The 72,089-nt window shown below is 44.6% G+C and overlaps 1 protein-coding gene and 3 long non-coding RNA genes across 10 annotated transcripts in view; 2 read left to right on the forward strand and 2 right to left on the reverse strand.

Annotated features, from left to right (window-relative positions):
* Positions 1–3,299: 3,299 nt before the first annotated feature.
* LOC310759592 lies at positions 3,300–33,049 on the reverse strand. Of its 2 annotated transcripts, none has more exons than XR_014546438.1 (3): positions 32,195–33,049; positions 5,562–5,795; positions 3,300–3,526 (listed from the first exon to the last, which is right to left on the reverse strand). It is a non-coding gene; the product is annotated as an uncharacterized lncRNA (long non-coding RNA). The 2 variants fall into 2 exon arrangements; XR_014546439.1 differs by lacking the exon at positions 32,195–33,049 and adding an exon at positions 5,925–6,198.
* Positions 27,375–33,700, forward strand: LOC310759596. Its single transcript, XR_014546447.1, has 4 exons — positions 27,375–27,651; positions 30,549–30,747; positions 32,077–32,165; positions 33,288–33,700. It is a non-coding gene; the product is annotated as an uncharacterized lncRNA (long non-coding RNA).
* A 9,805-nt stretch (positions 33,701–43,505) lies between these two features.
* The window catches only part of LOC310759585 (uncharacterized protein), a 36,352-nt gene continuing 7,768 nt past the window's right edge, over positions 43,506–72,089 (forward strand). Inside the window, exons 1-3 of one of the 5 annotated variants that reach the window (XM_083606869.1) lie at positions 43,506–43,778; positions 59,611–59,668; positions 60,629–60,740. In XM_083606869.1, the coding sequence (XP_083462995.1) occupies positions 43,665–43,778; positions 59,611–59,668; positions 60,629–60,740 (284 nt within the window). In that variant the 5' untranslated portion in view covers positions 43,506–43,664. Of the gene's footprint in view, positions 43,779–59,610; positions 59,669–60,628; positions 60,741–68,849; positions 69,181–70,959; positions 71,174–72,089 lie in introns of those variants that run through there. The other 4 variants (XR_014546427.1, XR_014546429.1, XR_014546426.1 and 1 more) reach the window with 4 other exon arrangements.
* Positions 64,716–68,515, reverse strand: LOC310759598. 2 transcript variants are annotated; one of them, XR_014546449.1, is made up of 2 exons: positions 68,083–68,515; positions 64,716–67,433 (listed from the first exon to the last, which is right to left on the reverse strand). It is a non-coding gene; the product is annotated as an uncharacterized lncRNA (long non-coding RNA). The 2 variants fall into 2 exon arrangements; XR_014546450.1 differs by lacking the exon at positions 68,083–68,515 and adding an exon at positions 67,555–67,908.

Below are 72,089 nucleotides of genomic sequence, written 5' to 3' on the forward strand. Positions count from 1 at the left end.
ACTGCCTACCTTCTGTGGGTGGTGGGCAGAACAAAAAAATATGGGGTTGGGCGGGGGGTGTCAGTTGGATGGGCATTGAGGAATGTCCCTATTTTCATCTGGGGAATGTTAGCGGGTATGAATGCAATGACTGTGAAGTAGGAAGCTGACAGACAATGGTACTCACAGATCTGTTTGTAAGAAATCAGGCCACGTGGGGATGCGGGTTGCAGGTTGAAGGCACACTGAGGTTCATCAAAGCAGTGGCTTATTTGTGTGAATGGACCAGCCTCCACTGATCTTTGAAGAACATCATCTTGAAAATCCTAATGAGATTGAAATACATATGTAAATGTTTCAAGTAAGTACCGTAAATGTACAATTAGGTATATGCAATCAACAATTTTTTAGAACAAAAATAAATAAATGTGAAAATTGATTCATTGCTAGAACGGAGCACTGCCAAAAGGTGATGTCAGCTTGGAATTTGGGGAGCTGTTTCAGGGGGACCGAACTGTTCCAGGGAAGCAAACATGGTATGTCTGACATAGGTGTGGGCTTGTTAGGCAATGCATTCCACCTGCAATAGTCAGAAGGGGAACTCCAAAGTTAGACTTCGCACCTTGCCTAAAACGATTTTGGGAATGTACATACTGTATTATTGGCTCACACCAAGGCTATGCACATGGAATGCACATTGATTTTAGAGTCAATAATTATTAGGAGGATCTTGGACCCTGATGGAGACATTCCTGGCCAGTAAGGACCCCCACCCCCCAAAAAACCCCCAGCACAGTTGGCTTGTTAGCTATTTACGTATGTTCAGAAAAAAAGGCAGTTGGTCTACACTGTGGATGTCAAACTTCAGAATGCACATACCCTGGTCAATATTTGCTGGGTCTAAAGGCACCAATTTAAACAGTTTTCAATGATAGAGGGAGTGCATTTTTGAAAGCATCCTAATGATACAAAAATCCAGGCTGCAATGCATTGATTTTTCAGGGTATTTACAGTGGTCTTGCTCTCGCATAATGTTTAACACCCAATATAAAAAAAAACCTCTCTTTCCCTAAGAGCAAAAACTTTGCAAAGAGACCTGTTCTACCTGTATGGAATGGTCCCTGAGGCTGCTCTTATTCTATTTTGATACATCCTGGGTCCAATGTTTCTGCCATTGTGGAGCGGACAGATGCCCAAGCCATTTGAATTCTGCATTTTCATTACTGTTACAACCTGGTAAGTACAACTTGTAGGATTGAGCCAAAACTGCTCATAGGTGTTTGGGGGTTTTCTTGCACATTTTTGAACAGTGTTGAAAAACTCCCAATTTTTAGTGATTTTTCTGTATTTCTTGTCAATATATTCACTTATTTTAATTGCCCACATGCACTCTCATTCTTTCACTTGCCCTTAGTGAATTGGCCAAGCAGCCAAATCGATCTGGTGGGAATAAAATTCTGATGCCATTCACTGTGTAAACGTTGGGTGAGTATGATCATCCACACGACTAGCCATGAAACATCTACCTGAGTTGCCTTCAGTGATATCATCATGTTGTCAAATCTGATTGCCTATGTAGCTTATTCACTATGTGATCCCTGATTGTCTGAGATCATCCATATGGTTAATCTAAAGGCGGAAGAAGCCACCTTTGGCATAAATGAGGCTCAAGAAAAGTGAATATTCACAAATTTCCATCCATTCTAGAAAAAGCATTTAGCTCACCAACATCTTTAATTCACTTCCTGGAAAACTGAAACACAACTCTATCTAGTGCACCTTTAGAGACAACCAATCAAGTTTGGATCCAGAAACGTGTGGCAAATCCAAAACTGCCATGTCATAGGATGCTTCAGCCCCATTGAGGTTAAGGGGCTTTTCAAAAAGAGTTGAAATTAACCCCAGAAGATCCACACCTGCGAATCTAACAGTATATTTTTGTTCTTAATCCTATAAAGAAAATGAAAAACAGTAAAAATGGCATGGGGAAACAACCCTTGGTTTGGCAAAACAAAGTAACAACAACAACAACAACAACTATAATTATTATTATTATTATTATTATTATTATTATTATACCCCACCCATCTGGCTGGGTTTCCCCAGCCACTCTGGGCAGCTCCCAACAGAATATTAAAAACACGATAAAACATCAAACATTAAAAACTTCCCTAAACTGGACTGCCTTCAGATGTTTTCTAAAAGTCAGACAGTTGTTTATTTCCTTGACACCTGAAGGGAGGGTGTTCCACAGGGCGGGCGCCACAACCGAGAAGGCCCTCTGCCTGGTTCCCTGTAACCTCACTTCTCACAGTGAGGGAACTGCCAGAAGGCCTTCAGAGCTGGACCTCAGTGTGCGGGTTGAACGATGGGGGTGGAGAAGCTCTTTCAGGTATAGTGGGCCAAGGCCGTTGAGGGCTTGAAAGGTCAGCACCCACACTTTGAATTGTGCTTGGAAACGTACTGAGAGCCAATGCAGGTCTTTCAGGAGCAGTGTTATATGGTCTTGGTGGCCTCTCTCAGTCACCAGTCTAGCTGCCGCATTCTGGATTAGTTGTAGTTTCCGGGTCACCTTCAAAGGTAACCCCACACAGAGCGTGTTGCAGTAGCCCAAGCGGGAGATAACTAGAGCATGCACCACTCTGGCAAGACAGTCCGCGGGCAGATAGGGTCTCAGTCTGCGTACCAGATACAGCTGGTAGACAGCTGCCCTGGACACAGAATTGTTAGCAGGAGGTTAAAGAAGATTATTACAGCCCATTGAAATCATTGCTCTGTGCTGTCTCTCCAAATGGCAGCATTCAAGATATCTTGAACGGCAGCTTCCATCAGCCCCAGTTGGCATGGCCAGTGGTCAAGGATGATGCAAGTTAGAAACAACATCTGAGAAGCACCATGGAGGGGAATGCTGGCTCAATGAAAGAACACATGCTTTGAGTCCATTAAGAACTGCCGCAGAGTAGAGAACACAGAGTTTGTGCTACTAGCGGTCTGACTCAGTTTAAGGCAAGCACTTGGGTTAATTTCTATATTCATCATGGATTTTATATGGATACATTTTCTTTCCTTCTTTCTTTCTTTCTTTCTTTCTTTCTTTCTTTCTTTCTGGTGAATATTGATGGAGATGACTGCCATAAAATGTTATAGGCCTTTGATGTTTCTAATAGAGGATGTAAATGCTTAACAGATGAAAATTATGTTGCTAATAAGAAAATAACCATGAAATGCAGAAATACAATTAGAAAAACTTGTAAGGAGAGCTGAAATATCCAAGACACTTAGCGCTGAAGACGAAGGGGGAGAAAAGAGGCAAAGCATCCTTTGAAGTATGTAAATATTATTTCATTGATCTGCTGTGGGATTATTTTTTTCCAGGCCCATATTTCAACGTATATTGGCAAGGATGAAAGATCCTGTGCAGCATGAATTGTTGCAAATATCTGAAAGCTGAGCGGATGTTTTTTTTCCTAATGAGAAACATGGAATGCACAAAGCAAACAAGTAATCTTCCTCTCAGCTTCTTAGGTTCATGGAATGCACTGTAGAGCTACGACAAACGAAAGAAAACAAATAATTAGCTTATGGAATTCTCTGCCACAAGGTGTGGCAACTTAGCTGGTTTGAAGGGTGAGTAGATAAATCCATGGAGGGTGTGTCTTGGTTTAAGCACATTTGCTTTTTGCTCCATTTTCCGATGTCCACCAGGGCCCACTAGGAACAACCTGGCACTTTGTTTGACCACCCAGGAATGATCCTTTCTCCTCACCAGACCTCAATATTAATATAAACTGAACATGCTCCACTCTGTTGGGGAACTACCAAGTGCTATTCAAGAGTCCACCCCTTGAATGTCACCCAGAGCCTTGAGAGACCTTATGCAGAGTGTCAAAAGTACATACCCACCAACATTTCTCTGATGGCGTCCCATTCCATAATGATAATTTTACCATGTATACCTTACACATCTTACTGGGTTGCCCCAGCCATTCTGGGCAGCTTCCAAGATATATAAAAACACAATAGAACATTAAGCATTAAAAAAACCTTCCTTATACAGGATTACCTTCAGACAGCTCGGGGGCCGATAATTCCACACCCTCCACGTCAATGTGCAAGTAGATAAATAGGTACCTTTCCGGTGGGAAGGTAAATGGCATTTCCGTGTGCTACTCTGGTTCGCCAGAAGCGGCTTAGTCATGCTGGATGACCAACCAACCAACTGACTGACCAACCATCCAACCAACCAACCAACCAACCAAGCGACTAACTGACCGACCAACCAACCAACCGACCAACCGACCAACCAACCAACTGACCAACCAACCAACCAACTGAATTACCAACCAACCGACCGACCAACTGACGGACCAACCGACCAACCGACTCACCGACAAACCGACCGACCGACTGACCAACCAACCAACCGAATGGCCAACCTACCGACCGACCAACCGACTCACCGACAAACCGACTGACTGACCGGCCAACCAACCAACCAACCAACCAACCAAATGACCAACTGACTGACTCACTGACCGACCGACCAACCGACTGACCAACCAACCAACCAACCAGCCAACTGAATTACCAACCAACCAACTAACCAACTGACCGACCGACCTACCAACCGACCAACTGACTGACCGACCAACCTACCAACTGACTGACCAACCAACCGAACGGCCAACCGACTGACCAACCGACCAACTGACCAACCGACCAACTGGCCAACCAACTGACCGACCGACCAACCAAATGACCAACCAACCGACTCACTGACCAACCGACCAACCGACCGACTGACCGACCGACCAACCAACCGACTGACCAACCAACTAGCCAACTGAATTACCAACCAACCGACCAACCAACTGACGGATCAACCGACCAACCGACTCACCGACAAACCGACCAACCGACTGAATGACCAACCAACTGACTGACTGACTGACTGACCAACCAACCAACCAACCAAACGGCCAACCAACCAACTGACCAACTGACCAACCAACCAACCAACCAACTGAATGACCAACCAACCAACCAACCAACCAACCAACCAACTAACCGACCGACCAACCAACCAACCAACCAACCAACCAAATGACCAACCAACCAACTGACTGACCGACCGACCAACCGACTGACCAAACAACCAACCAACTGAATGACCAACCAACCGACTGACCGACTAACCAACCGACCGACCAACCAACCAAGAAGAAACACACCAACCGCTCCGTTTCCATGCGCTGCTCTGGTTCGCCAGAAGCCGGTTAGTCATGCTGCCCATATGACCTGGAAGCTGTACGCCAGCTCCCTTGGCCAGTAAAGCGAGATGAGCACCGCAACCCCAGAGTCAGCCACGACTGGAGCCAATGGTCAGGGTTCCCTTTTTACAAGAACACCACATATGATAAAAAGAACCTTCTTTCTCTTTAAATTTCCATCAGTTCCCAGGATTCTTTGGGGGAGGGACCAGAACTGTTAAAATGCTACAAAGGTACTTTAAATGTGTGGTTATGGATGTGAGCTATGACTTCCACATCTCTCTGTGAGACCCTTTCTGCTTTCTTACTTACCTAACTAGCAGTCGGCCGATAGAGAGACTGGTTATTGTTTCCAGAGGTCTGAACAGATTCCCTTTCCACAACTCTCCTCTCCATTGCAGTTTTGTCTTGTTTTAAACTCCATTTCCCTCCAAACCACCATTCTTCTCTCCCTCCAGGCTTCCCGCACCCACATGAAATCAGGATGAGGGCTGCTAAATTTCTTTGTTTTTTTGCTTCATGTAAATATTTAGCAACCACACTTTCCTAAAAGAAAAATAAAATAAGGTGATGTTCAACATAAAAACACATGAACAGCAAAAACATAAAAAAACCCCACAACCTAGTTGGTAAAAAAAGAAAGAAAGAGAAAACGTTCACATCCCAAAGGCCTGCCTGAACAGTGCAGTTTGGAAAAGAGGTCCGAAAGAAAGCAGGGAGCATTCCTGCCAAACCTCTAGTGGCAAGGAGTTCCACAGGGCAGGGACTGCCACACTAAAGGCCACAGGTGGCTCAACTTTTTCTGTAGGAGTCGGAAGCAATGCATTGGTGTAAACAGAACATACAGTAACAAATGTTGCGGTACGGCTGTGGGAATTACCCGACCTCACTCTGGTAGAATTGCTACTGCATATTGGGATGGAGAAGGGCAATAGGGGAGGCAGCATGGCACAACTACAGCAGCAGAGCTGGTATATTTGCACCATGCAGAACCCACCACTGCCTCACCCCTCTCTATTGTTTAGGGGATTTTTTGGGAGGTTGTTGCTATTTTTGACATTATTATTTTGTATCTTTATTCTAGACCTTATTAGGATTTATTTGGAAATGGTCTAATTTGGTCGTATACTTTTTGATGTCTCATTTACAGTGGTACCTTGGGTTACATACGCTTCAGGTTACAGACTCCACTAACCCAGAAATAGTACCTCGGGTTAAGAACTTTGCTTCAGGATGAGAACAGAAATCGTGCTCCGGCGGTGGCGCAGCAGCAGGAGGCCCCATTAGCTAAAGTGGTGCTTCAGGTTAAGAACAGTTTCAGGTTAAGTATGGACCTCCGGAACGAATTAAGCACTTAACCTGAGGTACCACTGTATACTTTTATACTTTTGTTACATTTGTAATTATGTGGTATTTTCATGTTGTATGCTGCCTTGAGCGTGGTTTTAACCAGTGCTTTTTTTCCCCTGTGGTGACTATGGCGCTCATCTTGCTTTCAGGCTGAGGGAGCCGGCATTGTCTGCAGACAGCTTTCCAGGTCATGTGGCCAGCATGACTAAACCACTTCTGGTACAACGGAACACCGTGATGGAAACCAGAGTGCACAGAAACGCCGTTTACCTTCCCGCTGCAGCAGTACCTATTTATCTACTTGCACTGGTGTGCTTTTGAACTGCTAGGTTGGCAGGAGCTGGGACAGAGCAACGGGAGCTCACCCCGTCGTGGGGATTCGAACCACTGACCTTCTGATAGGCAAGCCCAAGAGGCTCAGGGGTTTAGACCACAGTGCCACCTGCGTCCCATACTTTTCTGGGGTACACATTCCCCTCCCCCATATTAAAAGTTTGGCACTTGCTGTTACAACTTCATGGTGAGTACTGGCACCTTTTTTCCTTAAAAAAAAAAAGCACTAGTTTTAACTTTGGAAAGGCGGCATACAAATATAAAGATGTATGTATCCCAGTATGCAGCAGCTACCCAACTGGAAGGAGGTCAGATCGGAAAATAGGAGTGTCCCTATTTTCCAGGGACAGTCCCGGATTTACAGAAGAAGTCCCACTTTCTGATTTGATGCTGGAATGTCCCACTTTTTCTTAAAAAGTTAAAGGTAAAGGGACCCCTGACCATTAGGTCCAGTCGTGACCGACTCTGGGGTTGTGGCGCTCATCTCGTTTTATTGGCCGAGGGAGCTGGCGTACAGCTTCCGGGTCATGTGCCCAGCATGACTAAGCCGCTTCTGGCGAACCAGAGCAGCGCACGGAAACGCCATTTACCTTCCACTGGAGTGGTACCTATTTATCTACTTGCACTTTGACATGCTTTCGAACTGCTAGGTTGGCAGGAGCAGGGACTGAGCAATGGGAGCTCACCCCATTGCTGGGATTCAAACCACCGACCTTCTGATTGGCAAGCCCTAGGCTCTGTGGTTTAACCCACAGTGCCACCTGCGTCCCTTTTCCTTAGGATGTCCCTATTTTCATCGGAGAAATGTTGGAGGCTATGGAGTTATGTGACCCCAGAGCTAAGAAGATAAGTAACTATACAACCTTTAGAAGACACCAAAAAGCAGCCTGTATAGGGAAGTTGTTTAATGTTTAATGTTTTATTATGTTTTTATATATGATGTAAATTGCCCAGTGTGGCTGGGGCAACCCAGTCAGATGTGCAGGGTATTATTATTATTATTATTATTATTATTATTATTATTATTATTTTCATTGGAAAAATGTTGGCGGGTGGTGTGTATGTGTGTTTTCCTGGACCATGGGTATTTATTTTCATGGCTTTGTTTTTATTGAATTTTCACAGAAAAAGCAGCCCCCGCAGCAGACACTTTTTGGGGAGTAAAACAAAAATAAATTGGATTTCAAATCCCTCTAACTTGGGTATTTATTTTGTTTCATTATCAGGCCAATTAGAATGTTGACAGAAGAAAGCAGTTTGTCATCGCTCCCCCTCTCCCCCCGCAGCCGCCCAAGTCTAGAGCAAAGTTTAGAGGCTAAAGAGACTCAGCTATAACAAGAGGGGAAGTCACAAATGAGGGTTTCATTAGACGCATGCCGCCCTCCGCTCCCACAGGTCTGAACAGGTGTAACATCAATCAGAGTGCACAGCCCTGGCCGCAGAACCTCTGAAGGTTTTCTGGCATTCTCTCTCTCTTTCTCTGGCTTCTCTGTTCAGGGTCAATAGCTGAGTGTCCAGGAAAAAGGCCACTTCTGGAAAGATCTCCTGCCTTTGAACATCCGCTTTCATGTTAATGATGACAACCTCACGGTGACAACCTCGAAGAGCCCGTATGTGATGCATGGCTCCGACATTAGCTGTGACAAATACAGTGGTACCTCGGTTTTCTAACGTCTCTGTTTTTGAAAATTTTGGCTTTTGAACGCCGTAAACCCGGAAGTAAATGCTTCGGTTTTCAAACTCGTCGTGGAAGTCAAACGTGCCACGTGGCTTCTATATTGAGTTTTCCGTATTGAGGCTTCAGTACTGAGTTTTCGGTTTTTGAATGTTTCGGCACTCAAATGATCTTCCAGAACAGATTACGTTCAAAAACCGAGGTACCACTGTATTAAAAACACAACAAAACATCAACAGTTGAAAACTTCCCCATACAGAGCTGCCTTCAGATGTCTTCGAAAAGTCATATAGTTTTTTATCTCCTTGACATCTACCGGGAGGGTGTTCCACAAGGTGGGTGCCACTGCTGAGAAGGCCCTCTGCCTCGTTCCTTGCAACTTCACTTCTCTCAGTGAGTGAACTGTCAGAAAGTCCTTGGAGCTGGACCTTGGTGTCTGGGCTGAACGATGGGGGTAGAGATGCTCCTTCAGGTATACAGGGCCGAGGCTGTTTAGGGATTTGATCCCATATCTGTGAGGGGGAGAATAGCTTTCAGTTGTGGAAGGGGCAGCCTTCTGTTGTGGAGAAGGATAGAAAATATTATAGTAACTCAGATTGAAAGAGAGCTTGATAGCTTTGCCCCAAGCCTGGAGTTCATTGTTGGGTGGGTGTGTCGCATCGGTCTGTCTCTCCTTCCATCTCCTTCTCTTATGTATAATAACATCATGGGTGGTCTCTCTCTTCGCTCAGCCTCCCTGCCTGAAATCTGGCTGTCTCTGTAGCTAGCTAGCTGTAACTCAAGCACCTGCATGCCAGACATCATGGCTGGCTCAATATGTACAGAACCTCAGCAGATCCGACTTCCAGAAGATGAGACAACCCTCCCTTCAGACAGAATTCTGCCAAAAGAGACTAAAGCGCAACTGGGTTGCCTGTGTGGAAAGCAAAAAAGCAAAAATGAATGAGAGAGATGAGCTGTTGCTGTTCATATTTCTCAAGCAGGACAAACATGGTAGTTTCCCCAGTTCCAAGTTTAAAGCTCTTCGTTTTGCTTACTAGGCTCTGGGAGGCTCCTGGAACATCTTAATTGCCCTTGCCTTTAATACATTTCATTTGCACGATCGCAGCTGGCTGGCCAAGTGCAGAAATCTGTGGTCGTGCAAGTTAAATGTGCACAAGTTGTGAGTCCACGGCATGTATTTTTGAGCTGGAGCACTGCTTTGCTGAATTCAGAAAAGTGCAAATTTGGAAGAAGGGCTGCATGATTCTGTGATGATTTTTTGGTTCATGCATCAGTCCAGGAAATGCAAAGTAGGTAGGTTTGTATTAAACAGCCAACTCAATCAAATTTCCTCCTCATCTCTCCTCAAAATATCCTTTCTCTGGCTGATACACAACGTATGGGATCTGTTGGTTGCCAAAATGGCTCTCAGAAGTATGGATTCTCATACTCATCAACTCTCCTGCTTTTAGCAGGACGTCCTGGAATTACAGAGCCCCCCTGGCTTCTTACTGGATCCCGAGATGTCCGAGATGTTTGGGCTCCCATGAGAGTGCATTCCCCAAAGACACCAGTTTTGGGGGTCTGTGCTCTCCTGCAAGTCACGTGACTCGTGCAGGGCCCAAAAGACACCGCATCCCAATTTTATCTGTGGGTTGTTGGAGGGTTTGGATTCTTAAAATTCTGCTCAGCCAATGCCTGCCATTGGTTTTGATATGGAAGACGGGCCCAGGTATGAATCACTTCACAGCAGTCAAAACAAAAAATTTTTTTTCCTTCCAGTAGCACCTTAAAGACCAACTAAGTTAGTTCTTGGTATGAGCTTTCGTGTGCATGCACACTTCTTCAGATACACTGAAACAGAAGTTGCCAGATCCTTCTATATAGTGAGAAGGTGGGGAGGGGTATTACTCAGAAGGGTGGTGGGAATGGGTGATTGGCAGATAGCTGTGATGAGCCTGTTGACGACTCTTAACGACTGCAATAGGTCTTACAGGAAAAAGCAAGGGGTGAGAAGGTGAAAAATGGCTTTGTCATGTATAATGAGATAAGAATCCAATGTCTTTGTTCAGACCAGGTCTCTCCATGGTTTTAAGTTTGGTAATGAGTTGCAATTCAGCAGCTTCTCTTTCCAGTCTATTTCTGAAATTCCTTTGTAGTAATACAGCTACTTTGAGATCTTGTATAGAATGTCCTGGGAGATTGAAGTGTTCTCCTACTGGTTTCTCTGTCTTGTGAAACAGTGAAACTCACTGAGGCAGCAGCAGTCTCAGGCAAGTGAGCATCAATCAGGCTAACCTAACTCACAAGGTTGTTTTTTGAAGCTAAAATGCTGTTCAAAGCAGCTCCCCAGAGGAGAGTGTGTGTTGGGGGTGGGGATGATAATGGGTAGTAAAACAAATACAGTGGTACCTCAGTTTTCGAGCGTCTCAGATGTTGAGTGTTTTGATTTTTGGACGCCGAAAACCCAGAAGTAAATGCTTCCATTTTCGAACACGCCTCAGAAGTCAAACGGTTTCCGCTGTGTTTTTTCCAATTTTCTCCATTGACTTTGCAGACCGCCCTTTGCGCCTCGGTTGTCAAACATTTTGGAAGTCAAATGGTCTTCCAGAACAGTTCAGCAACTGAGGTACTACTGTACTGGTAAACAATAAGTCGGTTACAGAGCGAATGTAGAACTTGTCACTTTTAAGTGAAGGAAGACCATAAGGACTGAAGAACTATTTTCTTCTCTCTCCCACAGTCCCCTCCTGTCAACCCCCCTCCCTTTCACCTCTCGGGCTAAGTGAGCAGTCTTGTTTGTGAGATGGGCTTTCCCAAATTCTCACAGCTCTAATCTGGATACCATTTAGTGTGACAGGCTCCTTCCCGGGTTCCCACAGCTGGTTAGTGTTTTGAATTCCTGGCTCATGAACTCATATCAGGCTACATGGGCTAATGCTCAGAGCGCAACCTAGGGCTGATATCTTTGATGACAGAGTAATGGAGGAAGCTCTGGTGCTTTTGCTGTGTTTATAAATCTGCTGCCATTTGTGTGCTGTTCTTCAAATTTTGGTGGAGAAATGGCAGATTGTCCATAATACATCGTGGAAGCAGTTAAAGCATCAACAGAGGTGAAAATAAAGTGATTATATATAGTTGGTGAAAGGCCAATAGAATATTCTGCCATCATTAGTTCCCCCCCCCCCTCAAGATCAAGTGTGACATCCACTGTAGGCAAGACGCACACACACACACCCTCAGTTCTTCCATCTGCAATATGGAGGAAAATAATACTGCTATTTCTTACAGGGTGGTTGTAAGGATTACAACCAGCTAAAATGCTCTGAACTCTTGAAAGCGCTAAAGAAATGTTGTCATATGATACTCAGTCCATAATGTACACAAAAGGAAAACGTGTGTGTGTGTGTGTGATCAACTAACACATGGTTATTGCAGAAATTTCCACTGTGGGTGTTTATTTTGGTTTGACTGTGCACTTTTTAATTATGTGTGCTGATATTTTTGTATTTGGTTCCATATTTGTAAATCGCTCAGAAGCCACTTTAAGTGCCGTATTAATCACCACCACCATAATAGTAATAAATAATCAGTATATAATAGATGATAATCAGAACAATAATCAGAGTAACAGTAATACAGTTGTACCTTGGAAGTTGAAAGGAATCCATTCTTGAAGTCCGTTTGACTTCCAAAACGTTCGAAAACTAAATCACGGCTTCTGACTGGCTGCAGGAAGCTCCTGCAGCCAATCAGAAGCCACGGAAGCCCAGTCAGATGCTCGGGTTCCAAAAGAACATTCACAAACTGGACCAATCACTTCTGGGTTTGCAGTGTTTGGGATCCAAGGTATGACTGTAAATAGATTTGTAGTCCCATATCAGACTGAAGATGATAAGCCATTAGGGTTATAGAAACTTGAGGAACAAATGTGCTTCAGAACTACCTGCAGAAAGCAGACCATCAGTCAGTCATGTTTTGCTCAGCCCTTGCCACTGCTTCATGAGATAACTTATCTAATTCACACTTAGTTAACCCCAAACCCAGCCACCCTTCAGAAATTGCACTTCTCCAATTTTTGCCTTGCAACTCGCCATCCAAGTAATGTGTATGAAAACGCATATACAAAAAAAGGCATCATAGTGGGGAAATCACTGTCCAGAAATGTGTATATTGAGAAAAATCCACACTAAAATGCTGAAGAATTTTCACGAGGATTTTTTTTTTTTAATGACATGGAAATTTGGAGAACTGAACGTAAGTTTGGAAAAAAATTGAGAAACTGAGCATTGACAGATTCACCCACCTCCAGCTGTAAACGAGACACTCTTTCTTTACGTAACGGTAGCTTCTGGGAGAGCTCTCCCTTTCCTTGTGTGGGTGAAGGAAGCAAACCCATTGGTGTCCAAAAGCACAACCCAAATTGTGTCTACTCATAAGTAAGTCTTGCTGAATTCAATTCGGCTTACTCCCAAGTAAGTGAGGCTGGGACTGAAGCCTTACCATCCAGGCACCTTTTATCATATGTGGTGGAAGTGCAAAGTAACAAAAGCATTCTGGGAAATGATATATAATGAATTTTTAAAAAGTTTAAATTAACTTTTATTAAAAATCAAACAAAAAACAAAACAAAAAACACCAGAGGCTTTTCTATTAGGAATTGTAGGTGTTGATATTCCAAGGGAGCAGAAAAGACTTTATGTATGCGATGACAGCTGCACGGATGCTATTAGGCCAGAGATGGAAAGAAGATAAAGATAAACAGAGAAGAATGGCAAATTAAACTGCTGGACTATGCAAAAATGGCAAAACTGACTGGAAAGCTCAGGAACCAAGACCAAAACTTTAACAAAGAATGGGAAAAAATGTAATTTGTCTTGGAGGCCACTGTAAGCAGATGAAAACACCAGCAGGATTGCAGTAACACTTGTACTACAGAAACAATGGAGTTATATAAAATATAGATTATTGGAAAAGATGCAGTAGAAAATGTTTAACAAAAGGACCCATGGAGGAGGAGGTGGGAAGTCCAGAGATTCGAGGGAATCTTTTAACTGTTGAGATGTGTGACTGTGTTCTTATAATTTTATATTTGTAAAATCAAATAAAAATTATTATTTTTTAAAAAAGAAGTTGTCTTACCATCCATTTACCACCCTTTTCACTTGCATTTATAATATGCGGGTGGGAGCATGTGTGCTCAGGTTGTGCCCCAAAATAATTTTATTTGCATAGCCCCAGTGCTTTTTTCCTGGGGGGACGCAGGGGTACGCATACCCCTAAACATTTCGTCAATCTAAGTTTGGCCTCATTGAGGAGCAGTATCTCAATATGAGTAGGAAAATGGTAGTACCCCTAAAGCGTGTTCTCACTAATAGAGAGCACGTGTTGAGGTGGGGTCTAGCAGGCCACCCCACTGTTGCTGGGCTGATCTGTTTGAATGGCCACAGGCTGTGATTGGGTACTGGTGTTTCTGGGGAGATTTTGATGTTGCCAATTTGTGGGTTGGGCTCAAAGGATTTAAATACTGGGCACGCAGCTTTGAGCATCCTCTTTTGCTGCGTGCATTGGATCACCCGCCCAGCCTCCCTGAAATGGGGATTTTGCGCTTGACCTTGCTATGCCTGTCATGGGGTCGCTTGCTTTGGGGCAGGGGCCTGGTAGGAATTTTGTCCATTTGGCTGATTGGCTGGAGCCATTTGGTTTTTGCCTACTGCGTAGCAAATCGTCACAACCTGTAAGGTTTGCGGTTAGGCATTGGTTAAAAAATTGGTTGGTGGAGGGGTAAGTACCTACCCCTCCAAGGCTGGTGCTGCAAGGGAATTCCGTTAAAGGAATCCGGGGGCTTGCCATGCTTTCGTCCAAGTCCCTGGCATCGGGCTTGGGCCGCGCAAGGCCTCTGGGAGCATGCGGGGAGAGGTGAGGGTCTAGTGCCCAGCTTCATTTCTCCCCGATATTGTTTTCCCTGACTGGCTTCCGCTGGAATCCGGAAGTCAGTTCTGTCACTGGGCGGGGGGACAGATAGTCGGAACCAATGCCTAAGCAACCACTCACAGTTATGTATTTAAATAAATGTATTTTAATTATGCCAAAAACCTTAAACAAAAATTATGTGAGATGTGTGACTTATTGGGGTGGCTTGGGAACCTCAACATGCAAACATTTTTTTTAGGGAAAAAGCACTAGACAGCCCCACACTATTGTCTTTTAGCATTTGGACAAAGCTGGCCTGAGTAGTCTGAATCCCGTCTTGCTAAAATAGACTGTGCTTCTGTTGAGGAGCTGCTCTGTCACCATTCATCTTCCAGATTGGTTACAACTAACCGGAGCCGGTTCCACTGCTGGTCTCCGTTCAGGAAACATCCAAGTCTTTAAGAAACATGGGAGAGCAAATGTTTACTGACCGTGTAATTAATATGATGATTTGCTCTGTCTATTGGCCCTTAGCACCGCATTTCCTGTGAAAGTGGTAGAAAGCTTCCCCCTTTTTCTCCCCCACCCCCCTTTTTTTTGAAAAGCAAGCTGCTATTTTACTTTGACGAACAAGTCATCTTCCAAATGAACAAATGATCTATTAGAAGCCGAACAGAGTATTCCCATGGGAATAGGCATTTTGCTCCTTTTTTACAGCTAATTTCTTTCATACGGCAGGTTCCCAGACACATCAAATGCCTCACATGTTAAGCTGTTAGTCAAGATTTATAGGCTCTGTGAGCGTAAGTCAATGTTAAATCGTTCTGATAACATGAGGGCTGGCAGGCAAACTTCTTCTCAGGGATTTTCATTTTCATTTTTTTTTTTTTAAGAGAGAGGGAGGGAGAGACGCTGAGATCAAGTCGGAGTATCTGAAGTGTTTCCTTGACATAAGAAATGCCTTTCTTTTGGCCCATCCTTCCTAAGTTTACTTGCTTCATTGGAAACTTCGGTACTGAGATGTTCTAAGCCTGACAAGATATAAACCGCTGCGGAAAAGTACAGTGCCGAAAAATTGCTAGTTATGATCACAATATTAAAATGTCCAGTAGCTGGCCTATATACCCTACATAATGTGACAAGGCTGCCCAAAACATTTCATTTGCTACCTGAGGAAAAAGGTAAGATGGCGCCACCTCCATTTCCTCCAATCAGCGATGTACAAAAGATGGTAAGTCCATACCCTTCAATATTTCTCCAGTGAAAATAGGGATGTCTTTTTCAATAATACTATTATAGTTGTACCTTGGTTGATGAACGCCTTGCAACTCAAACGTTTTGGCTCCCAAACCCTGCAAGCCCAGAAGTGAGTGTTCCAGTTTGCGAACATTCTTTGGAACCCGAATGTCCAACACGGCTTCTATGGCTTCCGATTGGCTGCAGGAGCTTCCTGCAGTCAATTGGAAGCTGCGCCTTGGTTTCTGAACATTTTGGAAGTCGAACGGACTTTCGGAACGGATTCCATTTGACTTCTGAGGTACCACTGTACTACTAACCGGCCTCGGTCCTGTATACCTGAAGGAGTGTCTCCACCCCCATTGTTCTCCACCCCCATTGAGATCCAGCGCCGAGGGCCTTCTGGTGGTTCCCTCATTGCGAGAAGTGAGGTTACAGGGAACCAGACAGAGGGCCTTCTCGGTAGTGGTGCCCGCCCTGTGGAACGCCCAAGGAAATAAGCAGCTAATCCTATTTTTAAAAGACATCTGAAGGCAGCCCCGTTTAGGGAAATTTTTAATATTTAGTGCTGTATTGTTTTTAACACTCAATTGGGAGCTGCCCAGAGTGGCTGAGGAAACTCAGCCAGATGGGTGGGGTATAAATTGTTGTTGTTGTTATTTTCTGACTGGGTTGACCCAGCCACTCTGGGCAGCTTCCAACATATATAAAAACATTTAAAAAATTAAATCTTTAAAAAACTTCTGTATACAGGGCTACCTTCAGATGTCTTTTAAAGGTTGTATAGTTATTTATCTCCTTGGCTTGGTGGGTCAAATAACTCCATCCCCTCCAACATTTATCTGATGGAAATAGGGATGTCCTAAGGAAACGCAGGGCATTGTGGGATCAAATCAGAAACCAGGATGGCTTCTGTTAATATGGGGCTGTCCCTGGAAAATAGGGACACTTGGAGGGTCTGTAAGCCTAGCAGTTGAATGCTACTTGAACACTGGTAATGGGAGAGCCTCCTCCATTGCAGCTAAGGGCAGCATGCTGGTCTGGGGGCTACAGAACAGGCTGTGTGACATATTCTGTGTGCTCCCTGGCCCTCAGCACCTGCTGCCTGAGATGGCTTCTTCCCACTGCCTAATGACAGGGCCAGCCTTTATAAATATATATGGGCGTAGGACTACTCTAAATAATACACTGTAGGCATTTTAAAAATTATAAATTGGATTATATAATCAATTGGAAAAGGTAGTAAGGGGATGCAAGAGATCCAAATACCTCAGCAACTACAACAGAGGCTGCATATACAGTGTATTTCATTTTTGCTTCTTTTCCGCTTCTTCTATCTGTCTAGGATTTAGCAACAGCACAATTTCTATATCCCCAGTCCAGCTGTTTGTTTGAAGAATTTATAGCCTATTCCTTTTCAGTTCTCAAAGAGGGTACTAACAATAAAATAACCACACAGAATAACAGTGATAAAGAACCAAACAACAATATAGTGTGCCACCTGGATTCAGGTTGTGGCTTCCCCCTTCCTCGCCCGGCCAAATGTTTGTGATTGTATCTGCAAAGGAAATAGAAAACTCAACACCCTGAACGGAGACAACCTAAATTCACGAGCAAAGGCCATTTATCTCATTGAAAGTCGTGGGAGATCTGATGACAGCAGAGAGATTTCTTCAGAGGGACCACCGCCACATTATACCCCTTCCCAAAGTTTGAGGTTATGTAAGAAGTAGGCATTTTTGTGGTTCTAAGCCTGAACTCTAATCATCTGCCATTTTGAAGACAGTCTGGTTGGAGACTGACTTACGGTGCCATGTTTACAACTGGTCCATGAGCAAACCAGTCATCCAGACAGCTGGTTTTTGGGAAGGATAGACTAGCCTAATAGAGAGATTGAACACTGAAAAATAATAATATGAATATTAATAAGAGATCCCTCTAGGGCATGATTCTCAAAGGGTGTGGCACACCACACTGGCTTGGCAGGAGAGGACGGCAAGTGTGTTGGGAAGATTCAAGGACAACCAAAGGAACATTTAAACAAATCCCTGTAGTATAGTATTAAAATTATTGTTTATATCTGCAGGATATGGGCAGATATCTTTTCAAAATGAGAGCTCTTTTCAAGTTGTTGTTTTCCCCCAGTGTATTCCTTATCAATAAAAAAAATTCAGCGTGGTGCAAGCAAATTTGTATTCTGAAAGTGTGGCCCAGAGAAGAAAGTTTGAGAACCACTGATCTTAGGGCATCGCGTTGTCTAACATGACCACAATAGAACGCATACGCGCACACAACACAAATCAGGAAGCTGCCTGCACATGACTCTGGTCGGTCATGTAGTGAACCTGAGCACCCTGTAGCACATTCCAGGGAGCCTCTTGCACTCAGTGCCATGGAAACTGTCCCCACACAGATGAACCTGATGGATAATTATAATAATAAGAAGAAGAATATTTAATATTCAGCTCCCAACCGAATATTAAAAACATGATGCAGCATTAAACATTAAAAACTTCCCTAAACAGGGCTGCCTTCAGCTGTCTTCTAAAAGTAAGATAGTTGCTTATTTCCTTGACATCTGATGGGAGGATGTTCCACAGGACGGGCACCACTACCGAGAAGACCCTCTGCCTGGCTCCCTGTAACTTCACTTCTCGCAGTGAGGGATCCGCCAGAAGGCCCTCGGCACTGAATGGTGGGGATGGAGATGCTCCTTCAGGTATACAGGGCTGAGGCCGTCTAGGGCTTTAAAGGTCAGCACCAGCACTTTGAATTGTGCTCGGAAACATACTGGGAGCCAATGTAGGTCTTTCAAGACCAGTGTTATGTGGTCTCAGCGGCCGCTCCCAGTCACCAGTCTGACTGCCACATTCTGGATTAGTTGTAGTTTCCAGGTCACCTTCAAAGGTAGCCCCACGTAGAGCGCATTGCAGTAGTCCAAGCGGGAGATAACCAGAGCATGCACCACTCTGGTGAGGCAGCCCACAGGCTGATAGGGTCTCAGCCTGCATACCAGATGGAGCTGGTAGACGGCTGCCCTGGACACAGAATTGACCTGTGTCTCCATGGACAGCTGTGAGTCCAAAATGACTCCCAGGCTGCGCACCTGGTCCTTCAGGGGCACCGTTATCCCATTCAGGACTAGGGAGTCCTCCACACCAGTGCTAAGGAGTCTGCAAATGTTCCAGCTCGTACGTGGAGCATGGCCATGTGAAAATGTTTCTCAGCAGTCTCCCATGTGAGACCGTTGACACTTCTTAATTTCTTAATATCCATCAACAGGAGGCCAGGAGATTATCTATATCTATCTATCTATCTATCTATCTATCTATCTATCTATCTATCACCTGCCTCTCACCCTAAGGTCCCAAGGCAGGTTACAACATTAAAACCCAAAATTCAGGAAAGTTAAAAACAGCTTACGATCACAAAAATAAAGTGGCTCCTGAAAATATACACCTTTTGTATGGGAGAAACTTCATGGCAACTTTCCAAAGGTCAGTAGGTTAGTTTCTACTTACACTCCCCATTCCCTGCCATCTCTAGCCTTCCTCAAGGCAAGCGAGAAGAGTTCAGTGACGTGTTTCTGCCAGGCAAAAATGTCGCACTTAAGAATATTTCATGGGGTGAAGAGCTGTCTGTGAAGCAACAGAGCTGGTTTGGAAGAAGCTAGGATGCATACTTTCTAGGGCTAAACTCTATAAAACAGCTAAGCAATTCTACTGCAAAGACCAGCTACAGAAGGTGCCAACTGGCTAGCATCAGTGACGTCACAATGACACCACCCTAAATTTCTGGAGTGGTTTTGCCATTGTTTTGGAAAATGTTTCTTTCCTTTCTTTATGGGAAGGATGGATACATGGCAATATATATATATATGTGTGTGTGTGTGTGTGTGTATTTTCCATAGGCAACCAGGCTGAGAGAAGCATGAGAGAGAGAGAACAGTTGATGACCAAATCAGCACTCAGTTCACTGGTATAGATGTCTGTCATACACAAGCTTTCCTTGAATGTTTCTGTCTGTTTCCAGCCATAGTTGATCATTGGTAAGAAAAAGAATATATTGTCATTTTGTCCATTCAGTTTACTCAAGCCCACAATTTGTTTCCTTCCCACCTCCCGGACTACCCAGGAGAAACAATCAACATTTCTTTCATCTCCAAGGTCAACATCCTCTATGTATTAATGTGGCTATTACATAAAGAGTTTTACATCTTGCTATAGGTTTAATTAGGATAGAAGCTTTTCCATGGTTGTTTAAAATCTTCCAAATTGTAGAGCAATTACTCTGCGTAATACCCCGACAGCTATTACATTTGGTTTTACTGCAAGCAATAATTGCTCACATTTTCTTACAAGTATGTAATCAACACATTAAGAAGGGAATCTCTTCTTGTGGAGCTGAAAATGAGCTCATTTTCATTTCGCCGTTAAAAGAAAAATGAGAGGGATGCTCAAAAATAGCACATTCTCTGTGCTTTAGGGGGGGAAACTACAAAAGGTTAGTAAAAAAAAAGAATCAATATGGTGTCCTTTCATCTTGGGATACCCGATACTGTTTAAGTCATCTATCCGAAAGGGTTGCTTCACTTATTTCAGGAGCACCAGCAAAAGCTTATTCACAAGACCCAGCCTGATAGTACTCAAGTTTGTGGTCATATACAACAGTCCAAACCCCTCCTCATGTGTGCATTCTCTGGGAGCAGCCATCAAAAACAATCCAAATAGCCATTTGAAATGGAAGCTATCTGTGACTTGGACCAGGTATGAGCAACATCATCTGTGCAAAGGCTTGCACGCTAGTTGCATTAGGGAAAATATATGATAACCAAGGAATCTGGGCATATCATTTCTCTCTGGAAAGGTAGCAGAAGATCATCTTTTCTTCACCACCAATTCTACCATAGTGGACTCCACAGCCAGGATGGTAAAGGATGATGGGATCTGTAGTCTAACAACATTGGATGGGCACCAAGCTAGTAAAGGCAGGTGTAGACCTTTAGCTGTGCTCTATGCTATGTTCAAGGGATGCGGGTGGCACTGTGGGTTAAACCACAGAGCCTAGGACTTGCCGATCAGAAGGTCAGCGGTTCGAATCCCCGCAACGGGGTGAGCTCCTGTTGCTTGGTCCCTGCTCCTGCCAACCTAGCAGTTCGAAAGCACGTCAGAGTGCAAGTAGATAAATAGGTACCATGCCGGCGGGAAGGTAAATGGCGTTTCCGTGCGCTGCTCTGGTTCACCAGAAGGGGCTTAGTCATGCTGGCCACATGACCCGGAAGCTGTACACCGGCTCCCTCGGCCAATAAAGCGAGATGAGCGTCGCAACCCCAGAGTCGGTCACGACTGGACCTAATGGTCCAGTCCTTTATGCTATGTTATGCTATGTTCAGAGGGAATGAGGACAAATTTCCCCACCTTTAACACTCTTACTCCCTCCCCTCACTGGTTGCCTTAGCATTTTAGTGTGGTAGTCTTTGGGGGCACTTAGCAGAAACCGTGTTTTGTCCAATAAACATTCCTGTATGGGGGCATCTTGACTTCACCTGGTTTTGGAACACCACAATCAGGTGCCATCACATAGTGTGGCAACTTAGAATTGCAATAAATGATCACTCAGTCAAGAAGATTGCATCCCTTACACATTCAACAAGCAAAAGCCTACTGGACTGGCATGTGAACCTTACTTACCTCAATGCTGGTGACAAGATAGTACCCCTCTCTTGCATATGAAGCACATTGTAGGTGGCGCTGTGGTCTAAAGCACTTAGCCTCTTGGGCTTGCTGATCAGAAGGCTGGTGGTTCAAATCCACGCGACAGAGTGAGCTCCCTTTGCTCTGTCCCAGTTCCTGCCCCCCTAGCAGTTTGAAAGCATGCCCGTGCAAGTAGATAAATAGGTACCGCTGCCGCGGGAAGGTAAATGGCATTTCCGTGCGCTCTGGTTTCTGTCCCGGTGTTCCGTTGTGCCAGAAGTGGTTTAGTCATGCTGGCCACATGACCTGGAAAGCTATCTGTGGACAAACACCGGCTCCTTCAGCCTGAAAGCAAGATGAGTTCCGCAACCCCATAGTTGCCTTTGACTGAACTTAACCATCCAGGGGTCCTTTACCTTTTTACCTTATGACAATTTAGGGGACTGAGAGGGCCATGTGACAACATGTAGGATGATAGGAGGCTCAGGAGGAACATCTGGGAACTGCTGTTGCTGCCCCACAGCATTTTCTGCCTGCGGCTGTTGCTCCCCTCTGTCTAACAGTAGGGCCAGTCGTCCTGGATGATACCTGAGTTTTCCTATGAATCTTTGGGAATATAGGATCCAGAACAGGAATTTGAACTGGCTAACCTGCGTGCTGCCGCTTCAAACTCTCCAGCGCCATAATTTGCAGCGAGGAGCTGCAAAAGAGCTTCACCCTTTATGTTCCATATGCAAAGAAGATCAATGGCAGGGGTTTATGGTTGACAGAGACGGTATCATTCTCAGATCATATTCCAACGTCATTCTGCAAAGCAGCGGGGGGTCTTTTCTGTATCGCAGCCTATGATCAGAAATGGTTTCATGTGTGTTTCTCTTTAGGCATGTGTGTGTGCATTGAATGTTTGTTCTTTGTTTAAACAGGCCACGATTTAATCAAGGCAGTATGCCCAATAACGCAACCCATTCTCAGCAGCAGGCAGCATCTTTGCTTTATCATCAGAAGTGATAAACCTAGGGAGAGTGTCAGAGGGGTTAGCCACTTGGTCTTGTCAAGCATCTCCTGCAACACATTTGCTGTGGTGGTGTGGGAACCTCTCTCTCTCTCTCTCTCTCTCTCTCTCTCTCTCTCTCACACACACACACACACACACACACACACTGCACACCTGCAATATGAGAACCTGTTCAGAAGATGAGGAATCTTCAGAAGATGAGGAATCTGGCACTTGCTAAGAACCGAAAAAGCATAGACACCCAGCAAGTTATTGGTGTGTTGGTTGGTGGTCTGCGTGCATGCACACACGCACGCACACACACACACAATTTCAGAGGGGAGGTTGCCAGCATATGGTTCCCATCTTGGAATTTCTCAAAGCTCTTTTTTCACGCTGACTCACAGATCGTTGCAACGGCTCGGGGACCCCCCTTGGTGGGAAAGTAACTAGTCAGTGACTTGGAATCACTTACTTGACAACGTGTGCCCTGTCACACAGGAGGGGAACAAATTATAGCTCTCGGCGATCATGAAGTCTTCAGATGTTATGATTTTCTTATACAGAAGGAACTTCTGTGTAAGGAAAACACATAAAGAATGTTTATATCCTCCTCTATTTCATGTGTGTGTGTATGTGGACTGTGATTGCTTGTTGGCTGGACAGAATCCAGACCTTTAATGTACTGTTCCTATTTGCACACAAGTAGGGATGGGCAGACCTGCCCATTTCAGTATCTCTCAATTTTTCACTTAGAACGATCATGGAGCATCCTAAAAAGTTTTTTGAAGACTCTATATAGACACATGCAAACATATACTAAGCTGAAGTACATCCCTGCCCCCCCCCAATTTGTTTACTTTGATACTGACATATCCTCATCAATTACATGTTAAGTTACCTTTGATTTGGTGAATTTCACAAAAGGCTATCCAAAGGCTAGCCTTTTGCTTCTCAAAGCTAAACACTTGGACTGATTGGCTGGGAAGGCTGTAAGAATGAATTAGGCATTTTGCTGATCTCAGATGTGGCTCTATCTGCCTGGATTAGAAGTTACAGTATTTTCCAGCCCTTTTGGTCAATCACTATTTCCTCCCCATCCTATTCGACTACTGTGAATGTCACAGCTACAGCATCCACCCCTCCTTTCCCTTGCCTGCTTTTTTATGAATGGGATGCCCTGTTGGTCAATCTAATAAAGGTCTTTTCATTATACTTTCTCTCTATGTCAGATGGCATTTAGAGAGGTTAAAGGGGGGAGAGTTTCAGAAAACGCATGGCATTTTCCCATCGGCTACTGTTATGATAGCACAGATTAATGTGGCAAGTATGATGCATAACAGTTCATCAGCACATTTACGGCGCACATAGGCAGAAACACATTAAATGATCCATTTTCTGCAAGGGTGAGATTTGGGCTCTTAAGTCCCATTACATCATCCACTGCATCTCTATTGTCAAAAATCCGAAGGGGTTCTTTGCAAACATCTTTTGACTTAAAAATAAATAAATAGCCAAAGCTAAACCCTAACTTGACTTTTATTTTCTAGGAATGTAAAAAATAAAATAAAAGACATGGGTCTAACCGAGGCTGGCACTGCCACTCTCTTCTATTTCTGTCAGTCTTTCACAGCTGTGGTTGCAATGTAGTAGCAATTACGGTAGCCCAAGCCAATAAACCATTCTGGGGAAAGGAAATCAGTTTCCTTCGTTTGTCTGACATGGCCCAGTTTGGGGCATTCCATCAGCTACTCCTCAGTCATAGAACCTCTTAACAGATACAGCATGAATCATATTTCATTCTCAGACTCCTTTGAAAACAGGGGTTGGAACCAAAGCTTCTGAGTAATTAAAAAAGAAGAAGACGACAAGAATATCCTCCCATGGTGAACCACTCTATGCCGTATCAAGCCACGACTTGGCCTGCACACCTCTGTGTCTGAAAACAAGGGAGACTCTTTTGAAGAGTCTCACTGTTTATTTGCCTGGATCCCTCTGTGCAGACAGACAGCCCTGAGAAACTTCTGTACACATGCTACAGATGTTTTCCTGTCTGCCTTTTCTTTTGGCCGAATGTGTCTGACCTCTAACATGCCCACAGGGAAGGGAAACCAAAATAAAACACATATACAAAATGCGGGGATCAGCGGCTGGGCGGCAACACTGCTCTGAAGGCTCTGGACATGGTAGTAGATTACAAACTGAACGTGAGCCAAGTATAATAGTGGGTGCGACGACGTTACCCAGAAGGCAGTGCCATTTTTAAGCCCCATAAGAAAATGCAAGAATGAGCAAGCCATCCGAATGTTGTAGCCTTTGGGGAGACTTGTCTGGAGAAATCTGAGTCTAGAAGGGAACGCGGCATCAGAAGATGGAGGCTGAGCTATTTTTTGCACAGTGTAACTTGGAGAGCAGTGCAGGTGTTTTAGAAGCAGAGATGGTTTGAAGGAAAATTAGGAAAACAGCAGACACAATTGCGTGTGTAGGTCCCCAGGCCACCCCTCAAATAACTTCACACACAACACGTAATTTTAGTTTTGGTTTTTGGGTACTATTTTGGCCACAACTTTATTAAAATACAAAATCAGTGAGTGGTTGTTTAGACATTCGTTATGACTATCTGTCCCCCTGCCTGGGACAGAACTGACATCCCGAGGTCCGATCGGTAGCCAGTAGAAGAGAAAGTCAAACTGGGGGTCATTTGAGCTAAGCGTCGGACCCACGCCGCTTACGCCAGCAGCTCCCCGAAAGCTTGCCAGCCCTGGTCCCATGACAGGGATTCCCATGACAGGGATTGGGTGGCCCTGGTCCCATGACAGGGATTGGACGAAATCGTGGCAAGCCCCAGGATTCCTTTAACGGAATTCCCTTCAGCGCAATTGGAGGGGCAGGCACGGCCTAACCTGACCCCTCCACCACCAGCATATTATAACCAATGCCTAACCACAACCTTACAAGTTGTGACGATTTGCTGAGTAGTAGGCAAAAACCAAATGGCACAGCCAATCACCAAATGGCAAAATTCCTACTAGGCCCCTGCTCCAAAGCAGACGACCCCATGACAGGCAAAGCAAGGTCAACTGGAAAAGAGGGCGGGCGAGCGGGTGATCCGATGCACTCTGCAAAGAGAAAGAGAAACCAGAGTGCACCAATATTTAAAGACTATGGTCCCACCCACCCAATTTGCAACATACAATTTGCCCCAGCAACCCGGTTACCCAATCATAGTGCCAGGCAACAACTATTAACCTGCCTGGCAACAAGAGGCCTGGCCTGGCGGCCCACACTGCAACACGTGCTCTCATTTATTGGAGAACATGCTTTGTGCACATTCTGCGTTGAGTAGGGCAGGCAGAGATTTCCTTCCCGTCCTGAGTTTGTTGCAATCAGCTCTGTTTCTTTTCTGCTACAGTTCAGCTTCTGCTAAAACCTACATTGTCTGTCTCACTCGTGGCTGTAGTCGAAACGAATGCAATTAACTACATAAGTAATTTCAATACATTTCAATGGAAGGGAAATGTCAAAAACAATGCACACCTAAGAATTTTTGGGAGATGATTGTTCAAGGTCTTTGCAGCTATTGTTGGATATGTGGTGCCTTTTGATCCACTTTTAAGTCTTTTGGGAAACATGGAAAAGGATATTCAATCAGAACACATAACGACAATAGGAAATTGGTTGAGATCTGTAAGAGTTTTCCTGGCCACTAATTGGCCAGGAAACACCTCAAATACCCTTGGTGATGGAATGGATGCTAAAATATTGTGCAATAGTTAAACTAGTGGAGATAGTTGGATCAAGGGAAGGAAGATTGGAAAAGAAGCAGTTTGAAAGATCATAGAACAGTACTTTTTTCGTTTATTTAAAGCAGCAGTATAATCTACAGGTTTTTTATGATTTCATGCTGGTGAGATAAGCAACATAAGGAATTCATAATTTTGAATGCTGCAATATTAAGAAATATTTAGGAATTGGCTATGAATGATCTAACAAAAGTTGGATCTGGAGCGGGAATCATTTGGGCTCTCCTTCCAAAAGCAAAAAATGAGTGGGCACTATTTTCTAAAACAAGCCGTCAAAGACTGTGTGGAGTACAAGTGTGCATAATATACGCTTACACCTTTAGTAGCCCCTGGTCTCCTTTTCAGAATTAACACCCATTTGCAGCACACTGCAGCTCAGGCTTTCCCCTCCTGTTTCAGGAGTTTAAACTAGGTAGCTAGACCTGGACAGTTTCAATCTCACCTGCTGAGAATATCAGCTTTCTGGTATTTGGTGGGGACAGAGAACTCTTACAGTGAGCTTAATTAAGCATGGACTGTTTGACTTAGCTGGGTTTGGACTGCAATAGGTTATTTTTCCTGGCTGGGAGCCAACCAAATAAAGTTTGTCTAGGATAAGTAGAACAGCCAGCCTCCATCCTGCTGCACCCATTCATGAGTGTCTGAGCCACTCCATGGAATGTTATAGTTTTTGAAGTGGGGAGATCCTTGATTCCTTTCTCCGTTTTGCATTGTCTCTAAATGGAAACTTTCTGTGGGATCTTAGCTTTCAAATCAGTGATAACCACCCCACCCCGAAGCTAACGCCAATACCAGTCAGTTACTGCACTGTCAGGAAAAGATTAATGTTGCGTCAGGGTGCGGAGGGCCATGTCTTTCATTATTCAGCATCTCCCAGCATTGCATTGCATTTTAAAATGTACACTTGGAATGCTTAGGCATGTGACTGAAATGTAATGTATGGAGGCAGTGCTTTTTTTCTAAAAAAAAAATGTTTAGGGGTACTCTCATTTTCCTACTCATATTGAAATACTGCCCCTCAATGAGGCCAAACTTAGATTCACAAAATGTTTAGGGGTATGCGTACCCCTGCGTACCCACCCCCCGAAAAAGCACTGTATGGAGGTGACAAGCTCATGTTGAGAAATACCTATAACATACTGTGGCGTTTGCCCATTCGTTTGAAAATGTCTGTACAGGGGGAGAGAAAGGGTTAAAATGTAGACCAATAGGAAAACCGGAGGCGGAGCCTGCCTGTTTATAAAAGGTAGGTTTGGGTGTGGGTAGTTGGTTGGTTTTAGTGGGTTGGTTGGTTGGTTGGTTGGGAAAGGTAGTTGGAAAAGCAGTTGGCAGGCAGTTGGAAATAGAGAGACAGTTAGTGCAGTGGGTTCTTATGTGAGGGGAGGTAGAAGAGATAGAGACAGGATAAAATAAGACTAAGAAGGTAAAGAGTAACAACATTTTGGAATGCAGTTTGTTTGTGTCTGCAATAAACTACACTCTTCTTTGTTAACTTGAGAACCTGCTGAGACTAAGTGATTTACCGGGGAGGACCTGGTTGGTGGCAGCGGATTAGTGGTGTATGGGTCACTAGTCTATGAGACAACCGGGGGCTCCATACGAATGCCACACATACCATCACACATGGTAGGGAGTCCGGGTTGACTGCAGCTCCCTGTCAAATGTTCATCTGAAGCCAAACCCGGGTTTGCACAGCGTAATGTGTGAAACAGCCCTCAACTGCTGCTCAGTTGAAGATCTTGCTGGAATCTTCAGTGAGGAAGCTTCATTTTCTAATTTCTGCAAAGGAATGTGCTTTGAATGCAGAACTATCAAAACAGGAGAGCAAACAGAAGTCATGAACACAGGCCTACCATTGGTGATGGTTTTAAAATGGGATGAGACAGTTGTGGCAAGCTTTCTCTCATTCACCGTTGAAAGTCAGCCTGAGTGAAAGTTATTGGGCCAGGCTCCCCTCCCCCCCCCCCCATGATTTGATGGGGATTGGCTGAAAGTAGACTCTGGGGGATAAATTACCTGCATTTTTCAGGAGTCACAAAGGGCATGTTTCTCTTCTGTTGCTTAGACCAAAAAGTAATATTTACTGCTGTTTAAGCCATGGTAGAGTTTTCCGGTACCCCAGCAGCATCTGACTTTATTGACAAACAGAAGATCATAGGAATGATTCAAATTTTGTTCAAGGGACAGCCTACGGTTCAATGCCTGAGGAACAATGCCACATTAAGAAATGAAGGGAGATGCCAGTGAGCTGCCATGACTTGCAACAGTGACAAAGGGTTTATTTATTTAAAAAGAGAGAGAGAAAACCTTACTCTCTGCTACCTCAATTGAAAGGTACCCCACCAGAAAATTCAGCACCTCCACCCTCAATTTTTTAAGACACTTCCTCCCCACCTTTTCGACCAGGTTTTAGTTGAAATCTATATTTTCTACCTCAAAATGAACAAATCATCTGTATTTATCAATCTTTCAAAAAATGTAAATGCTCACGTAATTGGATGCTGGGTGGCTGGCAATTCATCAGATTCAAACTAGATTGCTTCTGTACATGTCTCATGATGTGCTCAGTTTCTCATCTATTTGTGTCACAGGCTGAATACACATGGTCACCTCCAGACATTTTGTCTACATTCAGAAAGAACAGTAGATGCATCCTGGCCCCGCCCACAACAGCCACACTGAATTCAGTATGTCGGAGATTGGGCAGCTGTGTGTAGGATGTTGAAGACAAGCTCAAGAGCCTCTCTCTTGCCTCTCTCCTTCGGTAGGCTACACACGTGGAGGCAACTGTGTGTCTATTCCTACGAAGGGCTTTGTACCATGCTCTTCAAGATGCCTTGGGGCAAAGATGCAAAAACCATTGATCAGAGGTGATTCTTGTTATTACTGCAGCTGTAAGATATGCCACTATGAGCAAACGAAATGTAGCAAATCCTGATTCACCTGACATACAGTGGTACCTCGGGTTACAGATGCTTCAGGTTACAGACACTTCAGGTTACAGACTCCGCTAACCCAGAAATAGTACCTCAGGTTAAGAACTTTGCTTCAGGATGAGAACAGAAATTGTGCAGCGGTGGCATGGTAGCAGTGGGAGGCCCCATTAGCTAAAGTGGTACCTCAGGTTAAGAACAGTTTCAGGTTAAGAATGGACCTCCGGAACGAATTAAGTTCTTAACCAGAGGTACCACTGTACAATAATACTGCAAGAGAGTGAAGATTAATACTGCAAGACAACAAAAACTAAAAGAGCAGATAGCAGTCCTTGGTACCCCTGGTCCTTGATCTGAAGATAGCTTCAGTGCTGAACAGCACCATATTCATGTAGAACAGGGGTTGTCATAATGGTGCCCTTCAGATGGTGCCATCATGCCTGCCCATTGGTCATGTTGGCTGGGGCTGATGAGAGCTGGAACCCAACAACATCTTGAAGTCACTGCACCGACTACCCCTGCATTTGAATCAGCTGAAGCCTAAGGTCACCTTCCTATCGTTTACCTGTTCAGTTGACTGCATTTGATGGAGCTGATGTGTGGATAACCCTACCTTGTAGACCATGGGCTGAGCAATCTAAAGAGGAGAAGAGGAGTGTCAGATTCACCACTGCAACCCAATAAGTCCTTTCTTATTTTTCACTATCCTGGCTGCAGGCTAGCAAAGCTCAAATCAGGACACTTATGAGACATTTGCACAAGTGCCTCTGAAATGCCCCATTTGGGTATTTCTGATTGCTGCTACCAGGGGTTGCTTTCTCCCTATCTGGTTGCAGCTGGTGCCTCTACTGGTAAAACCAGGCAGAGAGGCACATGTCACCTTATTCCTCCCACCCTCTCCCCAGCGATCAACACAGCGGGGTAAACTTGTGCCAAGTTGTTTGAATCTAGCCCTTTTAAAAAATCTTCCAAGACCACCTTGACAAGACAAATAAAGATGCAACAATATAACAGTGTTAAAGATCAATACTGCAATACTGCAATACAGTGGTACCTCGGGTTACAGATGCTTCAGGTTACAGACGCTTCAGGTTACAGACTCCGCTAACCCAGAAATAGTACCTCAGGTTAAGAACTTTGCTTCAGGATGAGAACAGAAATTGTGCAGTGGTGGCGCGGCAGCAGCGGGAGGCCCCATTAGCTAAAGTGGTGCTTCAGGTTAAGAACATTTTCAGGTCAAGAATGGACCTCCAGAACAAATTAAGTTCTTAACCCGAGGTACCACTGTACTCAGAGAATAACACCGGTGTGAAGTGGCATCATTTTCTTCAAATTGCATGAGAACATCTATAATATTTAGCTAAGCAGCCTTGATTTGCTTGTTTAGATTAATCAAATGCTGTCTACATATGGTTATGAGGAAAGCTTAGAACGGAACTGAATAATTAAGAGTTTGAGAAAACAAGAAGTCACAAAACAGGAACTCTTCTGAAATACAAGCCGCTAAATGGTTTGACTTGAGACCACGTTGCTCCAATAACACTGGAATGAGTAAGAGTTGTGCTGGGTTTTCTAAGAACAAGCAGGTGGGTAGAACAAGTGCATAGAATGATAGTCAGTGTTTGCTTGGATAGCAGACAAATGTCCAGTGAATGCAGACACAATCAAAGCTGTTCTTTTGCCCAGTAAGAATGCTAATTATACTGCCTTCGAGTTTCATAGGGTAAAGTACACTCTGTTCATGGGAAAAACCCTCCACACTTTGAGATAGCCTCCCATTGAGTCAGAAATTGGCAGCAATGACACCAGCCCTTTTGTCTCTGGTCTGACCCTAAAACGGTTTCAGCAAAAAGGGGTCATGGCTTTGGATCTGGAAGGAAGTAGGAGAAGGCAAATTATATGGAGAATTCTGTCTGTACCAGGGTTCCTTGGCACCCTCCACTGTGCCCAAAATCTTCACCTTTTCCCAGTTCAGTCAAAACAGATTAGAGGGTATCAGGGATGCATTGCAGTTTGCAAAAGTTGGGCAACAGCAAATTACTAGAGCAATGACTTTAAAACAAAGTTGTTGCAAAGCTTCTTATGGAGCATCATTCCTTGCCATGCCCAAATGATAGGTTCATGTGGTCACCTTAAGAGATGACCCACAGCCTCCATTTATCATTTAAAGGTAAAGGTAAAGGGACCCCTGACCATTAGGTCCAGTCGCTGAGGACTGTGGGGTTGTGGTGCTCATCTCACTTTATTGGCCAAGGGACCCAGCATTTGTCCACAGACAGCTTCCGGATCATGTGGCCAGCATGAGTCAGATGCTTCTGGCGAACCAGAGCAGTGCTCGGAAACGCCATTCACCTTTCCGCCAGAGTGGTACCTATTTATCTACTTGCACTTTGACTTGCTTTCGAACTGCTAGATTGGCAGGAGCTGGGACTGAACAACGAGAGCTCACTCCATCACGGGGATTCGAACCGCTGACCTTCTGACCGGTAAGCCCTAGGCTTTGTGATTTTACCCACAGTGCCACCCGCGTCCCGCTATATATTAGAATCTTGGAAATTATAGGTGTCATTTCCCCTCAAAGTCTGCAAACCTTTATACTGCAGACAAAACTTTAATGAAGGTTTGGGTGTGCTCCACACAAACTGAAGCACTCCACGGCTCTATTGATCTCATTGGGAGAGCTATATTGCAATCCTAGATATGCCTCCTCAAAAGTAAGTTTCATTAAATTCATGGGGCTTGTTCCCAGGAAAATTGGTATAAGACTGCAGCCTTTGGCACCTGTTTAATTTCTGCCTTTGAATCGAGTGGGGCTTGGAAGCCTGCAATCCACAGAATGACTCGCGAGTCTCTGATTTGACTTGAAACATCTTGTTCATACTGCCATCAGACCCCTTCCCATTTCGTTGCTACAGGTGTCCCAGAAAGTTAATTTTCATTGCTTGGGGTTGATGTTCATTAGCTGCCTTATGACTCTGGGTGACTGTCACAGGGACAAGTACAGGTGAGCATTGCTAGTCCTATCCAAATTACCTTCTCTCTTCCTCTCCAAGTGCTGGGTACTTCCTCCTATCCTTCCTCTCTTCTTCCGTAGTTTCCTCTCGGCGGTTCCACGGCTGCTTTGCCCATCACTTGCTGCCTAGTCCATCTCTTCTCTCTACTCTGTCCTCAACCTGGGTTGGTTACTGCACTTTGAAGGCTCACCATTGAATTTGGGTTGCCAGGCAACACTTGCACCTACCATCTGCACACACAGCTTGCTGTGATCTGTTTTTTTCTTACCCTCTCCTGGCCATTGGGACCTCATGAGGATGCTGCCTCCCTGAAGGAGAGAGAGAGACTGGCCATTATGACCTCATGTTGATAGTGGCCAATGAAGGAGTGAGACTGGTCATTGTGTCCTCGTGCTGATGTTGTCCACCTGAAGGAGAGAGATTGGCCATTGTGACCTCATGTTGATAGTGGCCAACTGAAGGAGAGAGACTTGTCCACTTGAAGGAGAGAGATTGGCCATTATGATCTCATTCTGGTGCTGATAACAATGTGAATGATGAATAATAATACAGGGCATTATAGGGGCATTATTTGGGAATTATAGGGACAGAACTACCCAAACTGTCTAGAAATTTGTTCATGTATGCGACTACAGCAGCAAGAATGTTACTTGCCCAAAAATGGAAAGAAGAAGAAGTCCCATCAAAAGAAGGATGGATACAAAAACTTATGGAATACGCAGAAATAGAAAAACATACCGGAAAAATAAGAAATCAATATCACAAACTTTTTATAGAAGAATGGAAATGGTTTATTGAATATTTACAGATAAATTGTAATCAGATAAGAACATTGGCAGAATTATTGTAACAACCTGCAGTTTCCTAAGAGTATACTGTATATTTAAAGTAGATGAATCAATGAGCAAATTAAGTTAATTTGGATATGCAGAAGGTATTAAAAATAAATTTAAGGAACTGCAGAAAGAGAGGGAAGGAATTCAGGTATTGAAATGTTAAAAGGATTGTAAAATTAGTGAAATGTATAAAATTGAATAATAATAATAATAATAATAATAATAATAATAATAATACGGGCATTCTTATATAACAAAATATATTTTGTCTTCCAGTGAAAGCAGGGAAAACAAGCTTGCTGAGGAATCCGTCAAACCTTCAGGTGCATTAGTCCTTTGTTGCTTTGTTTGCTTCTGCAGAAAACCAGGGACCTGCATCAGGCTGGACTCTGAATTGGTTCTGTGAGAAACAAATGGGAGATTGGGGTGGGGGGAGGGTTGCAAAAGCAAATGTTCTGACATGAATTGCTGCCCTAAAGGGGCCTGGCCACCAGGTTGTTTCACATAAAGCTCTAAACAGTTACCAGATGAGCAATAAAAGCAACTTCCCAGAACAGCAGATCAGCTGCAAGCTTGAGTCAGTGCATTTTTAGGATAAGGAGCCATGGAGTAGAAGCCTTCCCCACCCCCAAGTTGTCCTTACCTGGAACAGTTTGTTTCTGCTATTGTGTTTTGGTCAAATGAACAGGGGGGAAAATGCTAGCCATTTAAGATGGCCTTAATGTGGCTTTGAAGAGGGGTGTGTACATCAGTTTTCCCCATCTGCACATGTGATGAATTGTTCTAATGATCAGCAACTATATCAATACTTATACGGAAGATGCTGCTGCAATGAATTTGTTAGTCTTTAATGTACCAAGGCTCCAGCCCTTTCCATGCATTGTTTGCGTGTAGGACATGGTAGTCTAGAAATAATGCCAATGCAGAATCACTTGCCTGCATGTATGGGCTGTGAACCATGGGAGCATCCAATTGCACAGGTCTCCCAGTTGCATGGAGATCCAACACGTGAGCAGGTGCTCTTGCATGGGAGACTCTCTAAGCACATGGTTGCTGCAGAAAGAAGGCCCAATGGTTATTGTAAAGGTAAAGGGACCCCTGACCATTAGGTCCAGTCGTGGCCAACTCTGGGGTTGCGGTGCTCATCTCGCTTTATTGGCCGAGGGAGCCAATCCCACCAGATGCCAAAGAGAACAACAACTACCAAACTTTTAGAAGACATCTGAAGGCAGCCCTGTTTAGGGAAGCCTTTAATGTTTGATGCATTACTGTATTTTAATATTTGGTTGGAAGCCGCCCAGAGTGGCTGGGGAAGCCCAGCCAGATGGGCGGGGTATAAATAACAAATTATTATTATTATTATAATCACTCCGTCAGTGCAAATGTCTCTCCCTTCCTCCTGGCCTGGGGATTCTCTTGACCCCCTCAGAGCTATGGCATGCAGAGGGAGCAGAAGGGGGAAAGACGCCGTTGTGCTAGTGGGACTAGTTGTGCCGACTTCTGCTAGTGCAACTGTTCAGCTGAATCCGGCCCATAGATATATTTCATTGGAATACAAGCATACAATGGCTTAGCTCAAAGGCCGTTCACCTGCAGATGGCTAATTTGCAATTTCAGTGATTTTCTGCAGTGCTAACAAAGGACAAGAGAGAGATAAATAATTGCTTTTCATACCAGGTGCTTCTTGAGTGGAAAAAGTTATTTGGACTCTGAATATCTGAATCAGAACAGTGTGAAACTCTATTTGAAGTTATCCCAGATGGTCATTTGTGAAATAAAAACTTCAATTTAATGTGCCAATTCTGTGTTACGGAGGCAGAGAATGTGTCACATTTGGATTCTCTATAGCATTGGCACAGTTTCCCTTCTAAGTGTCTGTGAAAGGTTTTTGACTACCGTACTTATAAAACCCATCCTTGCTCATTAATGTAAAATAAATTTTGAAGCCATCACAATATGTTCCTCACATTGATTCAAATGAATAAGAATTGAAACCCGAAAGCAAAGCAGCCCAGTCATAGAATATAAATTAATTTTGGATTTGATTTATTGAATACATACTCTGACTGAAATGTTCTCCATTTGTCAGAGTCAGAGAATTGAATCACAATAGGCCGCACTCAGATAACACTTTATTCCATGTTTTTGACATTTCTTGACCTGATAATTTTTGCATTTTATGTGATCTTTCACACCACATAAAAGCCACTCGTAGTTGAAGTTTAGCATTCATATTTGTGTTAATTGTTTCCAGGAAAAAACCCTGCTTGCCACCCTGTTAACTCAGAAAACCATGGGAATTTTGTGTTGTGATTTCACATGGCAAAATGCAACAGGTGGGAATGTAAAGGAATGTTGGAAATTGGGACTGAAGTGCTAGCATTACAATCAATAAAAGCAGTTCACATTTTAATGCAGAGTTCCCTAATTCCCACTTCCTGAAACAATTCATGAATCAAAATCCAGCTTGTCCATTGAACTTCTCTGAATTTTGCTATGTAGTTCTCCAACCAAATAATGTAAACAAAGAAATGTTTGGTGGGAAAAATGTACGTAAAAATGCATATATTTCAGGAAATTGCTTGCAAAGGTGTGCATATTAGGGAAAACTGCATACCAAAATATGTATAAGGAGAAAATGCTGATGAAGTTTCATCAGTTTATTTTTTTATTTTTTAGAAAAACCATAGACTGATGTGGAATGACTGCTCCCCGCTTAAAACGGGGGGCGCCCTTTGTGTGGACGCGCGCAGCCCCTGGATCTGGAGCGGCTCCATCAGCACAGGCTTGGCTTCGCCTTCCCCCAGGTGGGATACCTGGAGGTCTCCGCCTACCTCAGTCAGTTGTCCAATCCCGCCTGGGGGAAGTGTTGCCAAGGAGACCAGGCCAGGTAGGGGAGGGACTACCTGCCCACACAATAGAGGGAGGATCTTACCTGGGAATCCTCAGTTGGCTCCAGAGCTTCTCCCACCCTACCCACCCTCAGTTAAGTCTCATTTTGCAGGTTAACTTTTCTTCACAGGTATGCGGGCGCTGCTACGTCAAGGTCGCTGTTGAAGGGCCAGAAAGGAATTCCCCATGCATTGGCAGGTTTTGCCTTTCCCGTAGCAAAATGTCACAACTTTGGCAGTATCAGGCCTTGGGCGGAATCCTTTAGTCTATCTTCCTCTTTGCAGCGGCGATACCAGGGTTCCCCATTAAAGGGGTTTCTGAGGGGAGGCTTTGACCGTACACTGAGAGGTCGTCATTGCTCTCCCCTGCGACAGCGGCATAACGGGGGTGGCTATCTCTGCTTGAACATATGTTCTCCAGAGCTGGCCCATTCCCCGCCCCCCCCACACTGGATAACCCTGATGTTCCCTAGGTCCCCAGCTGGAGACTGGGGAGGGATAATGCCCAATGCCTGAGCCAAGGTCTACCCACATCTGAAATATAATAAAGTTGTGGCCAATTTAATCCCATAGCACGTTGTCTTGAGTCGTTATTCCACATGACGGGGGGGGGGGCACCCGGGGTCTGGGGGACTCCGCCTGTCCACGCAAATGAATTGAACTTAAAATGAACTTGAAAAATGAAAGAGGGAAACCAAAATTGACAGGTTAGTCTAGGTTTTCACACAACTTAGGACTCAGCCACACCTCTGTTTACCGACCACTTCCCCCCAGGAAGTGGCTCTGAATCAGAACAAATGGTAGTTTGGTTTTCTGCTGATTGTGGTTTGTTCTGATTTAGTGCGAGAGCAGTGGGGAAAAGCAGTGGCGCAGCGGCAAAATCACTTGAACCCGAACCTAGAAAATTCAGAGCAGGTGGGAAACTGCTCAGACCTGTGTTTTCCAGGCACAGGACAAGTGGGAATGTGGATGAGCCCTTAGTTTAAAAAAAATCCACAGCATTAGCCCATCTTTTCAAAGTAACGGACTCAAGGTGCCTCCGTGTTTTCCCCACATTCTAGGCCTCGCTTGGGGAGTCCCACTGTTACGTACTGAGTTGAATAGGATCCAAAATGCAGCACTCTGATTGGTCCTAGAACAATAGGATTCAGAATGCAGCAGTCTGATTGGTCCTAGAACAATGCAGCAGTATGATTGGTCCGCAGGAGCCACCCAATCCAGCTGCAGGTGGAAGTGAATCCACAATCTGATTGGCTTACAGGAGAATCCCGGAATTAGCCAATCACGTGCAGCCCATTGTGTAAATAATGTATATAAAGCAGCTATTGTGGGGGAACTTCCATTCCTCCTCACCGCTGAGCTGAATAAAGAGCATGAAATCCACTCTCAACTCAGAGTACATTTCACTGGCGACGAAGGTGGGATCCCGCTGAGCTGACCGCCACACACAGCACCGCAGCACTGCCACCTGCTGCACCACTGCCTCGCACCGTGTATCCAGGCTTCAGCTCCGGGACCCAAGGAATGGCAACCGACAGCAGCTTCTCACCGTTCAAACCAGCATCTGGAGACTCGATCCCCACAAATGGCTTTGGGGGGGCACACTGGGCTGCAGTGGGGAGGCAAGTACAGTCGTACCATGGATCTCGAATGCCTTGGCTCCAGAACAAATAGGCTCCCGAACGATCAAAACCTGGAAGCTGAATGTCCAATGGGGCTTCCGCGGCTTCTCATTGGCTGCAGGAGCTTTCCACAGCCAATCAGAAGCCGTGCTTTGGTTTTCAAAAGTTTTGGAAATCAAACAGACTTCCGGAACGGATTCCATTCAACTCCCACGGTACGACTGTATGAGGAATTCCCTGTGTGTAAGCATCCTTGTTCATTTGATGCTACTGGATACAATCTTCAGAAGCCTGCAACAGAAATGATAATTAAAAACATTTCTGGAAGAAAGGATTCAAAATGAATAGAAGTGCCTATTCTTTCTTTGATTTGAAAGATTGTGGCAGCACATCACAACATACGTAAACTGTGTGGGCATGTAATTGGAATACCTGTTTCAGCTGCTGCAGTTTCTTATATTCCATCTACTTAGAGCGGACCCATCCATTTGATAAGATTTTCTTCCTTCTGGGTTCAGGTTTCCTACAAAAGGCTTAGCAGAAGCCTTTGATCCCGGAAAATCCAAAGATCCTTTGGAAAGCTTTATGAACTCTAGAGAGGGCACATGAGCTGCCCCGGATTGGAATGACCTTTGCCTTTTTCATCTTTAGCTTTTAGGATAAGCCAGCACCCTCTCACAAGTCAGGCAAAAGAAAAACCCTCTATCCGACTTGCAGTTCCTAATTAAGATTCCACTTTCCCACTCCCAGGTCACAGGAACATTTAACATCTTCAGAGAAAGAAGAGTTGACCGGGGAGGTGGGGAAACTCATACCATCCTATATTGTTAGCAATCACACACAGGGCTTGAACTATTGGGCCAAGGTGGGGGAAGGATTTAATGAAATCTACAAGCCCCACTTCCTGATTTCCCCCTCCCCCATTTTAGCCAAACCTGCCCCACAGGGCTAGTCCAAGATACTTTGAAAAAGCGTCCCTTCACCACAAAGCAAAGAGTATGGTATCCCAGGCCCTCCAACTGCCCCAGTTTTCCAGGGACAGTCCTGGATTTACAGAAGCCATCCCGGTTTCTGATTTGATCCCAGAATTTACCACCTTTCCTTAGGACATCCCTATTTTCATTGGAGAAATGTTGGAGGGTATGGAGTTATGTGACCCCAGAACTAAGGAGATGAGTAACTACACAACCTTCAGAAGACAACAGGAGGAAGCCCTGTATAGGGAAGTTTTTTAAAATATTTAATGTTTTTATTATGTTTGTATACATGTTGGCCCAGTTAGATGGGTGGGGTATAAATATTATTATTATTATTATTATTATTATTATTATTATTATTATTATTAATTATTATTAAATAGGATTTCCCTATTTTCATCAAAGACTTGTTGGAGGGTATGCAGGCCAGTTATTTTGGTCTCCAAAAATCCCCCAAGTGCCTATTTTCTGTCCCTGGCAGCAAAATAATAAATAATAATAATAATAATAATAATAATAATAATAATAGGCCTTTAGACTGATCCAAGTGGGCTCTTCTTACATTCTTAAATTATGGTCCAGCAAAGGTTGATTATATTAAATATACGATTGGAAAGGGTAGCGAGCAGGAGTTTTGTCTGAGAGTGGCTTCTAGTTAGGAGACAAAATCCTCAGACTGAAGAGAAAGCCTTTGGGCTGAGCTATTTTTACAGGGTTGAGTTGGATAGGTTCCTGCGTCACCTGTCTTGGTCCAGATTGAACTGATGCAGCTTAATGCTGCCTATGTAATGCTCCTTGGTAGCACAGTTCTGCAATTCCATCTGCAAGCATGTTGTTGTCTCAGTGGTACAGGAGATAACGCTGCCAGGAACCCTTGTGTGAAATCCCCCTTGCAGTGGTGTAGCATGTATTGCTAGAGCCCAGGGACACACGGAAGGAAACTGACTGACAACGGATGCGTATTCAACTGCCTAACAGCGTCTGCGTCACCTAGGAGATCACAGAGATAAGACAAGAAGAGCAAGTCACTTTCTGTGTCCCAGGGAGAAGCCATTTTCAACTGGGCCCAGCAATGGAAGTGCACAGTTGTATTGAGACAGCACTGGGAATCAAAATTTTGAGCCCCTAACAATTTTGTCCCCGGGGGAACTGCCCCTGTGGTGCCCACTGACCCCATGCCACAGCCCCCAGTACATTGCAGTGAGGTTTGTTGGCATCCTGTGCTAGGGAAATGCTGCGAACCTCTCCAAAAAACTTCCCTGCTAGACATTTAAATCAACCCAGAACACCCCTGTAATGCAAATTGTCCTGTTGTTGGAGACACCAGGTCATTCCAGCAACATTTTAAATACTGGAGAAAGGAGCCATTATTATTATTATTATTATTATTATTATTATTATTATTATTATTATTAAGCCAGTGTGGTGTAGTGGTTAAGAGTGGTAGTCTCGTAATCTGGGGAACCGGGTTTGCGTCTCCGCTCCTCTACATGCAGCTGCTGGGTGACCTTGGGCTAGTCACACTTCTCTGAAGTCTCTCAGCCTCACTCACCTCACAGAGTGTTTGTTGTGGGGGAGGAAGGGAAAGGAGAATGTTAGCCGCTTTGAGACTCCTGAAGGGGAGTGAAAGGCGTTCTGGATTAGTTGTAGTTTCCGGGTCACCTTCAAAGGTAGTCCCACATAGAGCACATTGCAGTAGTCCAAGCGGGAGATAACTAGAGCATGCACCACTCTGGCAAGACAGTGTGCGGGCAGATAAGGTCTCAGCCTGCATACCAGGTGGAGCTGGTAGACAGCTGCCCTGGATACAGAATTGACTTGCGCCTCCATGGACAGCTGAGAGTCCAAAATGACTCCCAGGCTGCACTCCTGGTCCTTCAGGGGCACAGTTACCCCATTTAGGATCAGGGAGTCCTCCACACCAGCCTGGCCCCGTCCCCTCAAAACAATACTTCTGTCTTGTCAGGATTCAACCTCAATCCATTAGCCGCCATCCATATAATTTTATTTATACCCTGCCCATCTGGCTGGGTTTCCCCAGCCACTCTGGGCGGCTTGCAGCATATTTATAAAGCATATCTGCCTCCTTCCCCAGTTACCCCCTTCTGTGTGAAACCCTCTTGTGCTGTGGAAATGGGGCAGACAGTACTTTGTGGAAAAGAGAGGAACAAGATTGGGGCAAGTCTAACTGCTACCTTGCCATTGGCACAGAGACACTTGATGTCAGATCCTATAGACCCCCAACCAGGCTGGCATATGGGAGGGAGAAGGCTGGCAACCCTAAGTCATAAAGAAAAAATATATATACTTAGATATCAGATCTTTCTAAAGCCTTGAGATTTAATCTTGCTCTGCTGTACTGGGTGATGCATTAAAAATGTGACTGCTTATCTCAGCTTCAGCTTACATGCCGAAGTGGATGAGTGAACTTTGCACAGCTGGGTGTGTTTAAAGTAGTTAAACTGTAACATAGGTTGAAAAGGGTCCCGTACCATCCCCTTGGCTCCTCTTGTGTAAATTATTACTTTGTATAAAACTGTTACAGCTAGGTCTGGCTTTTTAAAACAACGTTAATTGGATATATGGCGTAGAAGGACCAAGCTCAGACTCCGGGTATTATTATTTTTTAAAGAAAAGAAAGGAATGCATTGTCTTAATGGGCACATACCTTCCAATAATTAAGCAGGCCATCACATTATTTTTGTCCCATGGTTTATACCAGGAATGAGAAAACATCAATCCTGTTAAGGGGTCTCTGTGAGAGGTAAACTATAGTTCCTTATATTCTTTGAGGAAATTCATGTGCTTTAAATATAAGGTGTGCACACAGCCCAGTTATCTAATGACGGTAACTGATTATCCTGCATAGGTAAAAGTAAACTTAACCCTGGATGGTTAAGTTCAGTCAAAGGCAAATATGGGGTTGCGGCGCTCATCTCGCTTTCAGGCCGAGGGAGCCGGCGTTTGTGCACAGAAAACTTTCCGGGTCATGGGGCCAGCATGACTAAACTGCTTCTGGTGCAACAGAACACCATGACGGAAACCAGAGTGCACGGAAATGCTGTTTACCTTCCTGCCACAGTGGTACCTATTTATCTACTTGCACTAGTGTGATTTTGAACTGCTAGGTAGGCAGGAGCTGGGACCGAGCAACGGGAGCTCACCCCATCACAGGGATTCGAACTGCCAACCTTCTGATCAACAAGCCCAAGAGGCTCAGTGGTTTAGACCACAGTGCCACCCGCATCCTGCATATATTAACTCTGTGATATTACAGAGACCGTGGCCATATTAACTGATACCGGTGAAAAATTAGAGAAATGGGGATATGTGTTTTTAGGGCCTTAAACGTGCCCAGTGCCTCTTGTTTCTTGAGACTTAACACAACAAGTAGTGTTTCTGTTGTTTTAATAATTAGAGATGGTAATGTTGTGGTTCTTTGGTCCCAGAAAATGAGAGGCACTGGATATTTTCAGGAGTAAAAAATAGCTTTAAATTCTTGCCCCTGTTTGACGTGCTGGGGCCTAATTTGGCAATGTTTTAAAGCAGTTTCTCCTTGATAAGAAAGCTTCTCTGAGAACCTTCGGCATTTGCTCTAGAAGAATGTAGAATGACTGCCCAGGGACTCTCTCTCAGCTGCTCCTTGTTTATCAGGGAACAAAGGCTTTTTCATATGTTTTAAAGTGGTTCAGAGAAGGTCTGGGATTAGCAAGCATGGAGTAAAACTGGGCCACTCTAGTGAAGTGTGTTGGAGATCTGAATTTACAAGCTTTTGCCCTTGACATAGAAACCTAGCCCAGCTCAAATAATATCATGTTTTTGGGAGAGATAAGCTCAAGTTCATTTCAGCTGAATTATTGTAAGACTGAAATATTGAGAGAACTGCATTTCCCATAATCCCCTGTGTTCAGCAAACACTATGCACAAGAAATTGTGCAATTTATTAAATTATTTATTGAATTTATATATTGGAGGTCTCAGGATGGCTCACAGAACAAAATCAAAATATAAAACCACAAAAAACCCCACATGTTGTGATGGTCCTGACAGACCTTCTTACTCAACCTGATAAGTTTCAGGAAAGGGTGTTGTGGTAGTGACAGCTCCCAAAATCATGGTGGAGACTGAGGACAATAGGCCCTACTCCCCAAATATTTATTATTATTGTTTTATTTTTTAAGTAAATAATATTTGGGGACACCGTTGACATTTGGTCAAGACTGGAGGCCTGAACCACCTTGGACCCAATCCATGTCCAAATTTTTGTATGTTTTGTATGTAGTTTATCCAATTATACTGAATTCATTCAAGAGTAGGCTTGGGTGATCTTACCCTTCATTAAACATCTGTGTGATTTGAGTTGGTCATTGTTTTCCGACTCTTGGTAAATTATTTCATTATTGGAACTGATAAATTCTAATTAACACCCTCAACAATCCAAGTACAATAGAGTTTCTTTATTAGTCAACAAGAGTTCATTTAACAAAGAGCAGCACAGAATTGATTAGACTCCACCATGGCTTTCCCTGATTCACTGAAGTTTTCCAGTCTAGGGCTGGATCTGTAACCCTGCATTCACCAATTCTGGTCCAAATGATTTGGGCTGGGCTGGAACATTATTGACTTCATATAGATCTTGAGAGGGTAATATAGATTATGGTTAAAAGCATGTCCTACTTCATATACTCACGTCAAACAGCCACATTCCTCTTATAAAATTTAAGTACAGTGGTACCTCAGGTTACATACGTTTCAGGTTACAGACTCCGCTAACCCAGAAATATTACCTCAGGTTAAGAACTTTGCTTCAGGATGAGAACAGTAATCGTGTGGCGGCGGTGTGGTGGCAGCAGGAGGCCCCATTAGCTAAAGTGGTACCTTAAGTTAAAAACAGTTTCAGGTTAAGAACGGACCTCAAGAACGAATTAAGTTCTTAACCCGAGGTACCACTGTATCTCCATTCTGTATTCCAAGATATCAGTTCTCAACTGTCATAAGTGGTCATCTAAGGAACATAGGAAGCTGCCATATAATGAGTCAGGCCTTAGATCAGTCTTGCCTACAATGATCAGTCTTGCCTATCTAGATCAGTCTTGCCTACAATGACTGCCGGTGGCTCTCTAGGGTTTTAGACAGTCCTTCTTCTCCCAGCCCTACCTAGAGATGCAGGAGATTGGACCTAAGACTTTCTGCATGCAAGACAGATGCTCCATCACTGGGGCCTATGAACATACATCCAATCCTGCCATTGTATGTAAACTTTCCAGGAGCACAGAGGTGAGTAACAGCTAGGCATGATCCTTAAGATGATGGAGGAGTGCTTATGATCCATACCGTGCAGCTGGTTGCTTAAACATTTTCTGTGATCCAGATAAATGTACAATGGATGTGGTTCGGAACTTTATTGCATCAAATGGTTGGGGCCAAATAATGGCTACCAACCCTGCTACAACATACAGTGGTACCTCGGGGTACATACGCTTCATGTTACAGACACTTCAGGTTACAGACTCCGCTAACCCAGAAATAGTACCTCTGGTTAAGAACTTTGCTTCAGGATGAGAACAGAAATTGTGCAGCGGTGGCGTGGTAGCAGTGGGAGGCCCCATTAGCTAAAGTGGTGCTTCAGGTTAAGAACATTTTCAGGTTAAGAACGGACCTCTGGAACAAATTAAGTTCTTAACCCAAGGTACCACCCAAGGTACCACTGTACTCAGAGAATAACACCGGTGTGAACTGGCCTTATTTTCTTCAAATTACATGAGAACATCTATAATATTTAGCTAAGCAGCCTTGATTTGCTTGTTTAGATTAATCGAATGCTGTCTACATATGGTTATGAGGAAAGCTTAGAACGGAACTGAATAATTAAGAGTTTGAGAAAACAAGAAGTCACAAAACAGGAACTCTCCTGAAATACAAGCCGCTAAATGGTAAAATACAACTGTACTCACCTTTTATGCTCTTCCACATCCGTTTAATGCTCCTAACTCTTCTTTTAGCTTCTTTTGGATTCTTATAGTCTTTTATATATACCTTCTGTTTTAATAATTTTTAGCTTTCCAAGACATTTTACAGCGTTTAAATGACTGTATCCCTCCCCTACTTATGCTGGTCTATGACCGTAATAAAGATTTGATTGATTGTACATAAAGGCTCGTACACCTTGCTTGGGGCGGTTCTCTTCTCTACGAGATGTTTGGAATTTTATCTCAAGCTTTCCTTGGGTCATTTATGGATTTCCCCAAGCTGCTGGCCTAGCTTTAAGAGCCCTCTATTTACGGTGATGCCTTTGTGTATATTCCTTTCCTTTCCAGGAAGGAGGCACTACGGATGCAGCTCCGCTAGGGCGGGGGGTGAGATTGTTCAGTGAGAAGAGGATATTGGTTGGAAATTAATGGTGACACCTGCTGAGGAGAAAGACAAGTAACAGGAAGATATTTACTTTCCAGCTCGTTAGTCAAAGGGGGACTATGTTAGGATCAAGGAGATGGGCATGTCAAGATAACGGACTTCAGTCCAAATTTCACACCACAGCCATGCTTTTTGATGCTTGTGAAGTTTGGCATAAACTCTGGAAAGGTTCCTTAGGCATTCAGCTTTAAGAAATAGTCAAATAACATTGTGACATTCTCTTGCGATGCAGCCATCATTCATAGGCTAGCTTCAGATGTAAAGGAAAACCGTAGCTGGCATTTAATTCATGAATCCTGTCAGCAGGAGCCCTGCATAAGGACTTCTGATTGTGCAATGGGTCTTTCCCCCTCACTTTCCCCCCTTGCAGCTGCTGAAATGGGGGGGGGGTATTGGGAGAACCTCTGGAATAGCATGCCGTGGGAGGAGAGGGGGAATTAATAGCAAATCAATATTCCTGAAAAGTGTACAAGAAATGTATTGTGGAAAGCACATGCCAAGCATGAGCTGTGACCCATGCTAATGAGAGGAAGGAATGGAGAGGAGGGGAGAATCCCGGAGAAAGCTGTGAGACTTGAAAATATAAGCAAATTATACTGAGCAATGCACTTTAATATCATTTTAATCTCCTTGTTCTTTTTCATCCATTTCTGACGTTCCAATATCCTTGACGTGCTGCAGACATTCATATTATCCCACTGCAGCTAAAATCAGTATTCTCTTCTCACAATCACTTTTGCAAAACACAGAGGTGGGTTGAAGTCCTAAGGTAGCTCTGGGCAGGGGCGAACGAAGGCATCGTGACACCTGGATTGGGGTGTCGCTACGTAGGGCGCATGTGCAGCATCGCTATGTACGACACATGCACCCGATGCCGCACATGCGCTGTACATAGCGGTTTGCCGGCGCCACCACTTCAGCGCCATATGGACGGTGCTGGGATCCTCTGCTCGTGACTGCAGCCGTGAACGGAGGATCCTCTACATGTGGCTGTAGCGGTGACAGAGGGATCCACTGCCATCTGTACGGTGATTGAGCGGCACCGGCGGCAAACTGCTATGTACAGCACATGTGTGGCGTTGTTACGTACAGCACATGCATGCGACGCCGCACATGCGCTGTACATAGCAGTTTGCCACTGGTGCCAGGATCCTCTACATGCGGCTGCAGTGGCGTGATGGCTGCTCACTCTCGCGGGCCCCCGCGGGGTGCCTTCTTGTCACTCCCCAGACATGACACCTGGGGCACACCGTCCCCTGCCCCCCATTGCAACTCCACTGGCTCTGGGGACCAAAAGTGGCTTAACTTCCATATATTAAGATCTAGATGGCTCTCAGACATAAGACCAGAGGACTCCTCCTTCTATTTTGTGGGTTGCTTTTTTGCAATCCTGCCCTGTTGAGTGGCATTTTGTTTCCCATAAAAGCGAACTCCTGAGCTGGTGTAAATATCTCGCCAGTTGGGAAGATGAGTGGTGCCATTTGGCAGAGAGAACTTTGGATCCTGGGTGTTTTCTAGTCTGCCCCCCACCCAAATCACCTGTGGTCTGGCCTGTGCTGGCTGAGCCAGGATGTTGAAAATGAATGTGACAGAATGTAGATCCAACACTGGATCTCTCTCTCTCTCTCTCTCTCTCTCTCTCTCTCTCTCTCTCTCTCTCTCATCCCAGAAAGGGAGTTCTAATACACCCTATAGGATTGCAGCCTTGATCCCATGAAAGCAAATAATAAAAAGGGGGGGTTCCCATTCATCTGCTAAACCACCTGAACACAATTAAAAAAACAAGAAGTGACACATTCCATATACATCTTCAGAGGAGACTTATACTGAAAAAGGCTGATTAGAAATAAGTATATCATGGAGTAGAGAGAAATATAAAAGACCTTGCCTGGAGGAAGGATAATTCCTCCTGCTTCCCTCGCAAGACCCAAATCCTGTCATCTACAACCATTTGCATCTCTGTGTGGCTGGGAGAGCAAGTGGCGACTATGACTCATACTAGTCGACTGTATCCCCTCCTTTGACTTCACTGTTGCTATTTCCTGATAATAATGAAAATAATAAAGAAGGATTTTGGAGAGGGGGAATAAAGTGTGATGATGACTTTTTGAATGTTATGTCTTTGGATGTCCCATTGACTGACACAACATCTGGCCCTAAATATATTTACTTGTGCCAGTACCAGTAGTTGGGGTGGGTGAACTTGGTGGGTTTTGAGGTTTTCGACATGTCTCAAACTGCTAATTAAATATGTAAAGTTAGTTTGAATTCACAGACTTTCCCACCACCCCTATAATTTAATGCTATAATTTCTCCTACCCACAGATGATTCACTTTTAAAAAGAAAAACATGGTTTCCTTGTACGTTTGGATTAGGAAAGCACCCAGAAAAAGGCAGATTGACAATATATGTCGTGTCTCAATTTTGCTGTCTTCTACACACACACACCCAACACATCATCGACACAGATTTTTTCCTTATTCTCTTCTACCTTTCACATTCTTATTTCATACATCTATTCTTTCAGTGAGTTCTGCCTCTTTTCTTTTAATAGTCTCTCCTGAATGTTTCCATTTATTTATTCATTTGATCGATCAATCGTTTTCTACTCCACATTTCAGTTCAAGGGGGGTTACATAAAAATAGCAAAATGCAATTAAGCGGGGGGTGGAAACTTTTAAAACCAGCGGTAGAAAACATCAAATTAAAAGCACCAACCAAAACCCAGGGCAAAGGACACAAAATGCAGGTTAACAATACTGGCAATTCACACCCCACCAAAAAAAGGTTTTATCAAAATTAAATGCTTTTTAACTGGCCTGATACTATAGTGAGACGAGACACCTTGATGACCCTCTATGAGCAGGGATCCCACAGCAAAGGGTCCATCTCTTAAAATCCCTTCTTGTCAGCCTCAGAATCCTAGGGTTCTTGAAGCACGTTCTTGCCTCTTAAAGGTAAAGGTAAAGGGACCCCTGACCATTAGGTCCAGTTATGGCCGGCTCTGGGGTTGCGGCGCTCATCTCGCTTTATTGGCCGAGGGAGCCGGTGTACAGCTTCCAGGTCATGTGGCCAGCATGACTAAACCGCTTCTGGCGAACCAGAGCAGCGCACGGAAACGCCGTTTACCTTCCCACCGGAGCACTACCTATTTATCTACTTGCACTTTGATGTCCTTTCAAACTGCTAGGTTGGCAGGAGCAGGGCCCGAGCAACGGGAGCTCACCCCGTCGTGGGGATTCGAACCGCGACCTTCTGATCGGCAAGTCCTAGGCTCTGTGGTTTAACCCACAGCGCCACCCATGTCCCTTCTTGCCTCTTAACCTACTGTAATTGTTTAAATGCTTGAACCCCACCTGGCTATGTCCACCGCCTCAAACAAACCAGTTACTGTGGATGGTCTCCTAGGCGGTCATTTGACAATAGGGTTGTGACTTAAGACAAAGGCTCTGCAGAACTTGTGCATGAGAAACAGCAGTTTGACGTTTGAATAAAGAGAGAAAGAAGCAAAACTTTCTAACTAGAGTTAGAAAGATGCACCTGGGTCCAGCGTCAGGGGTGGAGAATGCACAAGATAGGCTCTTGTGTTCTTAACATTTTCAGTGGCTCTGCAGGAGTGCCTGTCTGCCTCCACTATGCCCTGCTTGTATATTCTTGTCTGGTTCTGTTGCTGGATCCTGATTCTCTATGCATCTCCATTTTTTAAAATGTTTTGTTGTTTTATTTATCTTTTGCATTACACACACACACACACAATCAGTTTGCTATATGCTGCAATAAGGCTCCCTTTCGGGGGGAAAGCCAGCCTATGAAATCTAAATAAAATAAAATAATAGTATTTGTGAATTAAGAAAATATTTTAAGAACACCCTCAGTCTCCAGTGCTCTTTGATCCAAAGGAAATGTCTGGAATTGGTGCTGTTGCCCCTGAAACGTCCCACTTCCTGCTTGGAAGTGGGGATTGTGTAAGAGTATTATTGGGAAAGATCCCAATTGTAGGAGTTTATAATCAGCCCACGTCCTTTTCGATGTCTTTCGTATCATTTTACATTCGGACTCTTGTTTCCTTTAGGAGCAGAACTAATGCACCAATAAATGTGCTTAAAACTAAGCCAAATAAGCACACAGATACAAATGGCAGTTTTCGACTTTTTCACTCCGCAGCCTTGTCTCCAGCTGCTCTCCATCGCCTGACAATCCCGATTCGATCAGACAGCAGTGCACTGTTTAGTAGAATCCCAAACCTGTTGTGAGCAAGAAACAGATTTTCTCAGTGTTTCAAGTTACTGACTTTTTGGGTGGCAGAGACTGAAATGGTGGAAGGGGGAAGGGGCGTGTCAATGCTTAGGAACATCTTGTAAATGTGTGTGTGGTTTTCCTGGTTGAAGAGGACACAGCCTCTCATTTTAAAAAAATGCCAACAACAGCTTAGAAAGAGATGCTGGTGAAGGTTCTTCTGACCCAGACTAGAGTATGAAATTAAGGGACTTGTAGAAACTTGCTTCAAATGAGAGGTGAGTTTTTAAAGCCCTGATATGGTTGAAATGAAATTCTGAGTTGGAGATGAATTCTTGGTTTCCCCCACTGTCCATTGCTAAAAACCCTCCCGATCAGCCAACACACTTCCAAAACACATTCTCCCACCCCCTTCACTAACCTCTCAAATAGTGATTGGATCGACAGTGATGGCGGTAGGGCAAAAGATCATATTCATTTTATTAGTTTATACCTAACTAGCCCATGTTTTCTCCCAGGAGCTCAAGGTGTTATCGATGGTTCTTCCCCCCCACTCCCTTTATTCTCACAACAACCTTGTGAGGTAGGTTAGAGAGACAGCAACTGGCCCACAGTCACACACTGAGGTTCATGGTTCAAAGAACCCTGGTCTCCCATGTTTTGTTCCAGTACACCACAACATGGAGAGGGCCTTCTTTACCCTTCCTTCCATCCATCCTTCTCCACCCCCCTGACATGCTGGTGAACCAGGTTTTATGGTCTAATGTGAACCCCACGTCTGTGTAGGGTGAAGACACTTGCCCTGGAGACCCCATTTTTTACACGAGGGTTCTGACTCCTGGCCTAATACATCTTCAAGATGATGTAGCCAGTTCATCTTACCATGACTTCCTTTTCCTTGTTCCTATATATCAGTAGTGGTGGCTCTCCACAGATCTCCAGATGTTACTAGACTACAACTCCCATCATCCCTCACCACAGGACATGATGCCTGGGGTATTGGGAGACCAGCAACACCTGGAGGACCACAGGTCCTCCATTCCTGTCATATCTGTTGTACCACCATTCAGTAATTCTGATCTCCCACAGATCTTTCCATCTGCACAGCAAACCAGGAAGAAAACATTACAAGCAGCAGACCCATCAGTCCCATGACAAGATGCCTAATGGTCATCAGGGAGAGGAAGCAGAAGAGATCCTACAAAGTGCCTGAGTTGGAACGTACTGAGATCAAGTGAGACAGGAGAGGGCAAGGGGGTGCCCTATATCAGAGCAGACAAGCTTATGTTGAAGTAGCACAATCCACCCCAACAAGACAAGAGCTGATGCTAGAAGGAAGTCGTGGCACAACAGGGCCAGCTCTAACATTTTACAGACTGAGGCAGCTGCCCCAGGTGGCGAGTGTCCAGGGGGTTCAGGGAACATGGATTGTCAGTGAGGTGTTGGAGGACAAAGCCATACATGAAATATAACCTGTCCTGAATCCCTGAAGGTTGTCTGCTGCCTTCCAGTGTGGTGGTGGATACCGTCCTGTTTGTCACCGGTGCTGAAGTAAAATTCAACTGCCAATCCATCCAGGATCTGGAACGGAAGGGGGCATCAGGCAAAACTGTGTCGGTGAATGGCCTGGGATTCGGACTCAGAGGCTGAACCTGAGGAATCCCAGCCTGCACAGGAGTCCCCACCTCCAGAACCAGCTGAGCCGGGGCTGGGTCTTGAGCCTGAAGGATCCTCACCTGTGCTGGATCCTCAGGTGCAGGCACCAGCTGAGTCTGCTCTGGTTCCTGAGGTGATGGAGGACCCATTGCCTGCAGGTGCTCCACTCTCAGCCCTGTCAGGGGAAGCTGAGGTTGCCTCTGGGTCCGATAACCCTCCAGCCTCTCCTGAGCTGCAGAGGCTCAGGGCAGAGAGGCGGAGGGAACTAAGTTCCTGCAGGAGGAGTGCTCGCCTCCAGGCCAGGAGAGGCAAGTTACCTGTGGACCGGGGCTGCCCTATGCCTTGGGGCAGATAAAAGCCAGCCAGCCCCAGTCCCAGGATGCGGGAGCAACATTGTTGGTAGCCTGTTCCTGCCTGCACCCTGTCCTGCTTTTCTGCCAGAGTTCTTGACCTCACCCAACTCCCTGCCTTGGACCCAGCTTCAGCTCTGACGGACAGCCTCCATACCGCACCCTTGACCTCGGACTGGACTCGGACCTCGCCCCACGGTTTACCCTCGGGGACCAGCACAGTCTGTCTCAGGCTGGCCCCGAGACTCAGAGAACGTATGAGGTCCTGAAGGGCCATGTCTCTCAGCAGTTCCAGAAAATAGCTCCCTGGCATTGCAAGGGGGAGTGTGGGAAAGAGGCCTGTTTCAGTTCTGTCCTGGAAGGAGTACAGTTGCTAGATGAATTCAGTGTGGTAGCAGTTTACAAGACACATGTCATGCTCTTCTCTCTTAGTCTCTCTTGACGTTTTTAATGGTGAATCCTAGAGCAAAGCCTCTCCAAGCCGGTGGATGGCAGGGTTCAGAGGCTTCATCATGCTTGTGTTTAATGCATTAGCTGGCAAAGCTTCAGCGCAGGGGTGGCTGGAAAGGGATACATTTGGTAAATGTCTCCTCTCCCCTGCTACCTATCTGATTTCTCTTGAACCAAATTTGCTAAGCTCCAGTCAATTTTCTAATCTCTGCTTGCTGACAGACTGCAGGCCAAGAGAAAGACAAGTTTAAAACCCTGAAAATGAAGTGCATTTTATTTATTATGCTGTCTAAGATGTTTTCAATGAAGCAGACAGAGATAGTGCCTTGCCAAATTAGTGTCATGACTTTCCAAAGGTTTTGGCTAGTTAGGAGACTTCCAGTAAAAATACACGATGGCGCTCAGACCTCTTGTGGGCGATCCACACCTCTCTTGGAGCCTCCTCTTATTATCTTGTGGTTTCTGGTGGAAGGAAGGGGGGGAGAGCACAACCCCCTATGAATGGCTTTGGACCTCTAGTAACTGTTCTGCAAATTATATTAATAACAAATGGAGAAAGAGTTTAATATGCCAAAGCACTTGGTTCCTCCCCACCCCCCAGCCCCGTGCCTCTGGTCTTCCATAGCCGTGACAGCGAGAATATAAACAAACATTAGCAAGAAAGCCTGGTTTGATTAACGAGAACCAGGAATGGGAAGATAGACAAGAGCTGAAGAAGGAGAACAGGATTTCGGCAGGCATTAGAAAAGATGACCCTGCAGCTGATTCTTTGAAGACCCCAAATACCAGCAAATGCTCTTCCGGGCTCAAGAGATGCCTGCCCACTTAGACCTTGTCACTTGGCATGCAGATCATGCTCCTCACTGCTCAAACCTTTAAAAGCTGGTTTTAGTTTGCTAAGGCTTCGTAGTCCATAGGCAGCTGCTCCACTAGTTCTTTTCCAACTCCACCCGACTAATTTCCACGTGGTTCAAGTGGTTGCCCCCAGCTTGTTTCTGAACAGCAGGAAAGGGCTATAACTCAGTGACAGGCCATATGCCCGACAACAGGGGTAGTCGGTGCAGTGACTTCAAGATGTTGTTGGGTTCCAGCGCTCATCAGCCCCAGCCAACATGACCAATGGGCAGGCATGATGGGACCATCTGAAGGGCACCATCATGACTACATGACTATTCTACATGAATATGGTGCTGTTCAGCCCTGAAGCTATCTTCAGATCAAGGACCAGAGGCACCAGGGATTGCTATCTGCTCTTTTAGTTTTTGTTGTCTTGCAATACAATGGTGCCCTGCAAGACGAATGCCTCGCAAAACGAAAAACGCGCAAGACGAAAGGGTTTTTTGGTTTTTGCGTTGCTTCGCTAGACGATTTTCCCTATGGGCTTGCTTCGCAAGACGAAACGTCTTGCGAGTTCTTGCGAGTTTGTTTCCTTTGTTCCTTTGTTTCCTTGTTTTCTTAAAGCCGCTAAGCCGTTAATAGCCGCTAAGCCGCTAATAGCCGCTAAGCCGCTAATAGCCGCTAAGCCGCTAATAGCCGTGCTTCGCAAGACGAAAAAACCGCAAGACGAAGAGACTCGCGGAACGGATTAATTTCGTCTTGCGAGGCACCACTGTATTAATCTTCATTGTCTTGCAGTATTATTGTACAGTGGTACCTCTGGTTAAGAACTTAATTCATTCCGGAGGTCCGTTCTTAACCTTAAACTGTTCTTAACCTGAGGTACCACTTTAGCTAATGGGGCCTCCCGCTGCTGCTACACCGCCAGAACATGATTTCTGTTCTCATCCTGAAGCAAAGTTCTTAACCCGAGGTACTATTTCTGGGTTAGCAGAGTCTGTAACCTGAAGCGTCTGTAACCTGAAGCGTCTGTAACCCGAGGTACCACTGTATTGCAGTATTGATCTTTAACAGTGTTATATTGTTGCATCTTTATTTGTCTTGTAAAGGTGGTCTTGGAATATTTTTTTAAAGGGCTGGGTACAAATAACTTGGCACAAGTTTACCCCGCTGTGTGATCGCTGGGGAGAGGGTAGGAGGAATAAGGTGACATGTGCCCCTCTGCCTGGCTTTACCAGTAGAGGCACCAGCTGCAACCAGGTAGGGAGAAAGCAACCCCTGGTAGCAGCAATCAGAAATACCCAAATGGGGCATTTCAGGGGCACTTGTGCAAATGTCTCATAGGTGTCCTGAGTTGAGCTTTGCAAGCCTGGAGCCAGGATAGTGAAAAATAAGAAAGGACTTACTGGGTTGCAGTGGTGAATCTGACACTCCTCTTTTCCTCTTTAGATTGCACAGCCCATGGTCTAGAAGGTAGAGTTATCCACACATCAGCTCCATCAAATACAGTCAACTGAACAGGTAAACGATAGGAAGGCGACCTTAGGCTTCAGCTGATTCAAATGCATGAGCTTAGCCAGTCCTATATGATCCTATTCAACATCCTTTCTCTAGCTGAGTTAGTCCGTGGTTCAGTGCTTATTATGGTTGTACATATTGAAATATAAAGAGAAGTATGTGCATACTGTACTGAGCCATTTGTCAAGCCTTCCTTTCATTCATCCAATATGTATTGTCATCTGAAAATCAGACTTCACAAGTTAACCTGTGGTTTCAAAAATGTGAAGATGAAAGCAGTGTTGGGTGGTGTTTTTTAGTTTAATTTTTTTTTTAAGGAGAAGAAAATACTACATAAAATCTGTGTGTGTGTTGCTGGATCGCTATGAAATAGACTTTTTTTTTTTTACCACCAGGAAAGTCTCTGAAATCTATTAATATTTCTGGCACCACCCTCAACAAAAAATGCCACTGGTTTCAGTTAACAGTAGGCATTTTAAATCTTATAGCAAGAATGTCAGAAAATGGCATACAGACATTATTTTCCTCTGAGAGATCCTTGAGAAAGTTGTGGGGGGGGAGGTAGAGACGCTAGCCTGGTTGTGCACCACAGAACAATAATACAGCATTTTGACTTTTACAAGCAATCATACTTAACACAACCATTATAATTTACATCTCCAGATGTCACCGTCCTTTCCAGAAACTCACTGAGGGCCTCCAGCCTTGAGTGATGCCTGAAAAGAACAGGAAGATGCACAGAAAACATTTGGTCCTCCATGCCAAAATATAGTTATAGAAAGAATGACTCTTTAGGGATTCTTTGAGGCAAAGGCATAAATTAATGTTTCAGTGTGCAGGCAGGATTGGCTGTATGATCTCATTGCAAGTTTTATCTTCCTATGCCAGGGCTGGGGAACTTGTGGTCATCTAGATATCATTGGACTGCATCTCCCATCATCCCTGACCTTTGGCTGTCCTAACTAAGGATGGTGGGAGTTGGAGTTCAACATCTTCCCCAGCCCCATCCTAAATAATCAGGAAACCATGACGTCTATCAGTGGAGATCAAATTTCAGAGATGCAACTTTTAAAAAATCCCAGGGCCAAAATATTAAGAGTACAAATTTGCATGGGTTATTTGTACCCATGGATTGGGTGACCATGCTAATCATCCTTGGCCATTGGCCTTTCTGGCTGGGGCTGATGGGAGTTGGAGTCCAACATCTGGAGGGTCACAGGTTCCCTCATCTCTTCCATATGTGTGTGTGTGTGTGTGTTCCTGGCTAACCTATGAATAGTGGATCATGTGGTTCTTTCTCAGACTGTAGCAATCAATGAGCAGACACGTTGATGGATGCCTCCACCTACTTGTAAAGGTTACCAGCTCAGACATGGACTACAAGCAACAGCTGCTAGAAAGCCCCAACCCTTACCTGTCCTTTCAGCATTGCTGCTGACCACACCTGATCATCTTCAGTTTTGACGCAGCCTATGAGGTTGGGCTATTGAGTATACATCTGGATCCCTTCACTACTGCTACTGTGGATGCCTGTTTTGTTTCAAAAGTATACAGGCTATATAGGTAAAGGTAAAGGACCCCGTGGACAGTTATGTCCAGTCAGAGGCGACTATGGAGTTGTGGCACTCATCTCTCTTTCAGGCCAAGGGAGCCAGCGTTTGTCTGCAGACAGATTTCCAGGTCATGTTGCCAGCATGACTAAATCACTTCTGTTGCAACAAAACACCATGACGGAAACCAGAGTGCATGGAAACACTGTTTACCTTCCCAACACAGCGGTACCTATTTATCTACTTGCATTGGCATGCTTTCGATCTGCTAGGTTGGCAGGAGCTGGGACAGAGCAACGGGAGCTCACTCCTTTCCAGGGATTCGAACTGCCAACCTTCTGATTGGCAAGCCCAAGAGGCTCAGTGGTTAGACCACAGTGCCACCCACTATACAAAGTACAGTTGACCCCGGGAGAGTTCCTAGTTGATGTGCATCAGCAGGACTCACCCAATGGTATTTAACCCTTCCCAGACTTCAAGCGGACGGACTGAAGTCAGATATAGTCGATTAGGACCAATGCCTAAGCCAATACTGCTCATCACCTGTAACCAATAAAGTTGTGGCCTTATTCAGCCCATTAACCTTAATAATTCTCTCATGTGTCATTATTTCCACAGAGGCGGGGTGGGGGGTGGGAACTTGCCACACAAAAGACTTTTCCCAAGATTCTTTTCCCACTTGATGCCTCTGTGATTGTCCCATCGTTGGAACGGAACGTTTGGAAGAAATTATTGGAATTATTTCCTGGTCTAGTGCAAATAAATGAGCATTTGCTAAAGTCTTTCATGGCAGGCTAGAAGCTGAGCGAGAGGCTGTCGGAGGCTGTCAAGGTTATTCTCATGTGGATTAAGCAATTCCACATTCCAGGGGTTGAAGGCAGGTGATGTGTGAGGCTTCATCTAAGAGGTGAGCCATTAGGACAACTCTAATCTCTTTCTTCTTCTTTTTCTCAACAGTGGTGTCTCTTTTCTGTCTCTCCTCCACTTGCCGCAGCTATCAGGGATGAACTCTGACAGGGGTAGTGATAATGTGTCAGGTACTTACAGCCAAATGGCCTGGTGGGAAAAACTCTTTTCTTGTCAAGAGTTACTTTTCTTTTCCCTGTGTAGGATTAAAGAATATATGCCAGGCCACAATTCAAGTCAAGAAAGCTTCCCAGTGTCCCTCGAGAATCTTCTTGTGGTAGCCAAAGACGGAGCAAAGCTCACATGGCCTCTTAACATTCGGCAGATGAAAATAAGAACACGTGTGTTGCGTTAAGGGACTAAACAGCTCAGAGTGTGGTAGTAAGCAAGGCTGAGAAGCAAGCTGGTTGTTTCCCAGGAGGCCTGGCATTATGCCTTCCCCACAGAGTATTTTTGAAGTAGTAATCTCAGTGTAAAAGTCCTCAATAGATAAAAAATATGTATGCCACATCCACATAGCACTTAAGGGCACAGAACAGCCAACATAGTGTCCTCAAGAGGTTGCTGGACTCCAGCTCCTATCAACTGGCATGGCTAATGACCATGGGTGATGGGAATTGTAGTTATGTCAGTTGTCCCAGCTTGAAGATTAACTGTGCACATTGTAAATGTGAGGGACATTCATGACTGAGTAGAATGTGGCTTCAAATCATCTTTTAACTTAAAAGTAATGGTCGGGGTAGAGATGCGGGTGGTGCTGGGGTAAAACCACAGAGCCTAGGACTTGCTGATCAGAAGGTAAGTGGTTCAAATCCCCGCGACGATGTGAGCTCCCGTTGCTCAGTCCCTGCTCCTGCCAACCTAGCAGTTCGAAAGCACGTCAAAGTGCAAGTAGATAAATACCGTATTTTTCGCTCTATAGGATGCACCTTTTCCCCTTCAAAAATGAAGGGGAAATGTGTGTGCGTCCTATGGAGTGAAGACGCCATAGCCCCGCGACCCTCTCCCAGCTGGAGAGGTGACACAGGAGCCTCTTTAGCTACGAGCCACCTCTCCAGCCGGGAGAGCGCGCGATGGGCTAAAGAAGCCCCCCGTGACCCTCTCCCGGCTGGAGAGGTGACGCGCGGCTATTGCAGCAGCCTCTCCGCTGTGCGCCTTTCTGCTGCTCCCCGACCTGCTCTTTGGGGCTGGTGGTGGGCTTCCCCCTGCAAGCCCCAAAGAGCAGGTCGAAAGGAACCTGAAGCCTGGAGAGTGAGAGGGGCGGTGTGCACCGACCCCTCTCACTCTCCAGGCTTCCAAGGTAGCCGCCAGAAGGCGACTGAACGTACCTTAAACGGCACCTTGTTTTAGAGGGGGGAAACAAGAGGGGGAAAATTCTCTCCCCCCCTCTGCACAGCACCTCCTGCCGCTTCGCTGAAGGGGTGCTGGGCAGAGAGGGAGAGAATTTTTTTTCTTGTTCTCCCCCCTCTAAAACAAGGTGTGTCCTATTGTCCGGTGCATCCTATAGTGCGAAAAATATGGTAGGTACCGCTCCGGCGGGAAGGTAAACTGCACTTCCGTGAGTTGCTCTGGTTCGCCAGAAGCGGCTTAGTCATGCTGGCCACATGACCCGGAAGCTGTACGCTGGCTCCCTCGGCCAATAAAGTGAGATGAGCGCCACAACCCCAGAGTCAGTCACGACTGGACCTAATGGTCAGGGGTCCCTTTACCTTTACCTAATGATTGGGGTGAATGAATGCCACAAAATAAACCTCAAATCATTTTTCACAACTGTTTGCAGATATTACACCATCATCTTTACCTGCTGATGGCTATTTTTTTTCTTTGTTACTTTTCTCCTCAAGCTGACCCAAAGCATTTTGCAGCCTGAAGTGGAGCCCAGTTTATGCCTGACCCCCCACCCCAGGCCAGCCTTTTTGAAAGTATTGTGATGCGATTCAGAAACCACTTCCAGCATCCACCTCTTCCTTCCACCTTCACAGTGCTGCCTCGAGAAATAAACGCCTGTGGTTTAGCTTTACAGCATCAAAACTTAGCCAATTCTGATTTGCAATATAATGTCTCCCCATGAGAGCATTGCTTCCAATCCTCACTCTGAACTGGCTTTATGATATCACCAAAGAAGACAAATCAGATTGGCTACATGGCATGGTCATGAAGCCAAATCAGAGCAAGGGCAGGAAGCACTGACCCTGCTTGCTTTTGACTCATAAAGACACCCAATAATCAATTGTATTTGATGTCTCAAAGCCAAATCAGAGGGATAACATGCCTTCCTGCCCTCTCTCTGGCACATAGGAAGGAGAAATGAAGCAAAATAGCATTATGAAACTCAAGTCACCCCTGCCAGGACTGCAAATAAGTGATGAAGAAGAGATAAGATGAGCAACATAGGGTTTCATTTGAAGGTTGCCACAGAAGACAGAGAGAACACCTAAGTCACGAGGTGCAACAAGAACTTTATTGTCTCCCTTAAACAAGAACAGAACAGACAGGGGACATGCCTTTCTCTATCCACATACAACTAAATCCAGTTCCACCTGGTGTCTAAACTCTATAATGGCACTACCCACAAAAAAGTTAAACGTTTGTTGCAGAATACTTGACTCACCCCTAGTTCTCGCTCAATATGTCATCATGGCAAAAAAAATCACAGTTATCTCCTTTGAAGAAACATGTAGAAAAATCTGGCAGAGTTTCTCAGGAATGCTTTTGGAACAGAAGCAGCAGCACATGGTGGCAATTATTAGATGATTAACAACCTTAAAGAATAGTATGCATAGATAAAGGAAGGGCATTTTTTTAATTAATAGAAGAGAGGTCTTGATGCGATGTTCCAAGTGGAGCAAAAGGACTTATGTTCACCACCCATCAGCCTACAGACTCCCCAGTATTCTGAGAAAAGTATCCTTTTCCATGTGCTCTGCACAAAGTATTTTCCGCATGTCAGAGAATCTGGAATGACTCCCAAACATGTGGGAAGATAATGTCTGATATGAACAGATTTTTTTTTTTAAAAAAACCAACATCTTGTTAACAAGCACTTGCCGGCTTTGTTGGAATCATCTTAAGGAGACTCCCTTTAGTTAATGTGCTTTTTTAAAAAAAAGTATTTTATTTGGCCTTGGAATGCTCATATTATATGGTGGTGTTTTTTGTTACTCCCCGCCCCCCCCCCCAATCCTCTCCAGACAAATTTCATTGTATTGTTGCTCCAGGAAATTCTGACTCATGGAATGCTCTTAATAGGTAAGCTTCCTTTTTCAGAACATTTGAAAAACTGCCTGGTAGAATCTATAGATAACTGAAACCCTGTTAACCCTAGGGTAATTAACAGGGGAAACAGTTAGATGTAGCTAATGACCGCTCCCCACATTAAATGGGGGGTGCCCTTTGCGTGGTCATGCGCAGCCCCCTGGACCTTATGTGGCACCATTAGCACAGGCTTGGCTTCGCCTTCCCCAGGTGGGATACCTGGAGGTCTCCGCCTACCTCAGCCAGTTGCCCAATCTCGCCTGGGGAGGCATTGCCAAGATGATCAGGCCAGGTAGGGGGAGGGACCACCTGTCCACACAATAGGGGGAGGATCTTACCTGGGAATCGTCACATATGAAGTGCCAACTCCATCAAAATGCTGATGCTTCTTCTTAAAGCTGATGTAGAGGAAACGCTTGCCAAGCACTTAACCACAGATTAGTAATCAAAACAGGGGCATGGATTTGTGCCTGCTCAAATTTCCATGGTCTTTCTTAACTATGGTTTGCTGTAACCGTATTTACTTGAGTCTAATGCGCCATCAAATCTAATGCACACCTCAATTTTCAGAACCTTGAAATAATAAAAAAGTATTTGCTGGTGAATGTAAATGTGCCATCGAATCCGATGTGCACCTTAATTTCTGTAATGTAATTTGGCCAAAAAATGTGAGCAGAAAGAAACATATTAGGCTTTAAAATGAATCTTGAGAGGTTTAGTTTAACTGCTTAATCTCTCTTCTGATGTGTTTTATACTGTAATTGCTTTAAATTGTCACAGTTGCATCTGTGTTACGCTTTTGTTGCTTTTATGAGCTGCTGATTAAGTACTGCTCTGTGATTATATATTAGTTTATGTACCCCCACCCTAGGAGAAGAAGGTAAGGTGAGAAATACTAGAAATAATTTTTTAAAAAAATGATTTTATGGTTCATAGTCCTTGATTTTTATGTAGGTCACCTGGAGAACTTTGCTTATGGGGCAGCACAGAATACCACAAGGAAACAAACAAACAATAAATCACTGAGTCATCTGTTCGCTATTGCTCAAAAGAACTGGGATGAAAGGTAGATCCAATTTCCCTGCGAGTCACAGTATGCCCGCGGAACAAGAATCAGATGTTACTGTTTTCACTTCAAAAACTTGTGCCTGCATTTGCAACATAACAACTGCACCCTTTTTATGTCAGGTTGTCAACTCTCTTTGCATGTTTCCCTTCGACCTGTATGAAAATGTCACCAGAGCTAAACTGAGCTGTTTTTCACGCCCGCTACCCCATAAACAAGAGAAAGCAGGACAGTCATTAAATTTTATGAATGGAATCCATCTTTTCAGTCCACCAGAGGTAGCGTTCATAGTGGTGCATTTCGAAGCTTTTAAAGGCTACAACACCATAAGGACTAGACTAGAGCTTGTCCTTGGTTATCATTGCGTGGACAGGCGGAGTCCCCAGATCCCGCGCGGTCCCCCCGTCATGTGGAATAACGACTCAAGACAACGTGCTATGGGATTAAATTGGCCACAACTTTATTAAATTTCAAATGTGGGTAGACCTTGGCTCAGGCATTGGGCGTTCTCCCTCCCCAGTCCCCCGCCGGAGACCTAGGGAGCATCAGGGTTATCCAGTGTGTGTGTGGGGGGGATGGGCCGGCTCTGGAGAACATATGTTCAAGCAGAGATAGCCGCCCCCGTAACGCCGCCGCCGCAGGGGAGAGCAATGACGACCTTTCGGCGTACGGTCAAAGCCTCCCTTCAGAAAACCCCTTTAACGGGGAACCCTGGTATCGCCGCCGCAAAGAGGAAGATGGACAAAAGGATTCCGCCCAAGGCCTGATACCGCCAAAGTTGTGACGTTTTGCTATGGGAAAGGCGAAACCTGCCAATGCAGGGAAATTCCTTTCCGGCCCTTTAACAGCGACCTTAACGTAGCAGCGCCCGCATACCTGTGAAGAAAAGTTAACCTGCAAAACCTGTGAAGAAAAGTTAACCTGCAAAATAAGACATTAACTGAGGGTGGGTAGGGTGGGAGAAGCTCTGGAGCCAAGTGAGGATTCCCAGGTAAGATCCTCCCTCTATTGTGTGGGCAGGTAATCCCTCCCCTACCTGGCCTGGTCTACTTGGCAACGCTTCCCCCAGATGGGATTGGACAACTGACTGAGGTAGGCGGAGACCTCCAGGTATCCTACCTGAGGGAAGGCAAAGCCAAGCCTATGCTGTTGGAGCCGCTCCAGATCTAGGGGCTGCACGCGTCCACGCAAAGGGCGCCCCCCATTTTAAGCGGGGAGCGGTCATTACAGCTTTCTTTTGAACTCCAAGGGGCTGATGTTCAGCTGAAAATACCTTGCTTATATAGGGAAATATGCACAGACATACTAACATGTCTCGGCGCAATCTTAGGTGCTTTTGGAGATGCTTCCTCAAACTCACCTTCTGTCCAATTCTGTCTGATTCATTTTTGGTTGGGAAAGAATCCATAGCTGGATGCTCAGACTCTTCTGTAAGACAGCCGAGTCATGGACAGGATTTGGGGTTTGCCCAGAGTTGTTAACCTTCTTATCCCAAGATGAAGGTCTGGCAGTAATGAAGGTTTGGCAATGGATTGGATGTAGGTGAAGCCATACTTGGAGTGGATTCACTGAAATCCATGTGACTTAAGTTCCATTGACTTCAGTGGATCTAAGTCTGGAGCCCACCTTCTCTTCGGAGGAGTGGGATGCTTAGAAGATGCATAACATACCCTCCAACATTTCTCAGATGAAAACAGGGACATCTTATTCCGTGCTATTTTTCTAGAAAAAGAGGGGCTGGAACTCACTATGAACGCCTCCCTTGTTCTCTTATAATGGCAATGGCACACATCTGAGAGGTGCCAGAACTGAGTTGCTGTGAGTTCTGGCTGGAAAAATGCAGTTTCTATTTTACATCAGTGTCACCCCTCCCCAGACCATCGATATACACGCACTGCCAATTCAAAGGGTTGGTGCTGACCTTTAAAGCCTTAAACGGCCTTGGCCCAGTATACCTGAAGGAGCATCTCCACCCACATCATTCAGCCCGGACACTGAGGTCCAGTGCTGAGGGCCTTATGGCAGTTCCCTCACTGAGAGAAGGGGGGTTACAGGAAACCAGGCAGAGGAATACAGGAAAGGGATGTGGCTGACTGAGCTGCCTCAATGGTTGTTACCAAGTGCAGTATGTAACAATACTGTACCGGCAAATGTCTTGGTTATATGTGGGAGACTTAGACAATATATGGTAAAACTTCCACCAGCCTACCTTGGGCATCAGAGGCTGTTTTCAATGTAGCACCTCCATGTCAACAACGTAGTCTCTATGGTTGGTGGCCATGACTGCCGAAGGGCCCCCATGTGACTGTGCGAGCTAGGTCCCCTTAGGCCATTCCTGCCACCACCATCACTGTAGTCTGATGTGTTGATCCATACCAGTCGGAGGAGCTGAGGAGCACAGTGGAAGCAGCTGGTGCCTCACTCCTTTCCCCAGAGGTCCCGCTGCACCACTGTGAGGAGCTGTGCTGCCCCCTCTTCCCCCTGCCCCACACTTCCCCACCCCCTTCCCCTGTTTGCAGAATTTAGGACTCCACATGATATTGTGAGAAGTCATGGTGGCTTAAGGGTTTTCATGACAGTCCTGGCATCTGGAGTGCCGAGGAAAGAGTACACCTAAACAGTTTTTTGGAACAGCTTTCAATTTGTTCAGACAGTATACTTTAAGTTTAACTGCCATGCCAGTTACTCTAGTCCTGGGTGAACTACAACAGCGGGGAGATGCCTTTTTCAGACCGAGGGCTGCATTGGCCTCTGGGTAACCTTCCAGGGGCCACCTGCCAGTGGTGGGCAAGGCCCGAGACAAAAGAGGTTGGAGCAAAAAATGTAGATGCCAACTTTGTGCAGCAGGCTAGTTTTGTCACACACTCTCACAGGCCTTTTTAGATCAACAGTATCGAAGCAATGATTCTTCAACACCAACTTCATTGGATTGGTCGTGTTGTTCCGATGTCTTCCAAAGCAAGTATTCTATTCCCAACTTAAGAATGGAAAGCGAAACACCAGTGGACAACAAAAGAAGTTTATAGACTCCCTCAAAGCAAATCTTTAAAAATGTTGTATAAACACTGACTACTGGGAAACACTGGCCTGCGAGCAGTGGCGTAGCGTGGGGGGTGCGGGGGGGCCAGCCGCACCGGGCGCAACATCTGGGGGGGCACGCTCGCACTCGCAGCTCTCTGCCCCTACCTGGCTCACTCGGGTTAGGGGGCGCAAATTACTTGCCTTGCCCCGGCTGCTGACAACCCACGCTACGCCACTGCCTGCGAGTGCTCCAGTTGGAGAATAGCCTTTACCAAAGGTGTCATTGACTTTGAAGAAACACGAACTCAGGGCGAAAAGGAAAAATGATCTAAGAAGAAGGCACATTTGGCAAATCCTCACCATGATAAACTCCTGACTGGAAACCTTTGTCTCTATTGTGGAAGGATGTGTGGATCCAGAATTGGCCTCCACAGTCATTTACAGACACACTGCTAAGACTGCATTCATGGAAAACAATCTTACTCAGCCATGAAGAAGAAATCTCTATCCAGGCATACAAGCAAGTGGCATTATCAACATTCAAGGATGCATTCAAGGCAGGTAAAAACACTCAAGGAAGGTGGTGTCATGAGACAGGCTGTAGGGGTTGAGGAAAGCACCCTGTGCCAGATAGAGAGGCCTGAAGATTTGATCCTGGTTCTAAGGTTTCCCATAATTGACCTAGAATACCAGTGAAGCCACAGTGGTTGCTCCTGGATGCTGTTACTGGAAAATTGCACTTTCTCATATGTATGTGTATATATATATATATATATATATATATATATATATATATATATATGAAGGCTAGGCTTTATTAATTATTTGAACAATGCAGCCTATCGTGAAGGCACCTGCTTAGAGCAAAGAAATAGTTTTGTAGCTCTAAAATCTCCCCCCCACACACACATTGTTGCCAAAAAGGTAAGGATTAACAATGAATGACGAGAACAATTTTATATTAAAAAAGTAAATACAAACAGCAATTTATTTGGCAGAAAGAGCCACTTCCCATTTCTGGAGCATGTTAAACTGAAGATTATTGACCTCTGCAGCTGCTCTGGGCGCCAATGTAATATTTTATATGGCCCCATCAAACCTTTTTTTTTTTTAATAGGTAAAAATGTTGATTGCTCACAGCTAAATACCAGGAGCTTGTGAACATGCCAACTGGAAAGCATTAGCTTTCCTCAACGGTCCCAACTGCACAGCCAGCATATGGTTTTCTTCACCAGTCAGCGGACCCTGTGGCAAAGGACAAGCAGTCGGCAGGGTTTCTGTCAGCATCTGTTGAAACAAGATGGCGGGGAACTAGGTTCTCCCTAGAGGTGTGGTCCTTCAGATTTCCAGAGCAGTTGTTTCAGCTCAGTTGCTTAGGAACACTAGAAGACAACAATAACAAAGAGTATTGTGGCATCTTCAAGACAAAGGTTGAGACCCAACATTATGTCAGGATATGTTAGGCTCCACCCAATTTGCTCCGGAGAGACCCAACTAGACAGAGCAGATCTTGGTGTGTGTGCATGTGCAGGGTGCTACAGTGGGGAGCAGAGGAAATGGAAGTCCTGTCTGTAGGAGTAGGAAGGTCTGTTACACAAAAAGGACACCCCAATTGTATTTCACACTAACACATGTAGAATGGCATACACTTTCAGGGATGAGACCAGGGTTTCCCAAACTTGGTTCTCCAGCTGTTTTTGGACTAGAATTCCCATCATCCCTGACCACTGGTCCTGCTAGCTGGAGATGATGGGAGTTGTAGTCCAACAACAGCTGGAGACCCAGGTTTGGGAAAACCTGGAGTAGACTCTGATCAAGGACTTGCCAATGGGCACATCTGCAGACAATGAACATGTTCTGGTACAATACATATGCTATGGAACTGTCTCCCAGCTGAGATTTGACAGGCATCCTCCTTTTGACATTCAAGTGACCCTTGGACTTTTTTGCGCTGGCAGCCCTTGTAGCTGCGCAATTTATTTATTTTTTCAACAGATATTCAGGAATATTCTTTTAAAAAAATGTTACTTTGAATATTTTTATTAGGAATTTCAACATAACAATTTATCAAAAACATCATCCTCACCCCCCATTTTTTCCCTCCCCCAAAAAGACCCCCCCCCGACTACCCTCAGCTCCTTTCTCTGGTTTTTCAGCACATGTTATTCTCTGCATATTATAAAATTGTAAAGATCCTTAGTTTATCTATCTATATATTACCAATAAGAAGTTTGTGAATGTTTATTCAAAAGTAGCTGTGCAATTTTTGATTAGCCAGTCACCTTGATGATTATCAGTAGTTTAAAATTTAATTAATCTATTTAAATGATAATTTATATTTTATGATACGACAGCATAGACACGCTTCTATTAAAAATAAATTGATGTATTGATGTCAGATGATTGACAGATGGGAAGCCCAACCCACCTGTCCAAGTTGGCGCATGGGATGGTGAGGGAGGTAAGGATCATATCTTCCCAGAGAATCCAGTTCCCCACCTCTGAGTTAGCAATTGCACTGGGAGAGCAGTTTTTCTTGTTACACAGGAAAAGGACCGAAGAAACACCTTTATTTCATTCAATTGGCTCTAATTCTTAATGCTAAAAGGCAACGTTTTGTATGAAGAACCAAGCATTCCCACACTATCATTTGCATTAAGCCATATTGCTAAGAGTTGAAGCTGCAAATGGAATCACATGGCCTTCAGGTTCTTTGCCACAATTGCTGTGCTGTGATTTAATCTCTTTGGTTGAATTTAGGGTGAATTTAATTCTGGTTATTATTGTTGTCACTTGGAGTACCGTTGCACGCTTAATAGCTTTCGCAGTGTCCTGAGTAACGGATACCACTGGTAGACAACAACAAAGAAATTTGCATGCCTTGTGGTCAGAATGTTGGAATACTCCAAACCTTGAAATAATATTCATCTGAATATCAGCTGAAACCATACGCTTTAACTCTTGTAACTTGTAAAGGTTTAAGTTGTGTATTCTAAGGAAGGGTGGAAAAAAATGTACAGTTCACGTTTTAATGTGAACCTATTCAGTTCATACTTCCCAAACCAATATGCAAGCTAAAACAGCTCTCCTTTGAAATTCACGCTGACCTGAATTTTACAGCATCATTCTTCACAAAGAAAGTGAACAAAAATGTGGAGGATAAACGTGTATATTTGTGAAAATGCAGCACAAAACTGCATTCCATTAGGGGGAAATTGCTCGGGGGGAGAGTGTTTATTATCGGCAAAATTTAATTCTAATAGGACAAACAGGGCTTAAAATATATATATTAATTTTTAAGAATAGGAAAAATGGGGCTTTGCATAGGATGTTGGGTGTTTTGGAGTGGTGGTGAAGGTTTCAGAGAAGGTCTGTGAGAGGAAAAGTTTGAAGCATGAAGGGTATGTCACAAATTGTCCTTCAGCTGTTTTGGCCTCGGAGTACTTTATGCATACCAGCTCCCATTAGAAAATCGTCTCCTTTCCTCATATTCCCATATCTCTCTCTCTCTCTCTCTCTCTCTCTCTCTCTCTCTCTCTCTCTCTCTCTCTCTCTCACGTTGTGGAAGAGCCTGGGAAAATGTAATGACTTATGACCGGGTTCACCTCAAGAGCCTGCTGTGTTGAAGGAAGCATATTCAGCAATCGCGGCAGGGGACGCCTTTATAAATATCTGGAAGAAAGCAGAGTAGGTCCGCTTATTGATTAAATCTGCCGATACCAAGGACAGTGGGGGGTAAAGGGTGGGAAGGAGTGTGACTCAGAGAGATTAATCTTCAAATTAAATACATTACCTTGTGGTATTCGTTGCCCTTTCGAGAATAGGCCGTTGTGTATCCTTAGCAGTTTATTTGCCTACGAAAGCTGGGTTCAGAGGCAGCATCTGGTTTTCAGAGGTTTCCCATTGTTTTTATTCAGTTCTCCAGCTGGGATGGTTAAGGCACTTCAAAGTCAGGCTTGGATTAGAATTCAGAACTTTTTCAGCTAGCCAGGGTTTTGATGGTCACACTGCACAACTTCCTTGATGCCGTTTCGCCAGATCTTCCTTATGGAATATTTTGGGTTTTGGCAACAGATTTTGACTTTAGAGCAGCTATACAGCAGAATGACCACACACATGTTGAAGCAATCGTGTCATGTACATCTCATCTTGAAATTCTTGTACTTCCTACTTGATTGTCTATCAGTGCAAACAGATTGTAGCATAAGCCAATGAACATCACCAGGTACTTGGTGGAGTAAGATAGCCCAGTGAATGCAGTCATTTTAGACTGTTCATGAAGCATGACCCAAGGATACAGTAGGGAACAATAATTACTCACCTGTCTTCCCTCTTGATCCTGTTCTCTGAAGGAGTGAAGTGTTCCAATGATGCCATTGTAGTTGCTGTTTTAGTTTATTTATGCTTTTCAGATTTATACATTTCACTAATTTTACAATCATTTTATCATTTCAAAACTTGACTTCCTTCCCCCTCTTTCGGTGGTTCCTTAAATGTATTTTTAATATCTTCTGCATATCCAAATCAACTTAATTTGCTCATTTATTCATCCACTTTAAATATATACTGTTATGAAACTGCAGGTTATTACAGTAATCCTGCCAATGTTCTTATCTGTTTACAATATATCTGTAAATATTCAGTAAACCATTTCCATTCTTTGTTGTCTTGATTTCTTATTTATCTGGAAAGTTTCATCATTTCTGCATATTCCATATGTTTTTGTATCCATTCTTCCTTTGCTGGGACTTCTTCTTCTTCTTTCCATTCTGGAGCAAGCAACATTCTTGCTGCTGTAGTTGCATACATGAATAAATTTCTATACAGTTTGGGTACTTCTGTTCCTATAATTCCCAAATAATGTTCCTATAATGTCGTGTGTTATTATTCATCATTCATATTATTATCAGCACCAGAATGAGATCATAAATGCCAATCTCTCTCCTTCAGGTGGACAACATCAGCACGAGGACATAATGACCAGTCTCTCTCCTTCATTGGCCACTATCAACATGAGGTCACAATGGCCAGTCTCTCTCTCTCTCTCTCTCTCTCTCTCTCTCTCTCTCTCTCCCTCCTTCAGGGAGGCAGCATCCTCATGAGGTCACAGTGGCCAGGAGAGGGTCAGAAAAACCAGATCACAGCAGGTTGTGTGTGCAGAGGGTAGATGCAGGTGTTGCCTGGCACCCCAAATTCAAGGGTGAGCCTTCAAAGTCCAGTAGCTGTTGCAGGATGAGGGCAGAGTAGAGAGAAGAGATGGACTAGGCAGCAGCTGATGGGCAAAGCAGCAGTAGAATAGCCAAGAGGAAACTACGGAAGAAGAGAGGAAGGATAGGAGGAGGCACCCAGCACATGGCGAGGAAGAGAGAAGGTAATTAGGACAGGAGTAGCAATGCTCACCTGATTTCTTATTCTTCTGGTAAGTTTCGCCATTTCTGCATATTCCATAAGTTTTTGTATCCATTATTCCTTTGCTGGGACTTCTGCTTCTTTCCATTTTGAGGAAAGTAACATTATTGCTGCTGTAGTAGCATACATGAATAAGTTTCTATACAGTTTAGGTATTTCTGTCCCTATAATTCCCAAAAAGAAAGCTTCTGGTTTTGTATACAAAAGTTATTTTAAACATCCTTTTCAATTCATTATATATCATTTATCATTAAATATCATTTCCAATAGCTTTAACAATGGCATTACTGGGAACTGGTTCAACGGTGCCATTGTTAAAGCCAGTGTTTGTTTTTTTTCCTGGGGGGATGCAGGGGTATCCCAATTTGAAGTATAAAATGGTGATTTTCTTGAGTCAAAATGAGAGCACCCCAAAACATTTCTTTAGGAGAAAAAAACGCTGGGAAAAGTGTGTGCAATTCGGTGGCATCTCCAAATGAAAGGCTTGTCAGAGATTCTGGAGAGCCTCTGCCCATCAGAGAAGGTGACAGTGGATTCTCATCAGGCGTAGGGAAGCTGTGACCCTCCATTGCCCATGCTACCTGGGACTGATGTGATATGGAGTCCGCAGAGTCCCACATCCCTGGACTAGTTGGGAAAGTGTTCTAGCACATTGTAATATGTGTTTATGTGTTCAGGGATGACCTGTGAACCCATAAGAGAAGGAACAGACTGTGTACAAATAGCACCATCCTACAGAGCCACTGTGGGGTGGGTTGGCGCTGTGGGTTAAACCACAGAGCCTAGGACTTGCCAATCAGAAGGTCGGTGGTTCGAATCCCCGCAACGGGGTGAGCTCTTGTTGCTTGGTCCCTGCTCCTAGCAGTTCAAAAACACGTCAAAATGCAAGTAGATAAATAGGTACCGCTGCGGCGGGAAGGTAAACGGCGTTTCCGTGCGCTGCTCTGGTTCGCCAGAAGCGGCTCAGTCATGCTGGCCACATGACCTAGAAGCTGTACGCTGGCTCCCTCGGCCAATAAAGTGAGATGAGTGCCGCAACCCCAGAGTTGTCCGCGACTAGACCTAATGATCAGGGTTCCCTTTACCTTTACCTTTACAGAGCCATCACTGGGTGCAGCCCTGTAGCTTGATGACGCTACATGTATAATGAGAATACAAGGTCAAATTTGTTGGAACAATGGAACTACTCGAATGCATCTCCAGCTCATTAAGGTTTTTGCAAATAGCAATCATGGATGTGTATGGATCTGGATCGAGACCCCAGGATGGTGCTGTCATTGAAGGCTTAGCAGGCACACCAGACAGGAAGCTAGGAAAAAACTTCAGTCTCTCTTAAGCAAAAGCAGAAGAGGAACCTTATGACTTCATCCATGAACCACTAAGTCCAGTGCCACCTAGGGACTACACCATATTATTGCACAGTCCACCCAGGAGGAAAGGTTAACCCTTTTCTTCCTGTGCCATTTTCCTGATGAAATCACCTGCCTCTGAGATGCTGTTTGTTCTGGCTGGAAATTATGTGTCCAAGTCATGCTAGCAAGTAATATTTTACTTGCCATTCATGCTGCAACTGGAACGATATTGTTTGCTACACAGGAAGAGCTGCACCCATTTAGGACTCATGGTTATTCAGTTTAATTTTGACAATGTTGCTTTTTTACTGCCTAATCAAGTGATCAGTCGGTTAAAGGCAGCACAGTTGATCAGCTGGAAATTTTAATCAGTTGGCATTCCCCAGGTTTCATGTGTCAACAAGAACATTATTAATTTCCCATTTCTTCTCCCTCAGACTTGTAAAAGGAACCACCCACAGCTTGAAAACAATGCACCCAGTGGCTTTCTTTCATTGCAGTCTTGAAAAAATAGATCAGGAGAGCAGGGGAGCAGAGTGTCTCAAAAAATAAATGCATATGGTTGATAAGGTCTTTGATAAACAGCATTTTGTGAGGAATAAAGAGGAAATAAAGAGATTGGAATTTTCCCCTCCATAGTGCCACAGTTATTATTATTACTATTATTCATTGAATTTATATACCCTATAGGTAAAGGTAAAGGGACCCATGACTGTTAAGTCCAGTCGTGACCGACTCTGGGGTTATGGCGCTCATCTCGCTTTATTGGCCGAGGGAGCCGGCGTACAGCTTCTGGGTCATGTGGCCAGGATGACTAAGCTGCTTCTGGCGAACCAGAGCAGCACACGGAAATGCCATTTACCTTCCTGCCAGAGCGGTACCTATTTATCTACTTGCACTTTGATGTGCTTTCGAACTGCTAGGTGGGCAGGAGTTGGGACCAAGCAATGGGAGCTCACCCCATCACGGGGATTCGAACCGCCGACCTTCTGATCAGCAAGTCCTAGGCTCTGTGGTTTAACCCACAGCGCCACCCGCGTCCCCATACCACCCTATATCCAGAGATTAAATATATTGCAAAGGAAGTAAGGTGATGTAGAGACACACATGCCCAATGTTGAAGAAAACCCGACTTATGCTTAACACACTAGGCTAATTGTTCGAGAACAGCTTATCCGTTTGGAAATGTGACCCCCATCAATATTGTCAAGGTCATTGGAACTGGTGTCGATTTGCTAAACAGAGGATTGGCTGGTAAAATGAAATATGTTTTGCAAGAAGCTCTGTTCCCATCACTTTAAGAACTGAAGCTAGAAACTGAGTATGTTGGAATAGAGAATGCTAACAATACTATGTACCAATGTTGTACCTTGTAGAGGACGTGTAATTGTAAGCTACTTTGGGATCCCATGCGGACTGAAAAAAAGGTTATATTCATAATAAATAAATAAAATAACACAAAGATGAAACAAATACCAAAATGTATTTGTTAATGTAACAGAAATGTAAATGAGATATAGCATGGCCTCAGCCCGGCATGCTCCAGGAGCGATGGCGAGGTTGTGCA

This window comes from Podarcis filfolensis, assembly GCF_964270895.1.
Source record: "Podarcis filfolensis genome assembly, chromosome: 3".
In the NCBI taxonomy this organism is placed as follows: Eukaryota; Metazoa; Chordata; class Lepidosauria; order Squamata; family Lacertidae; genus Podarcis; species Podarcis filfolensis.